Genomic DNA, 72,089 nt, shown 5'->3' with positions numbered 1-72,089 from the left:
TCCGCTAGTGTCTTTGGTCCCTGAGATGGCCACATCGGTCTGATCTCCGCCCATGGTGAGCAGTTTGGTCGTCGTTTTACGGAGGAGTAGGGTGTTTGGAGGACGTGAGAGCTGTTTGAATCAGAAGTGATTCACGTCGGGTTCACCAATTGTGTGGCTCGTGATCCTCGATCTTCTCCTCCATTGGTGGCTTGATGGTTGAGTCTTCTCCTAGCCTACACAGTAAGCGCACGACTAAAGACCAGGCCGGGGGTTGTCCCGGCAAGGCCCTCCGGCGAGAGAATAAGTAATGTGCAGAGAGAAAGGGAGCAGACTAGGGTTTGTGGTTAGTAATTGCATATATGAGTACGTACCCGTCGACAGGCGTTCTCCCTCAGTATTTATAGAGTCCCCTTGGCTTGCTCTCCAAGTACAGGCACATGCCTTGCGTGGGCCAGGCGACATCATATGTGACATCACCGAATAGATCTGGTAACCGCTTCTGGGAGTGAGCTGGCATTCCCATGTGCGCTCATGTTTATCTTCTTGTTATAACCGTTTCTACACACTGGACGTCGCACATTCAGCAGCTAATCGCTGTCAGCAGCAACTAAATTCCGCGGGTGGCCGAACACAAACGTTGGCCGACCCTGGCACGCACCCGACGGAAAAAGATACGTTGCTCGGTAACCGATGAGGCATGCGGCTGAACACAAACTTGCCTTCTGCCGAGCCTATGCCAATGTGGAATGATGATGAATCATAGGGACTGGAGCTGTGCTCGAAGCTGTGCTCGAACTCATGCTCGGCATTCATTGAACTCGGCCCATAGCGAAACTCTATGTTCGGTCTGCTACATACGTGATACTAACTTTGGCATCGGAGGGCCTTTGCCACGAGAGGCAAAGGTGCGCTCACCCCTTGTCTATTTTGCAGATTAGGGTTCCGACGACGAATTAGGGTTCCGGTGAAAAGGTCCGAGAAAGCCGTTGTAGTCCAGTTGATCCGAAGCATCAATTGTTTTCATCCCCCTACAATTGGCGCCGTCTGTGGGAAACGAACCAGCTTTTTTGAAAAGTAAGTACGATGGAAGAAGATCCAGCTACTCCATTTAGTCCAAAGGACCAGTTGGGTGGGGGAAGAGATAAATCCCCACCAGGCGCTCCGAGAAAGCCCACTGGTAGACATGACAGAGGTAGCTCCAAAGAAAAAAGAGACAAAACTGCTACCGGCTCCACGAGAAGGAGTAGGTCTCATCGAAGAGAAGAGTCAGTTACCCGTTCAAAAAGTATACACGATGATAACGATGTCCTTGATAAGAAGAGAAGGGAAATCGAGGAGTATGCTCGTTTAATTAAAAAATGAGAGTATGAGATACAGGAGTTGCAGCGGGTACGAGAGCACCTAGAAGATTCTGGACTCTCTCGTAGGCATTCCCAAAGGGATGGACGGACCCTGGTAGTCCATAAGCAGACCCATTCACGAAGGAGAAAGAGCAGAAGTCCTTTCATAGGGCGTTATGAGGCTTCTCCACGAAAAAGGGGAAGAAGAAGTAAAAGCCGAACACCCGAGAGAAAGGCTTCTTCACGAAAAGGGAGGAGCAGAGAAAGAAGTTCCACCCCCGAAGAGGAGGGAACAAGGAAACATCATCGAGACAGGTACAAGAGACCTGATGCTGATTGGGCCAAAGCCACGGCTCACAAGTCCAAGGAGTTCGAGGATGGGACAGTGACTGCACGAGAAGCAGCACGCAAGGCATTAAGTAATATTGCGGCCTCCCCATTTACAAAGAGGCTATAAGAGGCAAGGTTGCCGAGCAGAGTAAAGCATGGTGCGTTCGTACTTTACGAGACAAATACGGATCCCGTGGCTCACATTCAGCATTATCAACAGGCTATGTTTATGCATGAAGGGGATGATTCCATCTTGTGCAAGATGTTTCCCTCTAGTCTTGGCAAGATGGCTTTATCCTGGTTTCATAAACTGGCCCCACGATCCATACGAGGATGGAGGCAGTTGGCCGAGGAATTCACTGCTCGGTTCTTGACAAGCAGAAAAGCCCCAAAGACCTTTGAGAGTCTTTCCACCATGAAGCAGGAGGAGAACGAGCAGATCAGGGATTATGCAAAGAAGTACTGGGAGACTTTCAACAAGATTGAAAGTTGCAGTGAGGAGTACGCAATTGCTACCTTTAAGACTGGTTTACCTGTTCGGGGAGAGTTGCGTCGTTCATTGAATAAACATCCGGTAGCCACACTGGCTAAATTGATGGAACGAATAGAGCAACATGCCAGAATGGAGGATGACATACTCCGTGAGGATGGCAGGACGGTTGCCGAACAGCCGAAAGCATCTGCCAAAAAAGTGGATAAGCCAGAGCCCAAGACTTATAGAGAGAGAAGGGAGTATGGGCAAGCTAAGAAAGAGCCGTACAAGGATAAGCAAGTTCCTGACCCCAAATCTTTCTTTTCTATCACTACGGTTTGGAAGGAACCAATTTATAGGATTCTTTATCGAATAAAGAATCAGCCATATCTTAAATGGCCCCCTAGTCTAGGCGGAGACAAGGATGCAAAACGTGCTACGAATCAGCACTGCAGTTACCACAAAGATTGGGGCAACATGACCGAGGATTGTGAGATGTACAAGAGGCACCTTGATGATTTGGTCTCTCGAGGCTATCTCAAAGAATTTATCCAGGAGGATCCTAAGGAGAAAGGGAAGGCTATGGAGCTGGGTTACGAGCAAAACCCTAAAGGAATAATCCATATGATACATGGGTTGGCCACACCTTACACGAGAAATGAGGTAAGGCTGTTACAAAGGCAAGTCAAGCACGATCAGCACGTGATGCGATTGGGAAACAAGAGAGGACGAGAGACTGATATATGTAATGAGAGCTTGGCATTCAGTGATGATGACCTAGGAGAGGTCCAAATACCCCACAACGATGCATTGGTCGTTACCCTACGAGTTGGGGAATATGACATTGAGAGGATCCTTGTGGACTCAGGAAGTTGTACAGAGGTGTTGTACTACGATGCGTTCAAGAAGCTGGGGTTGGCCCAAACAGATTTAGAGCAATCTATAACACCCCTGATCGGCTTCGGTGCAGGAGCAGTCTGGCCCCTTGGAAAGGTAACACTACCTGTTCGAGCTGGGTCAGTGGTGTTGAGGATAGATTTCTTAGTAGTCGATGTTCCCTCTTCCTATAACGCGATTATAGGAAGGACATGGTTGCACAAGATGAGGGCAGTTTCCTCGACTTATCACCAGATAGTAAAATTCCCAGGATCGAATGGGGTTGAAGTGCTCAGAGGCAATCAGAAAGTTGCTCAACAATGTTTGATCTCTATTATTAAAAGAGCCCCAAAGGTCCACCACGTTCATACCTTAGAAGTACCAGATCAACCAACTATCGAGGATGTTGGAAGGAGTCCGGCTAAAAAGGTGGTTGAAGGCTTGGAGAAAATCCAGATCAACGAGACTGATCCGGAAAGATATTTTTTAATTGGGGAATCATTACCAGTAGAGGAAAAGGCTGAATTAATAAAATTTCTGAAGGAATATGTTGATATATTTGCATGGATACCAGAGGAAATGCCCGGAGTGGATGCAGATGTGATCTGTCATCATTTAAACATTGTTCCTCAACATAAGCCGATCATTCAGAAAAAGAGGAGGGCAGCTGTGCAGCATGTAGATGCAGTAATAGAAGAGGTCGATCGTTTACTGGAGGCTAAAGCGATACGCGAGGTCTACTACCCAGAATGGTTATCCAACACCGTTGTGGTGAAGAAAAAGAATGGGAAGTGGCGTGTCTGCGTAGACTTCACAGACCTAAACAAAGCGTGCCCAAAGGATAGTTTTCCTCTTCCAAGAATTGACCAGTTGGTAGATGCAACCGCTGGTTATGAGCGAATGAGTTTTCTTGATGCATATCGAGGGTATCATCAAATTGCTATGTTCGGCCCTGATCAAGAGAAGACTTCGTTTATTACACCACGAGGGTTGTACTGCTATAGTGTTATGCCGTTTGGGCTAAAAAATGCTGGGGCAACATACCAAAGACTTGCAACCATCATGTTCAAGAAATTGCTTGGAAAGACTATGGAAGTTTACATAGATGATATGGTGGTAAAGAGTCAAGATAAAGGGGGGCATATAGCTGATTTAAAAAAAGCTTTCGAAATATCGAGGAAGTACAAACTGAAACTCAACGCCTTGAAATGTGCGTTTGGAGTTGGTTCAGGAAAGTTCCTGGGCCATTTGGTAACCGTGAGAGGGATAGAGGCAAATCCCGATCAGATTGCTGCCCTACAGAGGCTGCAAAGTCCCAAAACCACAAAAGAAGTCCAGAGACTGACTGGAATGGCAGCAGCACTTAACAGATTCATCAGCAGGTCAAGTGATAAGTGCAGACCCTTTTTTCAATTGCTGAAAAAGAGGGAGGGATTTGAATGGGGAGCAGAGTGTGAACAAGCCTTCCAGAACCTGAAGAAGTATCTGGCCGAGCCCCCACTTTTGTCAACACTGCAACAAGGTGAGTCTTTAATTCTGTATTTAGCTGTTTCCGAGCATGCAGTAAGTGCAGTTCTGTTGAGGGACTTAGGGATGGAACAAATCCCTATTTATTATGTTAGCAAGACATTGCTAGATGCGGAAACGAGATATCTGCCTTTAGAAAAGCTTGTCCTGGCACTTAGGACAGCCACGAGGAAGCTGCCACATTACTTCCAAAGCCATAAGGTTGTGATTTACACTGAGTTTTCATTTAAATCACTGCTACAAAAAGCAGACTTCTTGGGAAGGATCTCGACGTGGTCCGTGGAGTTAAGTCAATACGATCTCGATTATCAGCCACGCACAGCAATCAAAGGCCAAGTGTTGGCTTATTTTGTGGCGGAGTTTTCTCCCACGGTGGCTCCCCAACCTCCTACGAGAAAGGAGCAGGCAACAGAGACATCGTCCATAAAGAATCGACCCCCAGCCGAACAGGATCCCTTGGAATGGAAACTGTATGTTGACGAATCAGCATGTAACACAGGGTCAGGGATTGGGATTGTGCTTTTTCCCCCTGATGGAGTGATGTTAGAGCTATCTGTTCGGCTAGGCTTTAGTGCGTCAAATAATGTGGCAGAGTATGAGGCACTTTTAGCTGGATTGAGGAATGCAAAAACCCTAAAAGCAAGACGGGTAAGGGTGTATTGTGATTCACAGCTTCTGGTGAACCAGCTGTCCGGCGAGTATGAAACTCGAAATGAAAAGATGGTGGCCTACGTGCAGGCAGCCAAAGATCTGCTTGATACCTTCGAGAGGGTGTATATTGAACAGATAAGCTCTGGACAGAATGCTCATGCAGATTCATTAGCTTGGTTGCCTGCAGCTGTCCCAACTGAGTTCAAAAGGAAGGTGGCAGTAGAATATCTTAGTGAGCCGAGCATTGGAAGAAGTGAGGACTTGGTCTTGGACGTGAACCAAGGCCCAAGTTGGATGGACCCAATCATGGAGTTCTTACGAGATGAGATACTCCCTCCTGATAAAAAGGAGGCTCATAAGATTAGGGTCAAATCTGCTAGGTTTTGGCTGTCCCCAGAGGGTAAGTTATACAGAAAATCTTTCACATGCCTGTATTTGCTATGCGTGCATCCTGAGATGGTGCAGAAATTTCTTCATGAAATCCACGAGGGAACATGTGGGAGCCATGCTGGCGGCAGATCCATTGCCCACCGAGCAATTACCCAAGGCTACTGGTGGCCACACATGCAGGAAGATGCAAAGGTGTATGTGAAGATTTGTGAGAAGTGTCAAAAATTCTCACCAATGATTCGAACACCCGCCGAAGATCTGGTGCCTTTGACAAGTCCCTGGCCGTTTGCTCAATGGGGGATGGACATCGTGGGTCCACTACACAAAGCAATTGGGAATCGAAAATTCCTGCTTGTGGCAACTGACTATTTTACTAAGTGGATTGAGGCAGAACCACTGGCCAAAATCACTGAACCCATGATAGAAAGGTTCGTGTGGAAGAGCATTATCACTCGCTTTGGGGTCCCTTACTCGTTGATTACAGACAATGGATCACAATTTCAGAAGAAATTCAAGGCTTTTTGTGCCCAGTATGGAATACAAAATTATTATTCCACCCCAGCCTACCCTCAGAGTAATGGGCAAGCGGAGGCGTCTAATAAAACTATCCTTGACGGGATCAAGAAACGGCTGGACAAAGCTAAAGGGAAGTGGCCTGACGAGTTACCATTGGTTTTATGGGCACACCGAACAACGCCTAGGAGGTCTACGGGAGAGACCCCCTATTCATTAGCTTATGGAACAGAGGCTGTCATACCTTTAGAAGTCGGTTTGCCGACCAACAGGACCGTTTTGGTTGAAAGTGGAGGCAATGACAGGGCCCTTGAAACGACTTGATCTTGCCGAGGAGAGGAGAGAAAGGGCATTGGTCCATTTGGCTTCCTACCAGGAGCAGCTAATAAAGAGCTATAACAAGCATGTTCACCCTCGAGAGTTTGGTGTTGGGGACCTCGTACTACGAAAAGTGCTCGGCAACACCAAGGTGGCCAATGAAGGCAAGTTAGGGGCTAATTGGGAAGGCTCTTATCGAGTAACCGAGATTGTAGGTATAAGGGCCTACAAATTGGCAGATTTGGATGGGCATCCACTTCCGAGGCCTTGGAATGTCCATAATCTACGAAAATTCTTTGTTTAAAGAATCATTTAAGTTCTGTTTTAGATTTGCACTACGTACTTGTGTGGGAATTACAAATATAATTCCTTTGTTCTAGTTACAAGGGGTACGAATAACGCCCTCTTGAGTTTTGCAGATTATGAATAAAGTCCCTTTTAAGTGTAACTGTTGTGTTCTTGGTATTTGTTTGAAAAATACGAACTACGTGATTAGTTTCCCTCATTCGTATTGGGGAGCAAGGTATACATTTAAGTACGTGACACTTAAACGTTATCAAACACAAGTAGTGTTGAGTACCTGAAACTTAAAGCCGTTGTATGTCTATTCTTAAGTACGTGAAACTTAAGAAAGAAAGTTGTATGTCTATTCTTAAGTACGTGAAACTTAAGAAAGAAAGTTGTATGTCTGTTCTTAAGTACGTGAAACTTAAGAAAGAAAGTTGTATGTCTATTCTTAAGTACGTGAAACTTAAGAAATACTGTATGAACACTGTATGATTTATTTATAAACAGTTTGTTGCAACTATTTTTTAAGTACGAAACACTTAGAATTTGTTTAAGTATGTGACACTTAAACATGTCTTGTTTTGTTTAAGTACGTGAAACTTAAACATGTCTTGTTTTGTTTAAGTATGTGACGCTTAAACATGTCTTGTTTTGTTTAAGTATGTGAAACTTAAACATGTCTTGTTTTGTTTAAGTATGTGAAACTTAAACATGTCTTGTTTTGTTTAAGTACGTGAAACTTAAACTTGTCTTGTTTTGTTTAAGTATGTGACACTTAAACATGTCTTGTTTTAAGTACGTGAAACTTAAACATTTAAAAAGAGTGAAAACACTTGTATATCTAAAATATTAAGTACGTGAAACTTACAACAGTTGAGTACAAGAAACTTAGAAACATTCAAGTATGAGAACCTTGGAACGTTTTTAAGTACGTGAAACTTAAATTCAGAATAGGAAATCATGTGTGAAGGATTTGCTAAAGTACGAAATACTTATGCAAACAAATGATGATCAACAGTACGAAATACTTAGACTAAATTGCATCCGAATAGATGCAGCAAACAGGGAAGCCGAGCAAATAGTAGAGTTATGCCATAAGAGGCCGAATACCTATGTTACCAAGTGAAGAAAGTACTAGTGCCACGCAGGGCCAAAACTTACGGTCACACAGGACCAGTCAAACTATTTATGCCAAATACTAAATTCTAAACCTCAGGAGCGGTTTCATTCGGAATCTCTACGTGAACGTCATCAGCAGTGGCAACACTGCCAGTTGGATTCTCTTCGAGGTTGATAGGTTCATCAACTGAATCACGAATAGGAGATTGGACTGGTTGGGATCCAGATGGAATATCTTCTTCTGTACCAGCGAAATCTTCAATTTGCTGCTCAACGTCATCTTCCAAAGGCACCTCAAGCTCTTGGGGAGCTGCAGCCTGGCTGCTCGGCAATTCATTCTCAATCCAGAGAGGGGAGTCATCTGCAACGCCAACTTTCGTTAAACAAGTCTCCCAGCAAGCAGCCCAGATCTGGTCTTGAATCGCTGGCATCTGTTCGACATAGCTAGCAGTTGCAGCATCAAACCCTTTCTGGTAGCCTTCCTCATGAGCAGATGCTTTTGTTTTCTCAAACTCTACCAAAGCCTGATGAAGGTTGTCTTCGGCAGTCCCAAGTTTGTCTTTAGCCTCTTGAAAGTCAGCCTTGGCTTTGTCTCTCTCCCTCTCTAGTCTGGTTATAGTGCGGAGCAACCTGGTGTTGTTGTTTAACAGTGAGACCCGTTCAGTGTCAGCATCTTGGAACTTCTGCCCCAACGTAATCATCTTTTGAATAAACTGCAAGGAAATCAACAAAGTGATATTGAGAGAAAACGAAAGGAACATGAAGTATTCATATTAGTGATAAGAACATTATACCTTGATCCCACTGACGAGACCAGTGGAGACAAGCCGGTCAGGTGTGGCTTCATTCTCTTTTTGCATGTCAACGGGGAGAAGAAGTCCTTGGGCGAGTGCAAGTGCTGTGTCTAAAGAGCTGGCACTATCGCCAATGTGGATTGGCCGATCACCCCTAATGAGCTGGGGGGCCCAGTTTTGTGGAAGCACTTGAGTGCTTGGAGAAAGGGGTTGTTGAAGTGAGGCTGCGGCTTGGGCAAAAGCATCCCCAACTTCTTCACTCCTAGGACGTTCGTCCCGGTGAGCATCGACGGCCTCGAGGGAACTGTCTCGTTCCCGAGGAGAGAAAGATGATCGGATTGATCCCCCCTAGTACGACGAGATCGGGGGGGGGGGGGGGGGGGGGGGGGCGGGGCCATCAGTTGAGGCTGCCCTTTGGGCACCACCACGTCCCCTAGTGGAGACAGTGAGAAGGGTACTGAGATTAAGGGGTTAACGAGTCATAGTACTTGGTTCTAGAGGAGATTGAGTATAGCCAGAAGAAGAGGATTGGCTGGTATCGCGATTAGAAACAAACTGTTCGGGCAGTTGCTCAGAAACAGTTCCACGCGTAGATCTTCTGAGTCTCAAGCGTGGTAGTGGAATGCCTTCTGAAATGGGGACTTCACCGAGCTGCCCGGCTACCGTCACTCCAGCGTTAGCTCTTTGACTTCTTGGCTGGGGAGCAGTTGAAGTAGAGGCGGCACTGGTGCTGGAGTGGGCAAGCCTCCTGTCAATAACACCTCTGTACGACGGGTCGTATCCCAGCAATATGTCGGCGTCACGACCTCGACCTGCTGTTCGGGTACCAGGTTCACCTTTATACTTCAAAAGCTTGTTGATGTCCTCTGATCGGACGTAACTAGGCTCCTGTCTAGGACGCTTGTTTGCGTTTTCAGCTGCAAGATAAACATCAAAACAAACCAAATTGAGAAAACTTATTCCAAGAGCTACGTGGAGACAACAAGAGAAATTGCAAAGATCAAAAAATCAGGAGCATACGTGGGTATCCCCATATATGGGGGTAGTGGAGGCCCACCACTTGACCATCCTCTCCTAGTGGCTCAAAGGCTTCAGTGACGTATAGGAAATCAATCTCATGATCCCGAGCAGATTCTGGCAGGTTTAGCACGAGACGCTTTTCTGCCCTTCTTACTTTGAAATAGTAGATATTGTATTCAGGGTTTAGTACAATGCTGTACCACCACTGAATATCCCAAATTCCTAACTGAGCCCTAGAATCCTATTCAAAGCAACTACTCCCATTATCAGCCTAAACACATTTGTTGATACTTGCATCGGGGTAAGACGGTACCAGTTTAGGATCTGGCGGAGTAGTGGGTGAAGGGGAAATCGAACCCCGCCCTCAACGATAGCTACAATTGGGATACACATTCTATCCCATGAGCCACCATCCCTATCTGCTCCTAGAGGGGCGAGTTCGGGTCCTACGTTTTCAGGAATGCCATATTCTGTTCTAAATGCCGCCATGGCAGCAGGGGTGTCGCAAAGCTTCCTAAATTTACTAGGTTTTGGATCATGTTCATCCGCCATGGGTATACTCGAAGGAAAAGTAAAACTGGAAATGGGTGCGACTGAAACCCTAGAAACGACCCACAAATCTGAGAATGAAATCTCAGATGGAAACCTAAGCAGAAGAAATGGGTTAAGAACAAGGATCTTACAAGAATACTGTGATGATTCCCTCGAATGCAATCGAATTTGCAGACGGTGGCGATGGCGGAAGGCTTAGAGAGAGAAGGACTGAAAGTTCAAGTTTTGGGTAAAAACCCAAACGGCGCCCTTTCAGGGGTTTAAGAGCAAGAGACAGAAATGAAACGTCTCCTCTTACACCGTTACAGGTTAAAGTAAACGGAAAGCAAAAACCGTTCTGACGCCGTTTCATAGAACGTCAGTTCGAAATTAATGATAGGCATACGAAACGTGCCACATGGAGTCATTTACCCCGAGATGGTATAATGACAGAGGCGCCAAAAAGGCATCAATGAAATATTGAAATTATGACTGCATGGGATCAGAAGAGTCTGGTCTAAATAAAATTCTGTTTCTAAGGTTCATATATTGCCTCCGAACAGTGGTAAATAGATGAAGCTGGGGAGCAATTGTAGGGAGGTATTCCCGAGCACAAACATTTAGGTGCCGAACACGTGATATTCGGGAGCACGTGTTAAGTACGACAAGACTTACTGCCGGGCAGTTTGGTGAACAGCAATATGGACCAATGATATGGGAAGTCATTGATCCATGCAGTCTGTTCGGCAAATTAAGGGCCAATGATATGAGAAGTCATGGCTATAAACTGACTGTTCGGCAGTTAGAGACATTCCGATTACATTGGACCAAGTTACATATGAAGTAGCTGGTCCAAAGAGACTATTCGGTTATGATACAGCCGAACAGATGAAGTAAGAACCAAGCACGTCATACAAGGGATGATGGATTGAAAGCAATGCAATTAATATCCGAACAAATGGTACGTGGGACCATAGTTTGATTTAGACAGGACAGTCATCGTGATAAACAATGTTCGGCAATATGGACCAATGACATGAGAAGTCAATGGTCCAGGAAGGTTGTACGAGCTTAAGGACCAGTTACAAGTGAAGTAATTGGTCCAGACAGTCTGTTCGGCGATGAGAAAGCCGAACAGGGAAAGAAATCCAATCAGACGTTGGAGTAAAAAGAACACTCTGGAAGGATCCAGAAACAGTGGTATTCCGTTAAGGGATGAGATCCCAAAGAATATAGGATCTGAGAAAGATACCCAACGAGTATGGGATGTTCAGCTCATTATGGAAAAGAATCCAAAGAGGACTCTTTTCTAATAAACTGATAGAGGAAACGAGAATCCTTGATGTACTGGGTTTCCTATACGAGTTAGGAACCCTATGGAAACAGGGATGCTTGGGCAACAAGCATACGAAAATCTATAAATAAGAGGTAAACCTATAGGTAAAAGGTACGCAATACTTGGCATTCTTATTGCTTTCCTACTGAGAATTAGGATTTAACTGCTAGTACGTGATACTAACTTTGGCATCGGAGGGCCTTTGCCACGAGAGGCAAAGGTGCGCTCACCCCTTGTCTATTTTGCAGATTAGGGTTCCGACGGCAAATTAGGGTTCCGGTGAAGAGGTCCGAGAAAGCCGTTGCAGTCCAGTTGATCCGAAGCATCAATTGTTTTCATCCCCCTACAAGTAGTATGTATTGATTGATTTGGTAACTTGGATGCAAGACTTCCATTATCCCCGCTAGCCTTGCAGTAATTTTGTAAGGTTGGGTACTTCTATATCAACTTTAAAAGTCCTCTCGTCTCTAATTTATCATTGCTTATACTTCTTTAATTTGATTTTATGCATAGTTAATGTAAATGAAACTACCAAAAATTTATGCACAATAGACTAAATTGTTTGGAGTTCAGATGCAACGTCCCGAATTTTGGGTACGTTAAATAAACAATTTTATTGAAAACTTTAAAGTAGAGTCTGACTCATTATTACATCACAACTTCCATAAGAGTACTTTCATTACATAAGGGAGGGAAACTAGGGTTCCTGTCTACAGCTCCGCCTACTCCTCCATCTTAGCCATCACATCGGCTTCGAAAGCCTCTAAGGTGTAGAGTTCATCTGCTCATCTACAAAATCTGACACATTATACCGGCGTCGCCCCTAATATAATATGTCTGGGTTACAACAGTAACACCATGAGCTACAAAGGCTCAGCAGAATAATCTCACACCCGCAATCCCATAATATTACAAACAATAGGTCATAGAAATAATATGCCACCCAAGAATTTCAAATAGCACATGCATATTCAATAAAACACTTAATAATGACACATCCACATTCTCTATTCAACTGGCATTAGTGTCCGTGAAATCAGTGTTTCTCCTATGCAACTTATTCGTAGACCGTGCCTCATTTTCCTTTTACCAAATCAACATTTCCCAGACACTTTTTGAACATGCCATGTTACCAATGAGGCTACCACGTCCGGCTCCATTGGCATGCACACAATGGGCTACCACGTTCGGCCACATTGCAGTTTCATAAATCCATACACACAATGGGCTACCACGTCCGACCACATTGCGGTTTTCTTGGCTACTCTCTGCGGATAATCAAGTCATACCTCTAATGAGACTACCAAGTTCGGTCTCATTGGCAACACACACCACACAATGAGCTACCACGTCTAGCCACATTGCGGTTTCAAAACATTATCCACACCCTAGGTATTATGTTTCTACTTTTGATTTCTGTGTCTCGTTTACATGCATAAACTCCACTGCAGCACTTTTCACGTAAGTACACATAAATTATTCATTGTAAACTTGAAACTAAACTAGCAAGATCATTCAACTCTATATTATTTATTATGCTCATATTATCCCTAAGTTCACGCAATCATGCTCAAACATTTAGCACACAACTTAAAGCATACAACATTGGAGAAAATTGTATATACTAAATAATATATATAATGCACATTTTATTTTGGTCTAAAAATTATCAAGACCAAGTTTATTGAATTTGAAAATACAATATATAATACAAAAGTCTGTCAATTTTGAATTATTTTTGTCTTAAGTGAATTTATTTAAGATTTTGATACTTTTTTTATTTCTTTATTTCTTTCTCAATTCAATTATCCAGAAAAAATTAACTTAAAACTAATAAATGCAAAAAAATTTGAATAAACTAAAAAAATAATCCAGCCAAATTATTGAACCAAAACACCTCTTACTAAAACTTATATATATTTCTTCATTGTAGTTTTGTTTTCAAAAGAACGTACCCTCAATTCTTGGTCAAAAAGATTTGATCTTAAATGAAGTTAACTTTTATTTTTTACATGACAATATGGGTCGGAAAATTTCATTACTGCCAAGCATATATTTCATACTTTAGAGTGTTTTCCAGTAGTAAAAAATTTATAAATTTTTATTTGTGGTTGAGAAGTTGTTAGGGAATTGTTCTTTTTCCATATTTGAGAAAAATATTTTTTTCCCTACTCTGTTCTCAATAATTTTTTCTATCTATCTATCTCTACTCATTACATCAAAAATAATTTCCAAAGATGTGAACCAAACAATAAGTTTTTGTATTTTTTTTAGTGGAAACACCCCCTTATACAAAAGTTGTACAAACAAAGAAGGTACTCTATAAAAGTAGTATTCCACTATTCCGTAATACTTTGTGTTCTCTATTTAACTTGAACTTAACTTAAATCTGAAAATTTTCTTTATTTGAATTTTTTTTCACATTTGTTAGTTTTGTGCTAAACTTTTGTGGGTTATTGATTCGTCTCGACGAAATAAATTAAAAAAGTAAAATTTTGGCACTTTTACCCAAATATTTTGAGAAATAACTATTTTTAGTGCAAAAAAATCATTTTTGCACTAAAAATTTGTTATTTTTCAAATTAATCCATAATGTTTTCGGCGATTTTTCGAATTTTGTTTAATAGAACAAATTAAAATCTATCAAACAAAATCTATATTGCTTATAAAAAACATTACGGATTAAAAGATATAGTTAATTTTTTCATATAGCTAAAAATAGTAAAGTGCTAAACTTTATGGGACGGAGGAAGTATATCTGATTAAGAACTATCAAGTAAAATTCATATTGCATATTTTTAAAAATTTGTATTAAAAAAATATAAGAGTTTAAAGAACGACATCAATATCGAAAAAGTCCATACATTTTGGGCAAGAGGGAGTAACATGCATATGCCTTTGAATTGAAAGATTCGTTATGGACAAATACGCATACTACCAATGAAATTTACAGTGAGAAAGAAGAATGGAGTATTTGAGAAGCTCGTGTGTCTGATTTTGATGCATGAGAGAGAGAGAGCAGAGAGGGAGAGTACTGCACAAGTTTGACAGAGAGAGTACTCCACAAGTTTTACACAGCATTCACAACCCCTCTAAAAGGAAGGGGAGAGAGAGAGAGAGAGAGGTGGGTCTTGTTGTGATCACATTTTTGCTTCATTTGGGTATTCTCCTCTCTTCTTTTTTACATGACCTCTCTGAAGTTTCCAGAGGAGAAAACCAGGTGGGCATTTCCATCTCTCTCTCTCTCTCTCTCTCTCTCTCTGTGATTTCATTACTTATTCCACTGAACCATGTAATGCATTCATCAAGTTATTTTCTTGGGGTTTTTTTTTCTTCTTTTGGTAAATTTTTTCTTGGGTTTTTTGGAACCGAGTAGGATTTATTAATAACTAGCTTGGTTTTCTCACTTTTCCTATTCATCATGTTTCAACATCTCACTAATTCCAGCTTCATCTGTGTATCCATGGTGTTTCTCCATCTGGGTATTCTCGAAAAAAACAAACATTAGATGCATCAGGAAGAGGCTAGTTGTCTTTGTATTAATATGCAATTTTATTTTATTTTTAATTTGTGAAGATATCAAGGGGTTTATTTATTTGGGGATTTTGGATTTTACCAGTAATTTGTCTGCATTTATAATTTTTTTCCCCTGACTATCACTTTTGATTTGTCGTTCCTATTTCAATTTAGTGGTTTTGGATCTTGGATTCACCACTATTTGGTGTGAACTGGTCTTCAATCAATGCATCTTTGTTTTTGAGGCCTGAGAAGATTCTCATCTGGGATTGATTTTCTTGTTTAGATTCTTTTTTGGAAAATTCTAAAATCAGCCGACAATAATAATAAGTGTGTGAATGTGTATTAAATGGTGTATAAAATATACAGAAATACGTGTTTTTCTTGTTTTTTAGTGTGTTTATTGTCAGTCCAGTGGGCTGACAATAGCAAGACCGTTCTTTCTTTTGACATCACATTGGGCAACCCTTTCTTTTCTCTTCTGGATTTAGCAAGTGTTTACAAATGATTTGTTTGATGTAGTAGATACTATGATTTCTTCGTCCAACGTAGCTTATGAGTCTGCTTTTCTTGCATATTTCTTGTCTTAAATGTTCATTGATCAATGAATTGGTATATTTTTCTACTTAATATTGAAATTTTTTTTTTGAAACCCTCTCTTTATTTTCTTCCAGGTAATTAGGGCTTTTGGTGTTATAATGCTGAGGAAAAGGAGCAGATCATACCAGAAAGATCAACAAATGGGTCACCCTATATCTGATGTTACTCCTGATTCCTCTTTCCAGTCTGATGTCTTGGGGCAAAAACACAAAACTAATTCTTTTTTCAATATCCCTGGTCTTTTTGTGGGGTTGAGTCCTAAGTCTTCAGAATCTGATTCAGTTAGAAGCCCTACTTCACCATTGGAGTTTAGGATTTTTTCTAATCTAAACAACCCGTTTAGGTCCCCAAAATGTTCCCATGGGGGACATCACAAGAGCTGGGATTGCACTAAAGTAGGGCTGGGCATTATAGATTCTCTTGATGATGATGAGAAATTATCAGGGAAAATTAACAGGTCATCGCGTAGTAAAAGTACTCTTTTTGGACCACAAATGAGGAAACCCAGAATTTTCGTAGCCATTTTGATTCGTTTGAGTCACTCAAGTCACTGCCAAAGAATTATGGAATTTTTCCTCATACCCGCAAGATTAAATCATCCAATCTCCAAAAGAGAAACTCTAATGTTCTGTTTGGTATCGGAGAAAATCCGTTTGAACCCGTTAAAATCCTATCTGTTCACTTGATTCTTCTGGCTCATATATGACCAGTTTAACAAACCCCAGCATCAATCCGAGTTCGATAAATCGAACAAACCCAGTGAGTTTTCCTTCTCAATTGAGTGGAGGGGGCCAGATTTTTGGCTAATCATCACCTCCAAAGCTGAATCCCACCCAAATTTCCAATTCCTCTGCCCAGGATATTTTAGGGTCCCTCTCAGCTAGTGAGATTGAGCTTTCTGAGGATTATACTTGTGTGAAAACATATGGTCCTGAACCCAAAACAACCCATATTTTTTGTGACTGCATTTTAGAATGTCACAACAATAACTCAACCAATCTACCTAAGAATGAAGAACAGAGTCCTCCATTGCCTTTAACAATGCTGGTTACGTCCTCTAAAATCCCTACTGCATATCCCTCCTGTGACTTTTTGAGCTTTTGTTACTCTTGCAAGAAGAAACTAGAGGGGGAAGACATTTACATGTACAGGTTTACCCCCTAACATCTGTAAAATCACTTTCTTTTGCACATTCTGCCGTGTTTGGTTGTTGTTTTCTGATTGCATGACACTTCAGGAAGTTGTTTGTTAATTTTCAAGTTAATTGTTTTGTGGAAAAAATTTTACTTGTGGGAAAATGCTAGGAAGATGTTCCAAAAATACTCTGAGAACAAAATGATAAAGACCTATGTAGCACCGACATGGGCCCGCGACACGACATGGACACGATGCTCCAACACATAAATTATAAAAAATTGGTGGAGACGACCCGATGGGGGACACTTTCAAAAATCTTTTTTATGCTATTATATGTATAAAATATACAAATATTAAGATCTAATTGTGGATATTGGGGATATGGAACACCATGTATACCTTAAATCATAATTTGTCATTAAATCATTCACTAAGGCATTTCAACAAAAGACTTTTCATCACTTAAGTGTCTTTGTAATCAATAGAACATCACCCACAAAAAATAAGACTTCCCTAGGTTTTAATTAGAGTCTATATTTCATTACACCCCTGACTAGTTTTGCAAGTGTCCGAAAGTGTATGTGGCATTTTTTAGAGTGTCCTTGGGGTGTCGAAATGAGAAAAGTTGAGAAAAAATAGGACACTTCAGATTTACGTGCGGACAAGTGTCAGTGTACAACAAGTGTCCGACACCCGTACTTGACCTTCGACGACATGTCAATGCTACATAGATCAAGACATTACATAAAGCTGACTCTGAAAACAACATCCAAACATGGGAGGGTTTCGCGTTTTGAGTTGGGTGTTTCGACATTTTGCAGAGGGGAGAAAGCATTTTGCAGTTGGTGTAGGGGTTCGATTTGGAGGGACCTTGACCTGAGTTAGTTTTCCTCTTCTGTTACTTCGTTCACCCGCCTCTGAACCTGCAACAAGTCACTAGGGCTTGAATAGCCCAGTGACCCTCCGACGATCAAGTTAGATCTCAAAGGTGGATATAGATCTAGGGTTAGGGAAAGATGGCATATCTCTCAAAGATGAGTATCCCTTTGTATTTATAGACCTAGGTTAACTTGGGCTCCAAGCTAGTGCGTGGAGGTCACGCTTAGGTAACCGCCTCGGGTGACGTCATAGATGACGCACCGGATAAGACGGTTACGAAGCACATGGCCAGACCTGGCCCTCATGATCCTTTCCGCCACGCGTCGCTCTTGGTCCCCTCCTGCTATGCAACATTCTTCCAAGAGGCTTTAACGGAATGCACACTTCGGTATTTATTCGAAGAGTGAACAGGAGACTCGATATCAACCGGGTAAACAGAAGGATATACACAGGCCCATGTTAATATGAGGCCTCGGTTAATGGTGGTCCGGTTAGATTACCGAGACCATGACCGAAGCCTCCACAATAGCCCCTCAAGTCCCTGGAGCTTTGCTCCTCTGCTTCAGGGTCTTGATCCCATCGTATGAAATATAAGGCCTTGATCCCTTTTGGAGAATAACCGGAGAGTGAATTTGCTTCGGTAGATTCCGTTCAACCCACGCCAGAGAAGAGCCACGTGTCAGCAGTTGCCGAGGTCTCAAAATAATAAAGCTGTCTCGGCACGTGCCATGTCAGTTGATTGGTACGAAACGTCGCTTCGGTGACACGCGTCATCACGCCTAAGGTCTGAATATCCGGCGCCTGTCCTCGGTGCAGATCCCTCGATTCTGGCTGTCCGATGGCGACACGCGTCGAAGATCTGACGGCTCGGTGCACGACGCTTCGTTTCCCGCGCCTCTCTCCGTCTCTCTTATTATAAATAGGAAAGGCCGAGGGAAGACGGCTACTCGCTCTCTGCTTCTGAAGTCGAACCGCCGCCACTGTCTGTTTCCAACATTCGATCGAGATTTTGAGCGTTTTGGACGCGGATCTCGTCACGAAACTCAGGTATGACGATCTTCAGTCGCTGGTATTCACGTTTTAATAATTTTCTTCAAGTTTTCTTCACTCCAATCCACATTTCTTAAGCGTTGCGACTATTCCGCCGCTCGCCGTCGTTCGTCCCGCGGCGGCGCTGGGCGTTTCCTGCGCTGTTCTTAGTTTTCCCGAGCTCCAGATTCAACCCGAGGCCCACATTCTTCCCGAGGCCAATCTTCAACCCGAGACCATAGAAACGACCACCGGCCTCGGGCACCTTTCTCGGGGAGAGGTGCCTAGAAACTTACCGAGGAGCGATGACCATTTCGCCCCATGCTTGCTAGGTCATGTTGCTTTTCCCTGAGCATATAGCTAACGGGTTTTTGCACGTCTTTTCTTGCTAGGTAGGGGCGAATGGTCATTGAAGTCTCCTCGGACAGTACCAGTAGCTCCCTTTCTGCCGATCTTGAGGAGATTTTTGAGGAGTGTCGTGCCCAGGCCGTTTACCGAATTCCGCTGGACGTCATTGAGCCTTCGGACCCCCTTAGAGCTTCACGCCCAGTTACAGCCTTCGCATCTTGGGAGATGGAAACCCCAAGCACTTCTGGCCGTGGATCGGGCCCATTCGCCGATGCCCCCGAGGAGGTTCAGGGACGAAGGAGGCCGATGAGGCCATGCCCTTACTTGAACAAATACTTTAATGGGACACCGGCTGCCCTCGCCGAGTTCAGAAGGGTTTACAGCATCCCTCCGGACGTGGAGGTCCGGCTGCTTCCTGACAACAACCCGAAGACCCTTCCTCACCGACCGGGGGAATTGATTTTTCCCTTGATGGCAATCACAGAGGGAGGGATTAGATTCCCCCTCCACCAATTTGTCCGACGAGTCCTGCGAACCGTTTCCCTTACCTCCTCCCAGCTCACAGTAAACTCCTACCGGATCATCACAAGCATTATTAAGCTGAGAAGGCAGTTCAATCTGACTTTTGGGGTCGATGAGCTCTTCGGAGTATACCTCCTAGGAGTCAACCGGGAGAGCAACCAATACTACCTCTCTTGCAGGACGGGATACGATACGTTCCTTGTCGATCGTCTCCCCGACTCCGAGGAGTGGGCAAATATTTACCTCTCGGTAACCGGCAACTTCATGTTCGGGCCCGGGGAGAACGCCGATACGACTACCAGGGTGCAATTTGGGAACCGGGCTCCTGGTCGGTAGAATTCATTCTTCGGTAGAAGTTTTGTTTGTTTTCGTTATGCCCTGCGTACTTTGTAGTAATCCCTTGTTTTGATTTTGCCTTGCAGCCGAGGGAATCGTTCAGCAGCTTCAGGAGAAAGCTGACCGAGCCCGAATTACAGCAGCTTTCGCCATCCCGATCTCCAGTCGGTACACTCCGAAGCTACTCGGGTACGTCCCAACCTATACGAGCTTTCTGAAGAAGAAGCCGAGGCAGCAAGGGGTACCGCGGGCAGGCCAAGGACGAGGCCGAGGAGGGAGAGCCGGAAGAGGAGCAGGAAGGGGGGAAAGGGGGGCAGGAGGAGAGGATGAAACCGTGGGCAGCACATCCGCGCCTCGGGGGGTTATACGAGAGGAAATCAATCGAGAGACGCCGGAGAGGACCGGTTTAAGCGCAGAAATGGCAGGCACGGGAACCCGGGAGGTGTTAAACCTTAGGCGCCGAAGGCCTGCTGGCCGGGGCAGGGGGACAGTTCCCAGTACTCCTGGTGCCGGGACTTCAAGGCCGACCCTAGTCTCACCGCAGGAGCCTCCAGAGAAGAGGACTCGGCGGGAGGGGGGAGACGGAGACGGTGGAGGTCAGGAGGCGATCCTGATCGAGGAGGAGCGGGAAGAGGCTGGAGGGGGGACCGAAGGAGGGGAGGAGGGCTCTTAGGTCAACCCGAGGGAACTCCCCTGGGCTCCGGAGTTCTGCCACTTTGCTGGCCGCCCGATCCACCATGCCGACAGTGTCAAAAACCTCAGCGTGGCCTTCGGGATGCTCCAAGGAAGCATTCTTCCTAGGGACGCCCGCGCTGTCACCGGCTTGACCGAGGACATTACGGCCGAGATAGCTCAGGCCCTCTTCAATGTAAGCTAATGGTTTGCGTCCCATTTTCTTCAATCTGAAAGTTTGCACTTTGTTGAATTTCTTGTATTTTTCTGTTTGCAGGCTGGAGCTCGGGCATTGGCCATCAATGACCGATGCAAAAAGCAGGAAGAGAAGACTGATAAGCTTGCCCGGGAGCTGGCTCGGAAAGAGGAAGACCTCAAATTGGCTCGGGAGACTTGCAAGCTCTACCTGGCGGACTTCCGAAGGTGCGACAGGGAGAAAGTGGAGGCAGAGGCCAGAGCCGCCAAGGCCGAGGAGGATGCCAACACAATGCGAGTCACCAGGACCACAGAGGTTGACTTCGCCAGGAAGGGAGGCTACGATGAAGGCTGGGATGCAGCCGGAGTAGAGTACAAAAAGCAGGTTCGGGAGATTGAGGCGGAGCTGCATCAGGACCGTTTCTTGGACGGCCTTCGGTATGGCCATGAAGCCTTGGTGAAGAGGCTCGACCTCCCCGAAGACTCTGATCTCCGAACCCTCCCCAAGGCGCCTCCCGAGGAGCTTGTCCTTCCAGAAGAAGAGGAGGAAGTGGTGGAGCCAGCGTCCGAGGACCAAGGTCCTGGGAACCATGCTAATCCAAATGCCCCAGCGTCCGAGGACCAGCTCGACCACCCAGCTCGCTCTTAGGATAGTGTCTTCTTTTACTTTTGTCTTTGAATTCTGTAACTTTTGACTGGACGGCTCCGAACATTGGGAGTTTGCTGTTCTAGAGTTTGTAAATATTTGATATTGAAGCAGTAACTTTTTGTTCATGGATTGTTGCTGAAACTTTATAATGTTGTCTTCTTGAATGTTAATCTTTGAAATGCTTGTATGATTGGCTTGCTCCATGGGTTAAGATGCCCCTGCTTCGGTGAGACTTGAAAAGTTCGTAGAAACAAGTATAAACCGAAGCATTAACTGAATCGATTTGCCAAGCAAAAAAAGGATGTTTAATCAAGAAAAAGTGATTTGATCCGAAGCCCCTGCTAGTAGGAGGGTCGGTAGGGATCGAATTAGTAGCAATCATTTAATGAATTTTTGACTTGCACGCCCCTGCTTATTAATAGAAATGAGCCTATCGGGCAGACGCGAGATGGTATTACTGCTAGGGACGTAGGCCGGGGTCACGAAGGGGTATGGCTTCTGCCATAGGTTCGTGATGCAGCGAGTCCGAACAGTTGGAAATTTCTGGTGGGTCGGTATAAGGGGCTCGGAGAGAAAGGCCGAGTATCCTTACAGCGAGTGACCAGAACTCCAGACGATCAAAGAGGCCTGGGCGACTTGGTGGGAATTTTGTCCGAGGGTATCACCTATGGGAGAACAACATCCCTGAAGTCGGTATAAAATGGTCCGAGCAAGAACAGACCAAGTATAAGTAATTTAAACAATCAGTGTACGAATAGTGCCAAAGAGACAATTCTCATTAAAACTTGGAGTATTGTCAATACATAAGCAGATTGCCTTAAAAACTTTCTCAAAAGAAAATGCAACGTAATAAAGACCAAACGGGCTTCGGTAACCGAGCATTATCCGTAGAACTTCTTCAAATTGTTTGCATTCCATGACTTAGCAATGGGGGAACCATCCAGCTTCTCCAATTTGTAGTTACCCGATCCGAGGTGCTTTAGAACTCGGTAAGGACCCTCCCAATTGGGCATTAGCTTTCGCTTTTTGGACTTCTCCACCACCTTTTTCCAAACGAGATCGTCAGGCTTGAACGACCTGAGGCGCACGCTTCGGTTGTAACCCTTTGCAACCTCCTATTGGTATGAAGCGAGCTTGATCCTTGCGTTGTCCCGCTCTTCTTCGGCTAAATCGAGGTCCGAAGCAATGGTGGTGTTGTTGACCGACTCATCAAAATTTTCTGTTCTCATTGTTGGGAGTCCGACTTGGAGTGGGATGACCGCCTCCATTCCGAATGCTAAGGAAAAAGGAGTGCGACCAGTGGAGCGCCGGGGAGTAGTACGGTAGCCCCAGAGTACCCTGGGTAGTTCTTCGGCCCATTTTCCCCGTCGTGACTCGAGTCGGCGCTTGAGTCCAGATGAAATTGCCTTGTTTGCAGCCTCGGCCTGTCCGTTGCCCTGGGGGTAAGCCGGAGTGGACGTGTCCCATTTGATACCGTATTCGTCAAGCAGAGCCCGGTACTTCTGCCTTGTAAACTGCCCTCCATTGTCAGTAATTATGGCGAACGGCACACCGAAGCGTGAGATGATGTTGCGCCACACAAAGCGGATGACGTCTGTTTCTTTGATGGTTACCAGGGGCTCGGCCTCGACCCATTTTGAGAAATAATCGGTTGCGGTTAAGAGGAACTTGAATCCACCCGGAGCGACTGGAAGCTAACGATATCCATCCCCCATTGGGAGAAGGGCCAGGGGCTGGTGAGAGGGCTAAGGTCCCGGGCCGGCTGATGGATAATGGGAGCGAACATCTGACACTTCTTACAATGCTTGACGAACTCTTCAGAGTCCTTCTTCATTGTCGGCCACCAATATCCCTAAGTAAGGGTTCGGTGGGCGAGCGACTGTCCACCGGAGTGACAACCGCTGTCGCCGGCATGAAGCTCTTCAATGATGCCCGGAACTTGATGTGGGTGCGCAAACAATAAGTATGGCCCGGTAAATGATCTTCGGTAAAGTTTGCCGTTGGGATTGAGCCAGAAGAGAGCGGCTTTGTTTCGGAGTCGGTGAGCCTCCTTTTTGTCGGTGGGAAGGAAGTCATCCCTCAGGTAAAGGACGATTTCATCCATCCAGCTCGGGCCAAGCTCTATGTTGAGTATTTCCTTTTGTAGATCATCGAGCTCAAAATTGGGCTTGTCAATAGAATTGAAGGAAATGGAGCGGTGTCCGGTACATGAGAATGCCGAAGCGAGCCCTGCAAGGGCGTCGACGTGGGCGTTCTGTTCCCTGGAGATATGCTCGACTCTGATTGCTTTAAAGCGTTGAATGAGCTGGACTGCGGCGCTGAGGTAGGTACGCATGCGATCATCTCGAGCTTCATATTCTTCAGAGAGTTGGTTAACCACCAATTGGGAGTCGCTGTAAATGACGAGCTCTTCGATGCCAATGGCTTCGGCAGTCTTTAGTCCCGAGATCAATGCTTCATATTCGGCCTCGTTGTTGGAGGCTGGGAAGTTGATGGAGAATGAGCTTTCGTGCAAGACATCGGAGGGTGAGAGAAGAACGACGCCTGCACCTGCGCCTCGGCTGTTGAAGGCACCATCGACGTACATTTTCCAAACATCTCCGTGGAAAAGCTGCCATGCTGTGCTAGGGTTGGCCTGGAGTACGGCCTCGGTGCTCGGGGTGGGTGCCGAAGCGGATACGTTGGGAGGTGTAAGCTCGGCGATGAAGTCGGCCAGCACCTGAGCCTTTATTGCTGTCCGAGGTTGAAAGTGTATTTCAAAATTTGCAAGCTCGACGGCCCATTGTGAGATTCGGTTGGAGAGGTCGGCCTTCCGGAGAAGAGATTTGAGGGGGAACTCGGTCAGTACGATGACGCGATGCGACTGGAAGTACGGGGCAAGCTTTCGGGAGGCTGAGATGAGGGCGAGCACGAGCTTCTCCAGGGGGAGGTAACGCGTCTCGGCGGGGGTCATGGTTTTGCTGGAGTAATAGATTGGCTGGTGCTCTCGGCCCTCCTGTCGGACGAGCACCGAGCTCACAGCGTGCGGAGAGGCAGCTAGGTAGAGGAACAAGTCCTCTTGGTTCTGAGGAGTGACGAGGAGTGGAGCCGTGGAAAGATACTCCTTTAGTCGCTGGAGGGCTCGGTCACAGTCTTCTATCCAGTTGAAGCTTCGTCGGCTGCCCTTTAGTAGTGCGAAAAATGGCTGACATTTGTCCGAGGAGCGACTTATAAACCGATTCAGAGCAGCAGCCATACCGGTTAGACGCTGAACATCGCGCTTGTTATGGGGAGCCGAGAGCTGATTGATAGCGCGAATCTGAGAAGGATCGGCCTCAATACCGCGTCAGGAGACGAGGTGGCCAAGAAATTTGCCGGAGCTGACGCCGAAGACGCATTTCTCGGCATTGAGGCAGAGCTTGTGGTTCTTGAGTATCTCAAAGACTTCGGCGAGGTGAGTTAGATGATCACCGGCGCGAAGACTTTTAACCACCATGTCGTCAATGTATGCGAGCATAGTGTCGCCTATTAATCGCTCAAACATCTTGGTTATCATTCGCTGGAAAGTTGCTCCGGCATTTTTTAAACCGAAGGGCATGACAAGGTAACCGAAGATCCCGTGGGGGGTAATGAAGGCGGTGTTCTCGATATCGCCTTCGCTCATGGCGATCTGGTGGTAGCCCCGGTACGCATCCAAGAAGCTGAGTCGCTCATGTCCGAAGGTGGCGTCCACGAGCTGGTCGATACGGGGAAGAGGAAAGAAGTCCTTCGGGCAAGCGTCGTTGAGGTTTGAGTAGTTGACGCAGACACGCCATTTGCCATTCTTCTTCTTGACTACGACGGTGTTAGCCAACCACTTGGGGTACTGGACCTCTCTGATTGCCCCAGCGTTTAGGAGTCGGTTGACTTCTTCAATGACGGCCTCGGAGTGGATAGGAGAGGACCGTCGTGCCTTCTGTACGACCGGTCTTTTGGCTTTGTCGATGTTAAGCTCGTGGCAAATGAAAGAGAGGTCAAGCCCGGGCATCTCGTAGGGGGTCCAGGCGAACACTTCAATATTTCGGTTGAGAAAAGCTACCGTCTCATTCCGATCAGTATCACTAAGTGAGGAACTGACAAGGAAGAAGCGGGAGCCGTCCTCGGTTATTGGGATGGTGGCCACGTCTTCAACGGTTTTGTCATCGGGGGATCTACCGACGTCCTCCAAAACTGGGGCTTCGGTGGCTTCGATGAGATTCACCCGGGAAGTCTGTTTGGTGCTTCGGACGGCGTTGACGTAGCATTGCCTGGCCGCGGTCTGGTCTCCGTACAAGTCTTCCTGGTGCCCGTTAGTGCCAATGAAACGTACCACTTGGTGATAAGTGGAGGCAATCGCTTTAAGCCTATGCAGCCAGGTTCGACCGACAATGGCGTTGTAAGGGCCAGGGACGTCGACCACCACAAAGTCTATTTCAAGCGTTACCGAGCCGGCACGGACAGGAAGAGTGATCATACCGATGGGCCAGACAGGAGCTCCGTTGAAGCCGATAAGGGGAACTTCGGAGGGACGGAGGTCGGTCTCGGGAATCTTCAGATCCTTGAAAAGAGAGTAGTACATGACTTCGGCCGAGCTACCCTGGTCTACGAGGATGCAACGGATGTTGAAATTTCCGATGCGTAGCGTGACCACGAGGGCATCGTTGTGGGGAAGCTGGACGCGGTCGAGATCCTTCTCGGTAAATGTTATTGTCCATTTGGAGCCGTCATCGGTTCTGGGGCGCTTCGGTTCGGGACCGACTAGCATGACCTGCTTGGAGGAGGAGGCTTCATTCAACTCGGCCCGAATGACGCGAGCGGCCTCGGGGTTCAAGGGACCGTGTATGACATGGATTGTCTGTATTTCTTCCTTGGTATTTACTTCGGTCCGCTGTGCCCGAGCCGTCGTCTTCTCGTGATCGATGAAATTGCCGAGGTGGCCACCAGCAACAAGCTGTTCCAAGTAGGCCTTGAAGGGCTTGCATGTTGTGGTGAAGTGACCTTGTTCGCTATGGTAACTGCATCGAACGATGGGATTCTTGATTTTCCCATTTTCGGTTCCGAGCTTTTGATTTGGGAAGGAGAAAAAGGGCTGGTCCTTCACTTGGTCGATGATCCGGTAGATTGGAATGGCGAAGACGGTTTTTTCAGTGTTGAAATCGCTTGGCTTTGGTCCTCTCCTCGGCGACTGCTTGATTGTGTTGAGCTGTTTCTTCGGTGTTGAGACAGGTGCGGGGGCCGGTATGGATACCGAGGTGTTTAATGTCTTTGAACTCGTGGGCTTCCCAATGCCTCTCTCTGCCTTGGATTCGATGAGCTGACACCAACCCTCAATTCGAGTCATAAGGTCCTTCATGGAGTTTGGCTTATGGCGAGCGAGGTCGTCTTAGACTTGCTCGTCTTGGGAGGTGAGACCGAGCTTGAATCCTCGGGCAGAGATGACGCCGTTGCAACCCTCTATTTCATTGAACAACTCCGAATAACGGCCGGCGTACTGCCGAAGCGTTTCGTCGTTCCTCTTTCGGAGGGCTAAGAGGGAGTCGATCTCCTTCTCGTGCTTGTTGCTCGTTACGAACCGGGCCATGAAGGAATCACAGAGGGAATCGAACAAGGAGATTGACCGAGCCGGGAGTTGATTGAACCAGGTGAGGCCCAGGTTGCCGAGGCTTGCAGGAAACACTTTGCACAGGAAGGCGTCGTCCGAGGGTTCATTCCAAAGAAACAAAGACACGACAGTTTTATACTGAACCAGATGAGTGTACGCCTCGGTCTTGCCGTCATATTTGGCAAACTTGGGCTGGGAGAATCCCTTGGGGGGGGGGGGGGGGGGGGGGTAACCGAGTCGATCTCTCTTGTGAAGGGAGAGGTCGTGAGTCGTGCAAGTCGCACATCGTGATGAGGTCGGATCGAACGGTCGGGGCCGTCTGGACGCTCGGTCGCTGTACGCTTCTTGGGGACGAGTTTGTCCAATCGTTCATGCTCCTTTCTCTTTGGGTCAATACTAACCGATTTCCTGGGAAAATGCTCTTGGCGGTGATGTCGGTAGCTATCCCGAGCAGAAGGCTCGAAGCGCTCGGTGACCGGGCTCCTGCTGTGTGCGCCGCCGGGGTGCGAGACAATGGGACTTCTGGCTCGAGGGCCCTTCAGGCGCTCTCGGTATCCTCTAGTTTGGATCTCGACAAGGCCGTCATCTCCCCTGGATGCCCTTGTGAGGCTAGGGGTAGATTCTCGGCCTGTCTTGCCCACGAGGACCGAGTGGGTGGAGGAGGCAGAGACGCTCGCACCACCGAGCCTGTCAAAGGCCGATGGTCTCCTTCGAAGTTGCACAGGGGAACGAGAACGGTCCCTGTGCGATGCGTCTTTTGGGGCTCGAGTGTCCGCCGCCCTTGGTGACTCGAGACGATCCTTGACTGAGGGGCGGGGTCTGTGCTCTAGAAGGTGTCCGGCTTCGTGACTGCGTGGGGGGGTGCGACGGTTTGTCCTTCCGCCGCGGCTCCCGGAGGAATGAGATGGGGAGATGAGGAGGTGCTTGATCTCCGCCAACTCGTCTCGGACGTGTCTGTCGCTGTCCATGAGCGTCGTGAGATCGTCGATTTTTCGCTCGAGGTGGCGGATGTAGGAGTGGAGCTCGGAGGATGGGCCTGCGTCTGGAGCTGACGCTCCGGCGCCAACTCCGATGGATATGTGGGTCTTCCCAAGGGCGGTTGCCCCGCCGGAAGCCGGGCTATGGTCCACAAGGGAACCGAGCCCGTGGGCAGCACCACCGTGATGGGCTTCGTCGATCTCAACCATGTTTGATTCTGGACGTTCAATGGAGCAGAAAGGGGGAGGTGAAAGTCGAAAGGGTGGCTAGGTCCCCAGCAGAGTCGCCAATTGTAGGGGTTCGATTTGGAGGGACCTTGACCTGAGTTAGTTTTCCTCTTCTGTTACTTCGTTCACCCGCCTCTGAACCTGCAACAAGTCACTAGGGCTTGAATAGCCCAGTGACCCTCCGACGATCAAGTTAGATCTCAAAGGTGGATATAGATCTAGGGTTAGGGAAAGATGGCATACCTCTCAAAGATGAGTATCCCTTTGTATTTATAGACCTAGGTTAACTTGGGCTCCAAGCTAGTGCGTGGAGGTCACGCTTAGGTAACCGCCTCGGGTGACGTCATAGATGACGCACCGGATAAGACGGTTACGAAGCACATGGCCAGACCTGGCCCTCATTATCCTTTCCGCCACGCGTCGCTCTTGGTCCCCTCCTGCTATGCAACATTCTTCCAAGAGGCTTTAACGGAATGCACACTTCGGTATTTATCCGAAGAGTGAACAGGAGACTCGATATCAACCGGGTAAACAGAAGGATATACACATGCCCGTGTTAATATGAGGCATCGGTTAATGGTGGTCCGGTTAGATTACCGAGACCATGACCGAAGCCTCCACAGTTGGGATTGCCGTTCGTTAGAGATTTTGATGGAGGAGGTGGATAATGCCCTTAATGCTTCTCTTGATTGCGATGAACTCTCTGAAACCGGCATGTTCATTGATGCATAAAGAAGGTGTTGTGATTGCTTTTCCTCCAGCCACTTAAGGTTGCGGATCCAGCTAGTTTTGCTTTTTTCATAATGCTGACATTATTGTCATATATAATGTTGGACTCCTTGGTATTCAATTGAAGGGGGGAAGTATCTGAACCCCCACAGCTCCTTTTCTTTTTTACATATGTTTTGGCTGGAGTTGATATATAATCTTCGAAACTCAACAAGTTTTGACAGAATATATGATATGTTTTTTGCATACAAGAAAGCATTAGTCCTGTTCAATTTTGGTCTGATGTGTTCTGGAAATGAAAATTTGAGCTGTATTAGATAGAAATCAGAATTTGCTTTACCAGTGACTTTGGTTTAGCAATCACTTCGCTATTTTGAGACATGTTCAACCTTTGAGTTTCTCTCTGTACGGAGTATTGAGATGTGATCTTTGGAAGGATTGACAAAATTGAGAAGTAGTTTGCATGTTTGACGGTCGGTAAGCAACAACTGGCTTCTCTTACTTTGTGAAGTTGATGGTACAAGTTATTGTTCGTTTGCGTCTAATTTTCCTTCCATTGCATCTACCTGAGGTAAATTTCTCAAGATAGCTGTATCTGATATAAGATCCCCCATCCTTGTTACTCGTGGAAGAACTCTCTCATTTTCACCGTCACTTGTGCTTTGGGTCTTCTGTGGTGCGTTTACGGTTTCTGTCTGTTGACAGAGAATCTGAAAACTGAAACTGAAAACATGCTGCCATTGTTCTGTATTCAAACTTTTGTATGCAACCTATAAGCAGCTGTGCTTGTTGTAAGCTAACCTCAAATCTTGGGTTTAAGTCGTTTGAATTTCATGCATGTTTTACGTTTCTACATTTCAGGTTCAAGGTGGTAGTAGAGATTCAACTTTCCCTGGGGTATAAAGGAAGTTGGATCATCGTTGTTGCTACAAACAAGCCTATTCTAGGTTGAGAACCGGTTAGTGTTCACCGTCTGTTTTTTTTTTTTTATCACCGTCTGTTTGATATCCATCCTAGATTATTAATCACTTATCTAACTAGTACTAGTATTTCATGTAGTGTATTCTTTAGTGTCGTATTAAAAACTGGTACTTTCCCCTCCAACGGTGGTACAATGCACTTAAAAACCTATATATATATATATATATATATATATATATATATATATATATATATATACACAGGGCCCTTCAGTTGCGGGCGTTCGCAGCTAAGGAAAATGCGGACTTTGCTCCGCAGCCGTTGGATCTCATCCAACGACTCTGATAAAAGGGGATAACTCGTGGGTAAAATATAGGATTCGGGTCGGGTGAAACTGGTATCGGTTACACCGGCTCCCACACACGCGGATCCTATTGTTCTAGCTTCCAGAGTACGCTTCAGACGGAGAGAGAGAAGAGGGCGATAGAGTAAGACGACGATGGCGACGACGATGAACAGACCGACAAATGGAACACAAAGAAGATGAAATCGAACACGAAGACCACGAAGGCATCTCTCCCTCTCTCTCTCTCTCTCTCTCTCGCGATTTCCCCTCTCGATTTTCGACAAGCAGAAACCATAACTCGAATTTTTTTTCCTCCTGTAATACCAGATACACGAAGCTATCTCTCGATCTTGTGAAGGAGAACACGAAACACTACCAGATTAGGGCTCCATTTCAAGGTATCTTACTCTCTCGATTTGGATCTGGTTTTTCTTATTTTTCAGTAAATGTAACTTGGAAAAAAAAGAAAGAAACAGAGTTCTAAAATGCCCATTTGTTGAGGCTTGTTATCTGGTTTTGAATCTTTTTTTTTCGAGAATGGGTATTTTAGAAGCTCTCTCGGTTTGGATCTTCCCTTCTTTTCTTTTCTTTTTCCAGAAAATGTAACTCGAAAAAAAAAAACTGAGTTCTAAAACACCCATTTTCTTGGACTATTGGAGTTAGGGTTTGTTTGATTTACCAAAAAATGGCACACAAATTAGGGTTGTGATATTGGGTTAGGGTTTGTGTATTATTTTTCCGAGTTATGGTTTTTTACAAGTTAAATTTTCTAAAAATTGAAAGTTCTGTTGTAGAAAATCGGTTCAAGTGAGGGCAAAGAACACAGTAATTTTTTTTTTGGTAAGCAAGAACAGAACACTGTAGTTAACTGCCCAATTCTTGGCATTTGGTTCATGCTGTTGATAAAAGTAATTTTGCTAGAGTGATTGTGGTGGAACGGTAGTCCTTCGAAGGCAAACAATATTCATACTACTGTTATTAACTGCCCAATTGTTGTTTCTGTAGGGAGGTATTCCCGAACAGGTACATCTAGTTGCCGAACACGTGGTGTATAAGAACACGTGAGAAATTGAACTTGACTGATTGCCGGTCAGTGCATTGAACAGCGATAAGGGCCAATGACATGAGAAGTCATGGGTATAAACTGACTGTTCGGAAGATAGAGACATTCCGATTACATTGGACCAAGTTACATGTGAAGTAGCTGGTCCAAGCAAACTGTTCGGTTATGATACAGCCGAACAGGTGAAGTAAGAACCAAGCACGTAATACGAGGGATGACTGGTTGAAAGCAATGCAATTGATATCCGAACAAATGGTACATGGGACCATAGTTTGAATATAGACAGGACAGTCATCGTGCTAGACAATGTTCGGCAATATGGACCAGTGACATGAGAAGTCATTGGTCTAGGAAGGTTGTACGGGCTCTAGGTCCGGTTAACATGAGAAGTCAATAGTCCAAAGTAGCTTGTTCGACAATGAGAAGGTCGAACAGGAGGAGAGCTCCTTAGAATGGCAATGGTCTAAATAATTGATAAAGGACCAGTTACATGTGAAGTGATTGGTCCAGGCAGTCTGTTCGGCGATGAGACAGCCGAACAAAGAAAGAAATCCAATCAGATGTTGGAGTAAAGGGAACACTCTGGAAGGGTCCAGAAACAGTGGTATTCCGTTAAGGGATGAGATCCCAAGAATATAGGATCTGAGAAAGATACCCAACGAGTATGGGATGTGCGGCTCATTATGGAAAAGAATCCAAAAAGGACTCTTTTCCAATAAACTAATAAAGGAAACGAGAATCCTTGATATCCTGGGTTTCCTATACGAGATGGAAATCCTATGGCAACAGAGATGCTTGGGCAACAAGCATACGCAAATCAATAAATATGAGGTAAACCTGGAGGCAAAGGGTATGCAATTTTTTGCATTAATCGATATTTCCTACTGATAATTAGGGTTTCTTTAGTACGTGATACTAACTTTGGCATCGGAGGGCCTTTGCCACGAGAGGCAAAGGTGCACTCACCCCTTGTCTATTTTGCAAATTAGGGTTCCGACGACGAACTAGGGTTCCGGTGGAAAGGCATGAATAAGCCGTTGCAATCCAATGTGATCCAAAGCATCAATTGTTTTCATCCCCCTACAATTGGCGCCGTCTGTGGGAAACGAACCATTTTTCAGAAACATAATCATGATGGAAGAAGATCCTGTTACTCCGTTTAGTCCAAAGGACCAGTTGGGTGGGGGAAGAGATAAATCCCCACCAGGCGCTTTGAGAAAGCCCACTGGTAGACATGACAGAGATAACTCCAAAAAAAAAGAGGCAAAACTTCTACTGGCTCCACGAGAAGGAGTAAGTCTCATCGAAGAGAAGAGTCAGTCACCCATTCAAGAAGTATACACAATGATAACGATGTCCTCGATAAAAAGAGAAGGGAAATCGAGGAGTATGCTTGTTTAATAAGAAGACGAGAGTACGAAATACAGGAATTACAGCGGGTACGAGAGCACCCAGAAGATTCTGGACTTTCTCGAAGAAATTCCCAGAAGGACGGACGGACTCTGGTAGTCCATAAGCAGACTCATTCACGAAGGAGAATGAGCAGGAGTCCTAACAAAGGGCGATACGAAGCTTCTCCACGAAAAGGAGAAGCAGAAGTAAAAGCCGAACACCGGAGATAAGGGCTTCTTCACGAAAAAGAAGGAGCAGAGATCGAAGTTCCACCCCAGAGGAGGAGGAGACAAGGAAACATCATCGAGATAGGTACGAAAGACCAGATGCTGATTGGGCCAAAGCTACGGCTCACAAATCTAAAGAGCTCGAGGATGGGACGGTGACTGCACGAGAAGCAGCACGCAGGGCCCTAAGTAATATTGCAGCCTCCCCCTTTGCAAAGAGGCTACAAGAGGCTAGGTTGCCGAGCAGAGTGAAGCACGGTACATTCATACTTTACGAGACAAATACGGATCCCGTGGCTCACATACAGCATTATCAACAGGCTATGTTTATGCACGAGGGGGATGATGCCATCTTATGCAAGATGTTCCCCTCCAGTCTTGGCAAAGTGACTTTGGCTTGGTTTCATAAACTGGCCCCACGATCCATACGAGGATGGAGGCAGTTGGCTGAGGAATTCACTGCTCGGTTCTTGACAAGAAGAAAAGCCCCAAAGACGTTTGAGAGTCTTTCCACCATGAAACAGGAGGAGAACGAGCAGATCAGGGATTATGCAAAGAAGTACTGGGAAACTTTCAACGAGATTGAAAGCTGCAGTGAGGAGTATGCAATTGTCACCTTCAAAACTGGTTTGCCTGTTCGGGGAGAGCTGCGACGTTCACTGAATAAACATCCAGTAGCCACGTTGGCTAAACTGATGGAACGGATAGAGCAACATGCCAGAATGGAAGATGACATACTCCATGAGGATGGCAGGATTGTTGCCGAGCAGCCGAAGGCACCTGTCAAAAAGGTGGATAAGCCAGAGCCCAAAACTTATAGAGAGAGAAGGGAATATGGGCAGGCTAAGAAAGAGCCATACAAGGATAAGCAAGTTCCTGACCCCAAATCTTTCTTTTCTATCACTACGGTTTGGAAGGAACCAATTTATAGGATTTTTTATCAAATAAAGAATCAGCCATATTTTAAATGGCTCCCAAGTCTAGGTGGAGACAAGGATGCGAAACATGCTACGAATCAGCACTACAGTTACCATAAAGATTGGGGCCATATGACTGAGGATTGCGAGATGTACAAGAGACACCTCGATGATTTGGTCTCTCGAGGCTATCTCAAGGAATTTATTCAGGAGGATCCAAAGGAGAAAGGGAAAGCTATGGAATTGGGTTACGAGCAAAACCCTAAAGGAGTAATCCGTATGATACATGGGTTGGTCACACCATATACGAGAAATGAGGTCAGGCTGTTACAAAGACAATTCAAGCACGATCAGCATGTGATGCGACTGGGAAACAAGAAAAGGCAAGAGAATGATGAGTGCGATGAACGCATAACATTCACAGATGATGACTTGGGAGAAGTCCAAATACCTCACAACAATGCTTTGGTCATAACCCTACGAGTTGGGGAATATGACATTGAGAGGATTTTAGTGGACTCTGGAAGTTGTACAGAGGTGATGTACTACGATGCGTTCAAGAAGCTGGGGCTGACCAAAACAGACTTAGAGCAATCTACAACACCTCTGATTGGGTTCGGAGCAGGAGCAGTCTGGCCTCTTGGAAAGGTAACACTACCTGTTCGGGCTGGATCAGTGGTATTGAGGACAGATTTTTTGGTTGTCGATGTTCCTTCTTCTGATAACGCGATTATAGGAAGGACATGGTTGCACAAGATGAGAGCAGTCTCCTCGACTTATCACCAGATGGTGAAATTCCCAGGATCGAATGGGGTTGAGGTACTTAGAGGCAATCAGAAAGTGGCCCAACAATGTTTGATTTCCATTATTAAAAGAGCCCCAAAGGCCCACCACATTCATACGTTAGAAGTACCAGATCAACCAACTATCGAGGATGTTGGAAGAAGTCCGGCAGAAAAAGTGGTTGAAGGCTTGGAGAAGATTCAGATCAACGAGACTGATCCTGAACGATATTTTTTAATCGGAGAATCTTTACCAGCAGACGAAAAGGCTGAATCGATAAGATTTCTGAAGGAATATGTTGATGTATTTGCATGGGTACCAGAGGAAATGCCCGGAGTGGATGCAGGTGTGATCTGTCACCATTTAAATGTTGATCCTCAGCATAAGCCAATCATTCAGAAAAAGCAGAGGGCAGCCGTGCAGCATGTGGATGCAGTAATCGAAGAGGTCGATCGTTTGCTGGAGGCCAAAGCAATACGTGAAGTCTACTACCCAGAGTGGTTATCCAACACCGTTGTGGTGAAGAAAAAGAATGGAAAGTGGCGAGTCTGCGTGGACTTCACAGACTTGAACAAAGCATGTCCAAAGGATAGCTTTCCTCTTCCGAGGATTGACCAGTTGGTTGACGCAACCGCTAGTTACGAGTGAATGAGTTTTCTTGATGCATATCGAGGATATCATCAGATTGCTATGTTTGGACCTGATCAAGAGAAGACCTCATTTATCACACCACGAGGGTTGTACTGCTATAGTGTTATGCCGTTTGGGCTAAAGAATGCTGGGGCAACTTACCAAAGGTTTGCAACCATCATGTTCAAGAAGCTCCTTGGAAAGACTATGGATGTTTACATAGACGATATGGTGGTGAAAAGCCAAGATAAACGGGGGCATATAGCAGATTTAAAAGAAGTTTTTGAAATCCTGAGGAAATACAAACTGAAACTCAACGCCTCGAAATGTGCGTTTGGAGTTGGTTCAGGAAAGTTCCTGGGCCATTTGGTAACCATGAGAGGGATTGAGGCTAACCCCGATCAAATTGCTGCCCCACAAAGGCTTCAGAGTCCAAAAAACACTAAGGAAGTCCAAAGGTTGACTGGAATGGCTGCAGCACTTAATAGATTTATCAGCAGATCAAGTGACAAGTGCAGACCCTTCTTTCAGTTATTGAAAAAGAGGGAGGGATTCGAATGGGGAGCAGAGTGTGAACAAGCCTTCCAAGACCTAAAGAAGTATCTGGCCGAGCCCCCACTTTTGTCAACCCCACAGCCAGGTGAGTCTTTAATTTTGTACTTAGCTGTTTCCGAGCATGCAGTAAGTACAGTCCTGTTGAGGGATTTGGGGATCGAACAAATCCCTATTTATTATGTTAGCAAGACGCTACTGGATGCAGAGACGAGATATCTGCCCTTAGAAAAACTTGTCTTGGCACTTAGAACAGCCACAAGGAAACTACCACACTACTTCCAAAGCCACAAGGTCGTGGTTTATACTGAGTTTCCATTGAAATCACTGCTATGAAAAGCAGACTTCTCGGGAAGAATCTCGACGTGGTAACAGGGCCACCAGCACAGAAGAACCAGGTCCCAGCCGAATAGGATCCCTTGGAATGGAAGCTGTTTGTTGATGGATCAACATGTAACACAGGGTCAGGGATTGGGATTGTGCTTTTTCCCCCTGATGGAGTGATGTTGGAGCTATCTGTTCGGCTAGGGTTTAGTGCGTTAAACAATGTGGCGGAGTACGAGGCACTCTTAGCTGGCTTGAGGAGTGCAAAGACCCTAAAAGCAGAACGGGTTAGGGTGTATTGTGATTCACAGCTTGTGGTTAATCAGCTGTCCGGCGAATATGAAACCCGAAGTGAAAAGTTGGTAGCATACGTACAGGCAACCAAAGACCTGCTTGATACCTTCGAAAGGGTATACATTGAACAGATAAGTTCTGGACAGAATGCTCATGCAGATTCGTTAGCTTGGTTGGCTGCAGCTGTACCAACCGAATTCAAAAGGAAGGTGACAGTTGAATATCTGAGTGAGCCAAGCATTGGGAAAAGTGTGGACTTGATCTTGGACGTGAACCAAGGACCAAGTTGGATGGACCCAATCATGGAGTTCTTACGAGACGAGATACTCCCTTCTGATAAAAATGAGGCTCATAAGATTAGGGTCAAATCTGCTAGGTTTTGGCTGTCCCCAGAGGGTAAGTTATATAGAAAATCCTTTACAGGCCCGTATTTGCTATGCGTACATCCTGAGATGGTGCAGAAGTTTCTTCATGAAATCCACGAGGGAACATGTGGGAGCCATGCTGGAGGCAGATCCATTGCCCACCGAGCAATTACCCAAGGCTACTGGTGGCCACACATGCAGGAAGATGCAAAGGTGTATGTGAAGATTTGTGAGAAGTGTCAAAAATTCTCACCAATGATTCGAACACCCGCCGAGGATCTGGTGCCTTTGACAAGTCCCTGGCCGTTCGCTCAATGGGGGATGGACATCGTGGGTCCGCTACACAAAGCAACTGGGAATCGAAAATTCCTCTTAGTTGCAACAGACTATTTCACTAAGTGGATTGAGGCAGAACCACTGGCCAAAATCACTGAACCCATGATAAAAAGGTTCGCGTGGAAGAGCATTATCACTCGCTTTTGGGTCCCTTACTCATTGATCACAGACAATGGATCCCAATTTCAGAAGAAATTCAAGGCTTTTTGTGCCCAGTATGGAATACGAAATTATTATTCAACCCCAGCCTACCCTCAGAGTAATGGGCAGGCAGAGGCGTCTAATAAAACTATCCTTGATGGGATCAAGAAAAGGCTGGACAAAGCTAAAGGGAAGTGGCCTGATGAGTTACCGTTAGTTTTGTGGGCTCACCGAACAACACCTAGGAGGTCTACGGGAGAGACCCCCTATTCATTAGCATAGGGAACAGAGGCTGTCATACCTTTGGAAGTAGGTCTGCTGACCAACAGGACCGTTTTGGTTGAAAATGGAGGTAATGACAGGGCCCTTGAAATCGAGCTTGATCTCGCCGAGGAGAGGAGAGAAAGGGCCTTGGTCCATCTGGCTTCCTACCAGGAGCAGCTAATGAAGAGCTATAATAAGCATGTTCATCCTCGAGAATTTGGTATTGGGGACCTCATACTACGAAAAGTGCTCGGCAACACCAAGGTGGCCAATGAAGGCAAGTTGGGGGCCAACTGGGAAGGCCCGTATCGGGTAACCGAGATTGTTGGCACAGGGGCCTATAAATTGGCAGATTTGGATGGAAATTCAATTCCGAGGCCTTGGAATGTCCATAATCTACGAAAATTCTTTGTTTAGAAGCATTGAGCTACATACTTGTGTGGGAATTACGAATATAATTCCCTTATTCTAGTTTTGTTATTCTAGTTGCAAAGGGTACGAATAACGCCCTCTTGAGTTTTACAGATTATGAATAAAGTCACTTTTTTCAGTATAAATGTTATGTTCTTGGTATTTGTTTTAAAAATACGAACTACGAGATTAGTTTCCCTTATTCGTATTGGGGAGCAGGAGACAGGCACTTGTACACTTAAAACGCAAGTATGAGAACACTTGTATGCCTTGTTTAAAGTACGTGAAACTTAAACGCAAGTATGAAACACTTGTATGATTTTCTAAGTACGTGAAACTTCACGAATACAAGTATGAAAACACTTGTATGGAATTTAAAGTACGAGACACTTGTAAGTTTATATAAAACAATTGGCTTGGCTTAAAACATAACGAGTATATGTTAGCCACAACTATTCAAGTACGAGAAACTTAAAATAGTTGAGTACTTAGCGAGTACAAGTATGAATCACTTGTATGGTTTGCAATTCAAGTACGAGACACTTAGAAACATTCAAGTACGAAATACTTATTGTTTGCATCCAAACACATGCAAACAAACAAGAAGGCGCTGAGCAAATTATAAAGTTATGCCACAAAGGGCTGAATACTTGTATCAAACAAAAGTATTGAAAGTACTAGTGCCACGCAGGGCCAATGCTTAAGGTCACGCAGGACCAGTCAAAACTTTTGTATACTAAATACTTACCTGTTGGTCTAGATTCTGAACCTCAGGAGCAGTTTCATCTGGGATTTCCGCATGAACTTCAGCAGTACCAACACTGCCAGTTGGATTCTCTTCAAGGTTGATAGGTTCGTTAACTGACTCACGAACAGGAGATTGGACGGGTTGAGATCCAGATGGAATATCTTCTTTTGTACCAGCAAAATCTTCAATTTGCTGCTCAACATCATCTTCCAGGGGCACCTCATGCTCTTGGGAAGCTGCAGCCCGGCTGCTCGGCAATTCATTCTCAATCCAGAGAGAAAAGTCATCTGCAACGCCAACTTTTGTTAAACATGTCTCCCAGCAAGCAGCCCAGATCTGGTCTTGTATAGCCAGCATCTGTTCCACGTAACTGGCAGTGGCAGCATCAAACCCTTTCTAATAGCCGTCCTCGTGAGCAGTTGTTTTGGTTTTCTCTATTTCTACCAAAGCCTGGTGAAGGTTGTCTTCGGCAGTCCCAAGTTTGTCTTTAGCCTCTTGAAAGTCGGCCTTGGCTTTGTCTCTCTCCCTCTCTAATCTGGTTATGGTGCGGAGCAACCTGGTGTTGTTGTTCAAAAGCGTGATCCGTTCGGTGTCAGCATCCTGGAATTTCTGGCCTAGCGTAATCATTTTTTGAATAAACTGCAAGGAAATCAACAAAATGATACTGTGAGAAAACAAAAAGAACATGAAGTATGTTTAAAAGTGACGAGAACACTATACCTTGATCCCGCTAACGAGACCAGCAGAGACAAGCCGATCAGGTGCGGCTTCGTTTTCTTTCTGCATATCAACAGGAAGAAGCAGACCTTGAGCAAGTGCAAGTGCTGTTTCTGAGGAACTAGCGCTATCTCCAACGTGGACAGGCCGATCACCCCTAATGAGTTGTGGGGTCCAGCTCTGGGGAAGCATCTGAGTGCTCGGTGAAGGTGGTTGTTGGAGTGAGGCTGCGGCTTGGGCAGAGGCGTCTCCAACTTCATCACTCCTAAGACGTTTGTCCCGATGAGCATCAATTGCCTCAAGGGAACTATCGTGTTCCCGAGGAGAAGAAGATGATAGTGTTGATCCCCCCCCTAGTGCGACGAGATCATGGGGGGGGGGGGGGGGGGGGGGCCGCCAGTTGAAGCCGCCCTACGGTTAGCACCTCGTCCCCGAGTAGAGACGGTGAGAAGGGTGCTGAGGTTTAGAGGTTCACGAGTCATAGTATCAAAGTTCGGAGGAGATGGAGTATAACCTAATGAAGACGATTGGCTAGTAATACGACCAGAGGAAGGACGTTCGGGCTGTTGTTGAAGGGCAGTTTGACTTTGAGAGGATCTACGGAGTCTCAAGCGTGGTAGTGGGACTCCATCTGAAATAGGAATTTCGCCAAGCTGTCCGGCAAGAGTAACACCAGCTTGCAGTCTTGAATTGCGTGGTTGGGGAGTAGTTGAGGAAGAAGCAACACTGGTGCTGGGATGGGCAAGTCTTCTATAACGCCTCTGTAAGAGGGGTTGTATTCCAGAAGTACATCAGCGTTCCGGCCCCGACCTGCTGTTCGGGTACCAGGCTCGCCTGTATACTTTAAGATCTTGTTGATGTCCTCTGTTCGGACGTTGCTTGGTACACGTCTAGTACGCCTGTTAGCGTTTTCAGCTGCAAGATCAAAATTGAAAAACCAAAATTAGATACATAGAAAAGCTATGAGAAAGCAGTAAACGAAAAATTGCAAAGATCAAAAAATGAGGAGCATACGTGGGTATCCCTATATGTGGGGGCAGTGGAGGCCCACCACCTGATCATCCTCTCCTAGTGGCTCAAAGGCTCCAGTAACGTAAAGGAAATCAATCTCATGATCCCGAGCAGAATCTGGCAGGTTTAGCACGAGACGCTTTTCTGCCCTTCTAACTTTGAAATAGTAGGTATTGTATTCAGGGTTTAGTACAATGCTGTACCACCACTGAATATCCCAAATTCCTAGCTGGGTCCCCAGAATCCTATTCAAAGCAACTACTCCCATTATCAGCCTAAAAACATTTGTTGATACTTGCATAGGGGTGAGACGATACCAGTTTAGGATCTGACGAAGTAGTGGATGAAGGGGAAATCGGACTCCACCTTCGACAATGGCCACAATAGGGATACACATTCTATCCAATGAGCCATTATCCCTATCTGCTCCTAGAGGGGCGAGTTCGAGTCCTACGTTATCAGGAATGCCATATTCTGTTCTGAATGCCGCCATGGCAGCAGGGGTGTCGCAGAGCTTCCTAAATTTACTGGGTTTTGGATCATGTTCATCCGCCATGAGTATACTCGAAGGAAAAGTAAAACTGACAATGGGTGCGACTAAAACCCTAGAAATGACCCAAAATCTGAGAACGAGATCTCAGATGGAAACAAATGGAATATGAGAGAAATCTTATTGGGAAACCTAAGCAGAAGAAATAGAGATCTTACGAGTTTAAATGAAAAGATTCCTGTGACACGAGCGAGTTGCAGGCAGCGGCTATGGCGGAAGAAAGGGAGTTTTTTGCCTGGAGAAGACAAGACAATGCTCTGAGTTTTTCAATAAAAACTCCAAAGAAAACCCCTTTTTAGGGATTTAAGTGAAAGAAACGGAGATGAAGCGTCTCGTTTCACGCCGTTACAAATTAAAGTAACGGAAAACAAATACTGTTCTGACGCCGTTTCATAGAACATCAGTTCGAAATTAATGATAGGCATACGAAACTTGCCACGCGGAGTTTATACCTCGAAATGGTATAATGACAAAGGCGCCAAAGAGCATCAATACGTATTAAAAACTATGACTGCTTGGTATCAGAGGAAGTTCAAGTCTAAACCTTTGTCTCTAAGAGCTTCACCCATTACCCCCGAACAGTGGAAAATAGGTAAAGCTAGGGAGCAGTTGTAGGGAGGTATTCCCGAACAGGTACATCTAGTTGCCGAACACGTGGTGTATAAGAACACGTGAGAAATTGAACATGACTGATCGTCAGTCAGTGCATTGAACAGCGATAAGGGCCAATGACATGAGAAGTCATGGGTATAAACTGACTGTTCGGAAGATAGAGACATTCCGATTACATTGGACCAAGTTACATGTGAAGTAGCTGGTCCAAGCAGACTGTTCGGTTATGATACAGCCGAACAAGTGAAGTAAGAACCAAGCACGTAATACGAGGGATGACGGGTTGAAAGCAATGCAATTGATATCCGAACAAATGGTACATGGGACCATAGTTTGAATATAGACAGGACAGTCATCGTGCTAGACAATGTTCGGCAATATGGACCAGTGACATGAGAAGTCATTGGTCGAGGAAAGTTGTACGGGCTCTAGGTCCGGTTAACATGAGAAGTCAATAGTCCAAAGTAGCTTGTTCGACAATGAAAAGGTCGAACAGGAGGAGAGCTCCTTAGAATCGCAATGGTCCAAATAATTGATAAAGGACCAGTTACATGTGAAGTGATTGGTCCAGGCAGTCTGTTCGGCGATGAGACAGCCAAACAAAGAAAGAAATCCAATCAGATGTTGGAGTAAAGGGAACACTCTGGAAGGGTCCAGCAACAGTGGTATTCAGTTAAGGGATGAGATCCCAAGAATATAGGATCTGAGAAAGATACCCAACGAGTATGGGATGTGCGGCTCATTATGGAAAATAATCCAAAGAGGACTCTTTTCCAATAAACTGATAAAGGAAACGAGAATCCTTGATATCCTGGGTTTCCTATACGAGATGGAAATCCTATGGCAACAGAGATGCTTGGGCAACAAGCATACGCAAATCTATAAATATGAGGTAAACCTAGAGGCAAAGGGTATGCAATTTTTTGCATTAATCGATATTTCCTACTGATAATTAGGGTTTCTTTAGTACGTGATACTAACTTTGGCATCGGAGGGCCTTTGCCACGAGAGGCAGAGGTGCACTCACCCATTGTCTATTTTGTAGATTAGGGTTCCGACGACGAACTAGGGTTCCGGTGGAAAGGCACGAATAAGCCGTTGCAATCCAAGGTGATCCGAAGCATCAATTGTTTTCATCCCCTACAGTTTCCTACCTTTTCGAAAAGTTGGTTTTTGATATGAAACAGTAGATGAGTAAATTGATATTCTGTCACCCCTTTGGTAGTTCATTTTTCCACTTTTGATTGTTTATAGTCTTCAATTATGTGATTTCCCCCTCATTTTATAATGCAGTGTTCAGAAAATTTGAAAGAAATGGACGTAGTCTCACCATTACCATCTGAAATGTGTCAATCATCTGCCAATTCTTCCCAAAAATGTTACATTCCTCAAGTTAAGAATGACGTGATACCAAAAATTAATCAAGAGTTTGTCAATTTAGACGCCGTTCATAAGTTTTACAACAATTATGGTAAAGAATCAGGATTTAATACGCGAGAACATTCTAGTAGGAAGAATGGGGATAAAGAAGTCATTAGAAAAGAGTATGTGTGCTGTAAACAAGGTTACTCGGTGCCCAAAAAACCTGTACAAATTAATGGATCCTCCAAACGGCGTCGGGGGATAATTAGAGAGGGTTGTGGTGCGAAATTGGCAGTTGTGAGATCAAAGTCCGGTGACAAGTATGTTGTCTCCCAATTTGTTGAGGCACATAACCACCCTCTTACGTCTCCAAGGAGGACGCATTTGTTGCGATCTCATCGCAAAGTGACAGCTGCCAAAAGAGCTTTGGCAGAACAACTATCACAAGCAAATGTGCCAACTTCCCAACAAATGAGTATTTTCGAGGTGCAATCCGGAGGTTTGGAAAATGTTGGGTTCGGACTGCAAGATCTTTATAACACTCAAAGGGATATAAGAACTGCGTTACTAGGGCAGGACGCCGATATGTTGTATGAGTATTTCCAAATTCAACAACAAAAAAACTCAGGGTTTATGTTTACAATGGAGAAAGACGATGAAATGAGGTTGACTCATTGTTTTTGGGCAGATGCCACGGCTAGGAAGTCATATCAATATTTTGGGGACGTTGTGATTTTTGATACAACATACAACACAAATCGATACCGTATGATATTTGCACCTATACTAGGGGTTAATCACCACAGGCAGACTATGCTATTTGGGTGTGTGCTTTTAAGTGATGAATCGAGTGAATCGTTTGAATGGCTATTCAAGAATGGTTGAAAGCAATGCCAGGAGGCCTGCCCAAAATGATCATAACTGATCAGGATCCGGCGATGACAAAGGCATTTGCTAATGTTCTTCCAACTACACACCATAGATATTGCATTTGGCATATTGTGAGTAAATTTTCTGAAAAGATAAGTGCATTATCTTATAAAGATCATTATGACGAGTTCAAACAATGCATATGGAATTCTGATAGCCCTGAAGAGTTTGAGGCTAGATGGGCAGATGTTGTACACAAATCCAATTTATCCTCCAATGAATGGTTGAAAGCCATGTACGAAATCCGTGAGAGATGGATTCCGGCATATATGAAACACGTGTTCCGCCCACATGACTAGTAGTCAAAGGGCTGAGATTTCACATTCCTTTTTCAAGAAGTGTGTTTCTTTAAATAATTCATTGTACGATTTTGTCACGCAGTTTGCTAGGGGGCTTGCTCACATACGGCATAATGAATTGGATTTGGATCATAAAGATCTCAATAAGAAGCCGCAACTGATAACATCGTTTCCCATAGAGTCCACAATGAGTGAGTTGTATACATTGGCCATATTTCACAAGTTTCAAGATGAACTCTTCCAAAGTGGGGCGTACATGGTTAAGATGACACATGAGGATGAACACTATCGTTTCTACACTGTTGAGAGGGCAAAGGTGAGTGGTTCGAGGGTTCGTAATCTTTTGGTAAATAAGTCATCAGAACATGTAAGTTATAGTTGTAAGATGTTCGAATTTGACGGAATTCCATGTCGGCATTTATTGGCTTACTTCCATAGAATGCAGATTCTTGATCTTCCTGATGAGTTAATTTTGGTGAGGTGGACGAAATCGGCAAAAATTAAAACAGTTGTAAATGATTTGGGTGGGTCTGTCCAAGAAATATGTGGCATTTCTGTGTTGGAAAGGCTAAATAAGCTCTTCAAACTTGCTTATAGTGTAATTGATGACGCCGTATTAACTGAATACGGAAGTGAGCTTTTGGAAGAAGCTTTGTGTTCGGTTCAAAATAAGGTACGTGCCATGTCTCTTGGAAGTGAAGGTGGGAAATTGGGTGCTAGTGTTAGCCAAGTGTCTATTCCTCGTGAACATATTTTTAAAGAACCGCTGCAAGTTAGGGCAAAGGGTTGTGGTAAATGATTAAAGGGAGGAAAAGAAAAGGCAGTCAAGAAGAGTAGGCGTTGCAATGGTTGTGGGTTAACGGGACAGTCACATGACAAAAGTAATTGTCCAAAACTTCACAACATGTACGTGTATTTGTTTATTAATTCTACATTGTCCAATATTTGATTGTTTGGCTGTTAAAATGTTAATAGTCGTATTTGTTTCCTAGTTCTCCGCAAGATGTTAGGATGAGTGACGACGAGGACGAGGACGAGGACGATGAGGACGAGGACGATGACGACTTTGACGATGAGTGTAAGTGTTTGTGGTACATCTAAGTTTATTTCAATGGTTGTTCTTGCCAATTTTTTCTTCTACTGATATTGTTACTTATTCGGGTTGCAGGATAGATTGGTACTTGCACATGGATTGATGCTTCAAAATGTAGATGAATTTGGAAGTTTTTGGATAGTGATCTGTTTTGCTGTGTGGCTGCTTAGTAGTCTGACTATCTAGTAGACTTCTGCTGCTCCTATTGTCTCTTGGCACATCTGCTGCTGCTGTCCTATTGTGTCCTGTTGAATGTTATCTGCTTCTTTGTATTCTGTTCGGATTAGTGCTTGTTTGGAACTATTTTCTTCATTTATTGGAACTGTTTTAATTCTAGAGCTATGTGTTTTCTTATGTATGGGATGTGCAAGAGCCACCAGTTTGCAGCGGACACCAACATGGAGGAGAAGGGTTATTTGCTACAGAGAAAATATTTTCATTAATGAATTTTGGGGTTTGATTTCCTTGTTAGTAATGTTGTTATGTGAAAACTGATCTAACAAGCTTCTATGAAACAGTGACTAAAATGGAAATTATGGTAAAAAGTGTTCAATAAATTTACGTCAACGACTGTGGTTTACATTTTCTTGGTAATACTAGCACTAGTAAATTTTAGTCTTCTTTGGGTGTCGTTATGTGAAAAATTGTGCAATTAGAATCTTAGAAGCTCCCCTAGGAAATTCTCACTAGTTGTTGTATTTTATAATCCCCAATACCAGGATTGCAAGTAAACACACTTGTTTGTGCGCACTTAAAAAATATGCTTGTTGGTTCAGCAATCGAGTCGAGCCGAATTTGAACAGAAATTTTGGGTTGTTCGATAAACGAATTTAGCTCGCGCTAGCAGTAGCTAAGCTCACTTGACTTACTCAAACTCGTTTTTTGTGTGCACTCACATTCATCATTTGATTTCCTTGAAATTTCGGCGGTACTCTAGTTTTCGTCGTAATCCTTTTCCATGTATTCCTCCTCTGGTACCTTACCCTTACTATTGCCCACAATCTCTCCCTATCCCTATCCTCTCGAGCACTGCTGAAATTTCAAGCTGGAGAATCTAGGTTAGAAGTAAATATTCCGTCGAAAACTTACGACCGCTTACCAAATAAAGGCAAGTCAAATATCCCATCAAAAACTTACGGCTGCTTGCCAAACAAAGGCGTATCAAATGTCTCACCGGCAACTCATCACGATAGCTTGACAAAAAAAGGAGTATTAATCTCTCACCGGAGACTCACGGCAGCTTGGGTAGGCATTCGACAAATTAACCATCCAAATTGTGAAAAAAAGATGATACAGGAAGCTGATAGATCAAGAACCTGCCTATGAATCTCATTCTTCACCACAAAGGACAACCAAATAAAAGAAGAGAAGGAGCAGCCAAAGAATAATTCATGTTTGAGCACAAATTCAAGCAACAACTATTCAAACTGTTAATCAAGGTCTTGTTGTGCATCCAAAAAGATCAATTCTTAACATAATGTACATAACATACAACAAAGATCCAATCCAACAAGCTTAAGACTTCATTATAGCTGTCATGGCCATTACAAGAGCTATTCCATAAAATATCAAGCTTACAACAGTTATGAAGTTTGTGTTTGTTGCCTTCCTTTTGAAATCTTGCACCGGTGGTACCAACTCCACCGTAGATATTGCATCCACACTGTCATTGGGTGCATATGTAGATGTTGGAACTTGTATTTGGTTATGCATATTGATGGGGTTGTACCAATCCCAAGCATGGCAGCCACCTTGATTAATCTCAAGTTCACAACGATAATATAGCCTTCCTGGATTTTTTTTGGATTCTGAAATTTTCACTGTAGCCTTTTTCCCACAGTGGCATGTCCTGTTCTTATACTTGATATACTTTTGATTTTTAGAACTTCCCGTTGTGCTTGAAGACATTTTGGCTTAAAATGTCTCCCTAATATTGCAAAAAATGGTTCCACATTAGTAAACATACTCCTATTTGCATAAAATACATGATTATATGGGTTAAAAAAAGTGCAGCAAAAAGTTCATAATGGATTGATACAGTCTATTTTTCAAGTGTGGTGCTCTGATAGACACAATCCATAATGGTATGTAATGGGGGCAAAGCCACCTCCACTATCTCCAACTTTATTATTATTAACACAATTCCAACAATTCAAACAAATAGTACAAGATACCAACGACTGCTCTGTTTGTGTGTGCTACTACTGCCTAACAAACAACAAACACTACTCCTGAACCCCCACCACCTATTGTGGATGTTGTTTGTTGGATTTTTTGTGAAAGCTATTCTCTACAAATGACCACAATCGAAAAGTGAGTGACCCAAATGTTTTGTAAGACTTTTTCATATATAAGTAAGCAACTCTTCTTATGAATATATATTCTAATGAAACTAACATTAGCCAAGAGAACGGTACCCCACCTTGATGTACACATTAGAAAAAATACTTCAATAGAGGATGGTTGCGCCGCACAAACATCGTTTTGGGAAACCATTGATTTTGAATCAGCAAATATAGCCTTCAAATTTGGCCAAAAAATGCCAACTCAACCTTATTCAACGTTGGTATAGTGAATACTCTAATCCCATTTTAACTAGAAGGGGCATATTATATGCAACAATACATGGTGTCACTTGCTTTATTAAAATTCCTTCGCACTTACCATGACAGAGATAGACCAATCCACATAAATCAGCTAGAGTTCCTAAAATATACCCATTTTCTTCCACAAAATCAGAAAAGTTAAAAAAAATTCCCCAAATTTAAAATTCCACTAACAAAAAAAAAAAAACAGATTCAAACCCAGGGAGAGGACAAGAAGACCTTCGGAGTTAGGGTATCTTACTCTCTCATTTTTTTAGGATTCAAGAAAATGGGCGTTTTAGAACTCTGTTTTTTTTTTTTCGAGTTACATTTTCTGAAGAAAAAAAAAAAGGGCAAGATCCAAACCGAGAGAGCTTCTAAAATACCCATTCTCGAAAAAAAAAAGATTCAAAACCAGATAACAAGCCTCAACAATTGGGCATTTTAGAACTCTGTTTCTTTCTTTTTTTTCCGAGTTACATTTTCTGAAAAATAAAAAAAAACCAGATCCAAACCGAGAGAGTAAGATACCTTGAAATGGAGCCCTAATCTGGTAGTGTTTCGTGTTCTCCTTCACAAGATCGAGAGATAGCTTCGTGTATTTGGTATTACAGGAGGAAAAAAAATTCGAGTTATGGTTTCTGCTTGTCGAAAATCGAGAGGGGAAATCGAGAGAGAGAGAGAGAGAGAGAGAGAGAGAGAGAGAGAGAGAGAGAGAGAGGGAGAGTTGCCTTCGTGATCTTCATGTTCCATTTGTCAGTCTATTCATCGTCGTCGCCATCGTCGTCTCACTCAATCGCCCTCTTCTCTCTCTCCGTCTGAAGCGTACTCTGGAAGCTGGAACAAAAGGATCCGCGTGTGTGGGAGCCGGTGTAACCGAGACCAGTTTCACCCGACCCGAACCCTATATTTTACCCGCGAGTTATCCCCTTTTATCAAAGCCGTTGGATGAGATCCAACGGCTGCAGAGCAAAGTCCGCATTTTCCTTAGCTGCGGACGCCCGCAACCGAAGGGCCTTGTATATATATATATATAAAGAATAAACTTTTTAAGCATAAACTTAATAAAAATACCCACAATCTAATATAAAAGATTATGCGTTCAAAAAAATATGACGAGAATAAAAAATGAACGGCGGTTCTGGAGACACCTAAAAAAACATCTAAGAAAATCTTCCAAATCTCAATTTCATAGTTCCTAATCAAATTTTGATAATCCAAGCCGCTCAATGTGTTCAGAGCTTGATTTTAAGGGTACCTGCTAAAAATCGTCCAAAAAAAATGACAAGAAAGGGCTTGATTTGAGCAATTTTTTATTGAACCGTTCAATAAAAAATTGTTTGGATGAAGGCTTTTCCGGTCATTTTTTTTGGCTAATTTCTTGGCACGGGTATCCTTAAAATCACATTCTGATTACATTAAACAGCTCGAATTATCAAAATTCGATCAAGAACTTTGAGGTGTTTTTTTAGATGTGCCCGGAACCGCCCAGAAAAACTAATGTACTAGTGTTTTCACATTTTTAGTAGATCATTAATTAAATATTTATTTGAGAATTTACAAAAATTGTATGGTTTGGCTTTGTGATAATTCAACTTCTTAAGACTAATGCACTTGGTTCGAGGCTCGGATCATCAAAATTCAATCAGAAACTTTGAGGTATTTTTTTAGATGTACCCGGAACCGCCCCAAAAAACGAATGTACTAGTGTTTTTACATTTTCAGTAGATCGTTTATTAAATATTTATTTGAGAATTTAGCAAAATTGTATGGTTTGGCTTTGTGATAATTCAACTTCTTAAGACTAATGCACTTGGTTCGAGGCTCGGATCATCAAAATTCAATCAGAAACTTTGAGGTGTTTTTTTAGATGTACCCAGAACCGCCCCAAAAAATGAATGTACTAGTGTTTTTACATTTTCAGTAGATCGTTTATTAAATATTTATTTGAGAATTTAGCAAAATTGTATGGTTTGGCTTTGTGATAATTCAACTTCTTAAGACTAATGGACTTGGTTCAACTCCTATGGATGTAAGTTTTGAAGAAAAGGAAAAACCGAACGGCAGTACCGTGCCTCAAAAACGCGACCACTCATATGGGAAATACAATACCTTACCACTTGATCTAGCCACCCATTATACTTTATTATGGATAGTTTATAATATATAATACTTCTTGTTTTGATTCACACAAAAAAAATTCCGATAATTTCAAGTGGATCATGTGACTCGCATGTGCCTACATTGGATCCGCCCCTGCTTCCATGGGGCTTTGGAATCTGACTTGAGTTAGCTTCAGGTCTGCACTGCATTTGGGTCTACCATGCATCTTGATCCATGGCCTCTCTCTCTCTCTCTCTACCATGCATCTTGATCCATGGCCCCTCTCTCTCTCTCTCTCTCTCTCTCTCTCTCTCTCTCTCTCTCTCTCTTTTCTTTTTTGTCTTCCTTGTGGATGATCTATATTATAAAACAGAGCAATTTTTATGTACACATACAAATAAGAGTACCTTTCCGGCCGTCAAATCAAATTTTCAATAGGTTATAGCCATTCAATCAACTTCTTTAATAAATTTATCCTCTCCCTCCCTCCCTCCCTCTTTCCTTACTTCTTTGGCAATGTTGTCATTTCTATGGACAAACATTTTTTTTTCTTTATTTAACAATGAGCCTTTTATTATCAAAACATTTTCTTTTCCCCATCGTCAATCTTTAACTCTATTATTGGGATGTTGTGCATTGTCCACTCATCTGTTAGAAAACTCTATTTAATTTCTTTCTTCCATCAATTGAGGTAACAATAGAAAAATATTATAAAAACTTTACTCATACAAAAGAATAAACTTAAATTTTTTGTTTTTTGGTAACAAGGTGTTTCACCTATTTCTTGGACGCATGATTGAAAGTAGTAGTGCTTAATAATTTGTCTCAATTATAGGCCTGTAGCATTCCTTTGATTTGAAGGGGAAAAAAACTCAAGTTGTGGCATTCCGTTGCAAGAATTATTTTCAATGTAAAAAAAAAACAGCATTCATTAACTTACGGGAAGTGGAGTTTTAAAACTATTCTTTTTTTTTTTTGATTAGTTGTTGGTTGAACTATATTAGATACGGGTGTGATATAAGTATTGGTTGATCGTGATAGCTGTTAACAAATGATTGTGCATAAGTTAATTACAAATTTCATTTGGGTATGTGCTCCTACTTTTTCAACGAGTGTGGTATTATTTGTTGTGAAACTATTCTTAGAAGAAAGTGAAACTATTCTTAGAAGAAATTAGTTCAATTTATACCATTTGTCTATTTGAAGAGAATTTTAAAAAATAAATTATAAAATTTTTCATTTGGGTTTTTTAAGATTACTAGAAGGGAAGGATAATTTTTTTTAAGTTGTAATAAAAAAGTGTTGTGTAGTGTCTTTTTTTTTTATCGGCGTATTGTGTCGTGCCTTTAGGCACGGGTAATCACTAGTAGATAGATAACCTGAGTGCGTGCGTAAAAAGTGTGTATAGAAATTCTCTCTCTCTCTCTCTCTCTCTCTCTCTCTCTCTCTCTCTTTCTCTCTCTCTCTATTAACGTGTGTGAGAGAGAGTACATGAAAAAGGTTCTCACTCCATTGAACTTTTGTCTATTTTGTCGATTATTGGCGTAAACCAATTGAAAACTAGGAGAGACTTTAGGGTTTCGTTGTGCATGAAAATCTATTCCAAAAGAAAAAAGAAACATACTCCTATATGAAAAAGGCTTCACATCCCTGTAATTAATAAGTCGCAAAACAGAATCCATCACCTTTTTTTCTTTTTTCCCGCCCTCACAGATTATGATTTGGTCTAAGTTTAGAAAATAAAATGGAATTGGTTTGATATGTAAATTTTGTTGAAAAAATGTAATTTTAACCAAAGAAAATTTGGTGGGACCCACACCACGCAAGGTGGGCCCAAGTGGGTTTTAGATACTCCTTGCTAAGAAGTTTAAACCGGTGAAAAAATGAACAAATTCCATTGAGAGATGAATGAGAAATTGTCTCTCAAAGTGGGTTTTGGACCAACAGCAGTGAACAGTTGGATTGTCAAAACTGGATTGATTAACCTGAGTTATTACCCATGATTGCGTATTCAATTTCAAAAATAATAACTGTATCAGTTTTATTTCAGAATTGAATTGCATAATCAATTTCCCTATTGATTGAAAGGCTCCTCTATCATTGCAGCATTCATGGTAGAGGCTCCTCCTTCAGCTATAAAAGGAGACATCTTCCTTTGGTTTCAACAAAAAAAAAAACCACACCGAAAATCCAGAGCTCTTCAGCTTCTGCAATATCGTTCTTCCTTTGAGAGAGAGAGAGTACAAACACAAGTTGGTTTGACGGGCAGTCTACGGTGGTGCTCCGGCGGCTGAGTGGTAATCGAGTAAACCTTGGGAGACGAACACCAACACAACCTCCAGCACCGCCACCGGTGAGGCGGCGAATTTGTCTTAAGGGCACCGTTGAACAAAACGGGTCTTGGTTTGAAATTGCTAATTCTCTTCAATAGTTTATGTCTACATTTCATATTCTGTAATCTTGCGATTCATGTTCATATTGTAATTTCCAAAAATTAGTAAAATCGTTTATTATTTTTCCGCACTATTTTCCTACAAGTAATTGTGGTTCTAAACTGATTCAAACTTGCTCCCACTTACATACATACAATAATAATTAGGGGTAATTACCAAACAGTGGTAAGAGGGGCAAATAATGCCCAACTCATGGACTACTTTTTTCCACATTCATCTAGACATGAAAAGGAGAAAAGAAATTGTCAATACATGGAAAGGGCCACCTAAAATGACTATTATGCCCTCAAGTTTTTGTGAAATTGCACATAAATGAAACGGAGAAAACCAAATTCCCAATACATGAGAAAAAGAAATTCCCCATACATAGAGTCAATTTGTAATTGAATCTGAGTTTGGACCCAAGTTGTCCCTTCTATAGACCTAAGTTGCACCTTATATAAATTTAAGTTGTCCCATCTATGAACTTAAGTTGCCCCTTGTATAAGATTATGAGTTGATATGTAGTTGAATCTAGGTTTGGACCTAAGTTGCCCCTTCTATGAATTTAAGTTGCCCCTTCTATGGATCTAAATTGAATCTGGGTTTGGACCTAAATTGCCTCTTCTATAAACCTAAGTTGCCCTTTCTATGAACCTAAGTTACCCTTTGTATGAAATTATGAGTCGATATGTAGTTGAATCTGGGTTTTGACCTAAATTGCCCCTTCTATGAATCTAAGTTGCCCCTTCTATAAATCTAAGTTGCTCCTTCCATGAACTTAAGTTGCCCCTTGTATGAGATCATGAGTTGATATGTAGTTGAATCTAGGTTTGGACCTAAGTTGTCCCTTCTATGAATCTAAGTTGCCCCTTCTATGGACCTAAGTTGAATATGGGTTTAGACCTAAGGTGCCCCTTCTATAGACCTAAGTTGAATATGAGTTTAGATCTAAGTTGCCCCTTCTATGGACCTAAGTTGCCCCTTGTATGAGATCATGAGTTGATATGTAGTTGAATCTGGGATTGGATTTAAATTGCCCCTTCTATGAATCTAAGTTGCCCTTTCTATGTATCTAAGTTGAATTTGGGTTTGTTTTTTTTTTTTTTTGTTAAAACATTTAGTTTTATCCTTCTCTTAGAGTTCTTCAACGAGAGTCTTAGAATTAAAAATTAATTATGATCCTTTTTGATAAAATGATCAAAAAAATAAGATCTTTGTACTGGTTCAAACGGATTAAAAATTGGAACACTTAATTTTTTCATTTGGTTTGTGGTTCTCTTAGGGCTTTTCAACGAGAGCCCTAGAGCTAAAAATTAATTATGATCATTTAAGAAAAAAGCTGGTTTTGTCACGTCCTCGGTCTTCAATATAAATATAGAGGGTTTTCATAAATAAAACCTCACAATTATCCTTACGATACCCCAAAAAGGATTTAACAAGTCCATTTCCATAAATTACACTTAAAAGTTCAAATATTTACAAAAAGTACATCATTGGCTCAATGGCTCCGAAACCAACAAAAGTATCAAATGGAGTTACAAATACATCTTCCAGAAAGTGATTTACAAATATGGCTAAGTAACTTCTTCAATGTTAGATTCCAAAAGAGTGTCCACGCTCAAGCACTCCAAGCATGCAACTACTGCCCAAGGTTAGTACCTGAAATATAATGTAAGGTTTGAGCAACACTAGCCCAGTAGAAAGTTCTAATCTAACAATGTATGCAGATGAAATGCAGGAACGGTCATAGGATGAGCAATGGTTACAATATCCAATGGGAGAACAACAATAACAATTCAACATCAACCTTTCGTTTCCAAAACCAACCTTGTGTCTTACAAAACAAACTTTGAAAACACCATATGTCAAATACGTCTCGTACACGTGTCATGAGCCAAAACTCTTATTGGGCCAATTAAAGGACCCCAATGTCCTCTGCCAGGCTCGTTACCCATTCGGGATGTCCTGAAGTATCAATTACGAGCGTATAGCTCATACCGGGCCAATTAAAGGACCCCGATGTCCTCTGCCAGGCTCTTTAGCCATTCGGGATGTCCTGAATGTTCTCGTCGTGTCCGTAAGTTTCAAAATCCTTTTATCAACACGTTCGTATCTTTCAAATCCAACTTTGATTTATAAAACGACTTTCGTGAAATCAAGTTCAAATGAGCATTAAGGTCATAGATACGTTCAACGAAGTCATTAGGTACGAGTAATCAAGTTAATGGATCATTCGGGGAGTATTAGAATGGGTTGGAAGTGATTGAAAACCAAAACGGTGAAGTACAAATCAAAACAGCAAAAGCTAGAGATAAGCAACATGTATCGATACCAAGGGAAATGGTATCGATACCATTTTGTCCAGATTCATTCTAGACGCAAGGGTATCGATTACAAGGGCTAAAGGTATCGATAACAATAGATTTTCTGGGTTTTGGAGTTCAAAGGTATCGATACCTATGCAAATGGTATCGATAACAACGGATTTTCTGGGCTTGGTAACGTAAAAGTATCGATAACGATTACAAAAAGTATCGATAACATAGCTGTTCGAGCAGATTTTCTGCAGATTTCAATGGGTTTCTCAACAACAACCACAACAATATCAACAACGATTAAAGGCAAGAATCAAGCTACAAGAAACAAGTCATAAGCATATATCGAAAGTTAGAACTCCCTACCTCAAGATTGAAGAACGAATTCAAAGAGTGTATCCAAACCCTAGCTCCAAACTTTGAAAATGGAAGGATTACGCCTCCACCGAGCTCAAACCGACGATATACGGACTGAAATACGCGTATGGGTGAAGGATTTGAGGTTGTTTTGTGCGGGTTTTGGGTGATTTGGGTGGAGTTTGAGTGGGAGTGAGTGAAAGAGATGAGAGCCGAGAGAGGGAGGAGTCGGGAGAGTGAGAGAGTGGAGAATGGGAAAGTTATTCCCTACACCCTCACAATATACACACTACACACACATCACACTTTCACCCCTCCATTGCAACACCTAATCACATTAGCCCCAATTCTCGATATTTCAAATCAATTTCCTCCTTTTATTCCTTATGAAACATTTAAATCAATTTTATAAATTTACGGGTTTTTACAGGTTTTATTTTTCTAATCATTTTATCTTAAAGGATCATAATTTAATTTTAACTCTAGGGCTCTAGTTGAAGAGCCCTAAGAGAACCATAAAACCAAATGAAAAAAATTAAGTGTTTCAATTTTTCAATCATTTTAAACCGGTACAAAGATTTTATTTTTCTTATCATTTTATCTTAAATGATCATAAATAATTTTTAACTGTAAGGCTCTCGTTGAAAAGCCCTAAGAGAACCATAAAACCAAATGAAAAAAATTAAGTGTTCCAATTTTTCAATCATTTTGAACCGATGCAAAGATTTTATTTTTCTTATCATTTTATCTTAAAGGATCATAATTAATTTTTAACTATAGGGCTCTCGTTGAAAAGCTCTAAGAGAACCATAAAACCAAATAAAAAAATTAAGTGTTCCGATTTTCAATCCAATTGAATCGGTGCAAAGATCTTATTTTTCTGATCATTTTATCCTAAAAATCATAATTAATTTTTAGCTCTAGGGCTCTCGTTGAAGAATCCTAAGAGAAGAATAAAACCAAATGTTTCAACACCAAAAAAAAAAAATCCAAAACGGCATCATTATAAGGTATCGGTGGAAGTTCATCGACTTGGGAATCGTTAGACGTAGCTTCACTGCTATTTTAATCACATAATATTGCACTCTCAATCATATAATACTGCTCCCTGAATATGTGTACATTGCTCTTTGAGTGTGTATTCATTACTCCATGAGTGTGTGTTACAATAAAAAGGGGTATTTTTGTCTTCAATACCATGTATTGGGAATTATTCTTTTCCTTTCCATGGCTAGACAATTCGGAAAAAGTGTCCCATGAATTGGGCATAAATTGCCCCCAACTCCCATTGAACAGCAATTCCCCCTAATAATTATATACAAAGAACAGCCTTGCCATAAATGACGTTAATCGAATTTATTTACTTTTCGTGATTTTGATAGAATCTTATTCAAATACGCTTGGTTTAAATTTTTATTATTACAAGTTTTCCTTGCTCCAAATGCTTCGGAAATATATGACAGATCAACTTCACCTATACAGCGCATGGTTCAAAACCAGCACCAAATCATGGTTTAATTAATGGTGTGGATTTGCCAAGTTCTACGAGTTTTACAGATTTATTTAAGAATCTAAAAATTTCCAACTCTTACCGATGGTACTATTAAATCAAACCAATTCTGTCTCTGCCAAAAGCGAACTACTACGAGGTACTGTATCTTCACTCTAATTTAGTGCATTTGTCATTTTAAGTTTCAAATATGTGGTTCTTCACTTTACATGCAAGAAGATGCATACATTTCCACTACTTGTGAATAACCAGAGGAACATTTGACAAGAACTCAGGGATTCCGCTTTCTAACTTCTCTAAGAGAACCAAATACGAAAAAAAAATTTGTCATTCCAACCTTTGGCAGAAAGAGCCTTACTCTACACATCCACTTCTCAAATAAGCAAAAATGCAAACTCAAAAAATCAGAATCGCAGCCAATGTACTAGTACTTCGATTCCCCACAAGCAAGCTTTCCAAGGAACTCAAAATGGAATGTTATCCACTAAAATTGGTAGGATAATGACGACAAGCAAAACAATGAAGAGACGAGAGAAAAATGGCAATCGATGATGCAACAAACATGTCAAAAGTTCCCGACAGCACAAGGTGAAAGTGCACGGCAATACTCTCCATTCCTTCTTGATGAAGGGTTAACCCCGAAGGTTGGATGCGACCCCATCATCAATTATACATTTCCACTTGGTGGAATTAGCTTGAAATAGACAAAATGATAACCGAATATGTAGCTTACAAGGGGCATATCCACGAGGAAATGAAAAGAAAAATAAAACAACGAAACGAAAACAAGAAACTTGGGCCAAACGGCTACTACAATGGGAAACGAACTACCCTCTGAAGTCTGAACTACTCTGAAAAGGAATTTAACAACCTAATCTAATATTGATTCCCATCCATCTAACAGAGGGAGAGAAATCATCAAAATTGGATTAGCAACAGCTCTAGTAACATCCTCAAAAACGTAACTGAGACCGCTAGGGTGAAGCAACCGTATTTCGAAGAGAAGACAATCCACTCACAGTTTTTGGCCCTGACTTTTGATTGATGTAAGCACTTTGACAGTGGTCCATCCGCATCAAATTGCTCCATAGCTTGTAGATCTAACAACCTCAAGGAAAAACATGGAGCGATATCTCTCTATGCTGATCCCAATTCATATTCATTCATCTTGTGTGGCGCGTGTTGTAAGACTTGCAGTTGGGGCATTTTTGAGCCACGATGTGTGTGTGTGTGTGTGAGAGAGAGAGAGAGAGAGAGAGAGAGAGAGAGAGAGAGAGAGAGAGAGATAAAACTGACCTCCTTGTTTTGGTGGAGTTCTAGCATGAGTGTAGCAGCTATTTCCATGTCAAATTTCTCCCATACTTTGGACATATCACAAACAGACTTCGAGCAGAGAGGGCATGCATTTAAAGAAAGTAAATTGGATTCTGTGGATACTCACTGGAAATGCTCTTGCATCTCCTTTAAGCAGTTCTTGTGAATGGTATGTATACAAGCATGACAATTACATCGTGTCTCGACTCAAACAGGTCCTCTGTTTGTAGATATGCACCAAACACATTGTTTGGCAATATTTTTCATTTTCCATTTTCTGTTCCAATTTCTTGAAAACATAATGAACTTGGCAAACCGTTCCCAAAAAATATTTTTGGAAAACGACCCGCTTTCCAGAAAACACCATAATGATGTTTTCACAAAAAAAATGGAAACACATGCGTGTTTTTGAACTTCAATTTTTATTATCAAAGAAAGAAAGAAAACACGAAGTGAAAAACAAAAGGGAAGCAACATACAAACAGAAGATAATCACATAGGAGGAAGAGTCAAAAAACCTAGTTACTGCCATATATCATATACCTCGAAGCAAACAAGACAGTCATGGTGCATTGCTCCTTCCTTCCACACAAGAGTGGCTATTCTTTAAAAGCACCGAGTAGCAAGCAAAAATAATAAGAAAGTAATTTCTCAGCAGTGGCAGAAAAATCGAAAGGCAATCATTACTCATGACATTTACTGCAATGGAAGAAGTTGTCCCGCCCGCCTGTCAATCCTGCAATGAAGGCTTATGTGCGTCAAAAGGTAAGGAAAATAGCCAAACTCTGCGATATAGCCTATGAAGCACTGATACTTCTAAAACCCCGGCATACTCATACTCCTAACATATCGGGTATTGATACTCTGCATGGTAATTGTAAATCCGTGCTGGGTACACGAGACATGTACCGAAACTACTCTCTTTTGACTCTTGCCGTACCCTTGAAGTACCCCACTACATTTCAAGCCGCACCCAACACAAAATGAAACTAAATTGATAAGGCTTCTTCTTTTTCTATGTTTAGCAATTAGCATGATTGTAAGATAACGATTTTGGTCTATAGGTTTTCTAGTAATTTGGACTTTAAGTTTGGCGTTAAATCCAATTAAAAAAGTTTTCGCGTTAAACTATTATTGATGTTGGATACCTAATTGGCCCTAGTCCTTAGCTATTTCCTTTATTTAAAGTGTGATTATATTATGTATACATTTCGCAGGGAGTTACACTAAAAGAACAATAAAATGGAAAAGAATTAAAAGTCTGCCGGTTCATTTGTTCATTCCAGAATGTACAGAACAATCTCTTTGCTAGTTAGGCAGTAACAGTCTCGCATAAATAGCAAATCGACTGCTGACAATGATCACTTGCATACCAACCAATAGTTCAGTTCCTTCTAGAATTAATAGTACAACAATTCAAAGAACACGAAAAACAGGTGCCTTGACACCATAAATATACCTTCAAGTTCATGTAACATCATGACTAAGGAATTAATCTCCCTACAAGATACATATATGGGCCTTACGCTAATCGAGATGCTTAATAAGTACGTTACACAGGAAAGTGGAATAACATACCTGCATATACCACAGCCATCACAATGATACTGTCTCTTTAATATCTGAAAAATGACTTCCACTACAAAAAGGAGAGGAAACATCGAGTGCTTCAACAGTGAAGCTCTCAATGCAAAAGTACATCAAAACATGTGTACTCTAATTTTTCTGGGAGTTTGCGACTCCAAATGGCATTTCAGTTGGCGTTTTTCTCTCTTCCATACTATGAAGACAGATCAATCATAAATTCCCAATTGTTTGTATTCTCTATCTCACATTCACAAATTTTTGTCTCACATAATGAATAGATTGATATTCGTAATTGAAGAACTATTAACTCACATCATCGTCCCACAGCTTGCAAGTCTCATAGAAGTCTTCCCATGCACATGCCACAATTGAAACAAATCTGCCGAACCTGGTTATAACAGGAGCCACCATGAAACAGACAGGATTAGAGACTTGTACTCGACTTAAATTTTCAAAGGCAACTAAGAGACTAAAATTATGACCACTCAAGTTAGCCACTTCGAGAATCTTTTCAATCTTTTAAATCTCTGTAATACCAAGGTGTTATCTATTTTAGGTAAGTCCAAGAGAAACAGCAATGTATCCAATATGGACCACATTAACCTAAGAGGTCCAGCTGATTTTCCTTGTTTTAGAAGTCAGGTTCCAGTTTTTTACTTGTAAGGAGAAGAAATTGCAACATCAACCATATCACAGCTCGCCTCTTGTTCAGTGCCACAAAGCAAACAAATGGCCTAAAAAGAAAAAGAAAAAAAAACAAGGTCTGTAGTTAGATGGAGGAAAAACTGCAAAAGAACTACATGGAACCAGCACCTGAGGAGAGGCCATTATTGAAAAGAGCTTGGGGGACTGTGGGATGGTCTACCTGTTGCACTTGATGGTGAGGAATACATGTCTATGCTTTTCATCAACATTGAGATTGTTCTGTAAAACAATGTACAAATAAGTATAAAGAAACTAAAATACTCTCCAAGGACCAATGCCAAAGCCAGGGCCGGCCCTAGGCTCACCAGGCGACTGCCTAGGGCCTCTCATTTTGGGCCCAATAATTGGGCCCCCAAATACCGGAATGTATTAAATATTATACATGCGACCCCCAAATACCGAGATGTATATAGTATACATGCGATTGAATTTTCATGTACATTAACTGTATCAAGCGATAAGTGAAGCGTGTAATGAGCGCGGGCTTGCTAGTTCAACTCTCAGCCAGCTCATTTGTAACACCTTAACAGTTTTGGAACTCATCCAAAAATGGTTATAAATGGATGCAACTGAGAATCGAACATGTGACACCTTAACAGTTTTGGAACTCATCCAAAAATGGTTATAAATGGATGCTACTGAGAATCGAACATGTGACCAAAGGTGTTAAAGAGAGAGTTCAAACACTAGCCACTAAACCTCAAGCTTGCCTTGTTTTCTCTAGCGAAAAAATAATTAATATAGAAAAACAAGATGCCCCATTTTCAAATACCGCCTAGGGCGGCGAAAATGTCAGGGTCGGGCCTGGTGATGCGCCCATTCGGTAGTCGTTGAAATTTACCAAACGGCCGTCAAATTCAATTATTTATTAACCTGACTACAACTAAAGATTTGCATAGTATAGCGAGAAAGTCCGAGTCGATCCACAGGGAGCTCGAATATAGCTTGTTCGGATTGTAGATGTAAAGGTTTGTGGCATTAAGGCGGCCAACTTTTAATTTTCCTTTGAAAGGTGGAGAAACACTCTTATAGAAAAGACTAGAAATGAGTTTTAACTAAGAATTAAAGGCGGTAAGGCAATGGAGTTACTAACGCCCGTAACTTAAGCCATCTAACAATTCTCAACGAAAACACGGTTGAAACGCACGGTATAGGCTATCAACCGGAAGATTTAGCTATGAAAATAGTTAGACTTGATATAAAGTTTGAATAACAAACTAAACACAAGCGTGACATTGCTCTCGGAACCATGATCACCGGAGATTAACAACGTCAAGACTTGCATTCAAACTAAATATCAAGGTCAAGAACTAGAAGCATGGTTTGGAAAGCGAGCAAGTTCTTTGGTTCTTTTGGCAAACACGAGTCGAGACATAGCTCACGGAACCATATGAGCGAGCATATGATCACCGGAGATTAACATCGACAAATTTTGTTACATAAAAGGCGAACCACTCACATTTCCAAACCAAACCTCAAGTCTTAAGTTAAGAAAGGCAAGATTAACCAAAGTCACAAGGGGTTATTCACCCATGGCCAAGCCTTATTGACTACTCATACATAGCTAAAAGACTAGATATGGTAAGAAAATAGAGCAAAAGATTTAACCGAAGAAAACGAAAATAAACTTGATTTATGCAAAGATCCAAAGCATAGCTACAACATTAATAAACGAGAAATTAACATAAGATAAATACTTACTTGAATTCTAAGGAAATTACAAAAGGAAAAGCATGAATAACAATGGAGGTCTCTCCTAGAGAGAGAACTAAAGCTAGAACATAAAGTCAATTTTTTAACTAAAGTGAGAGAGAAGGGTATTTATACAACTCAACTTCTCTCCCAACAAATATCCTATAAACATACCAAAAGTAGCAACTATTTCATAAATGAAAAATCCAAAAAGCAGTAAATATCTGGCCAAAGGCTCGTGGTATCGATACGGATTAAGCAAAGTATCGATACCACGCTGCTAAGTTGAAAAGGGCATTTCCCCGTAGTGATCCCGTATCGATACGGGTTAAGGCCGTATCGATACAACAAAACCTGCCTTCCCACGAAGCTAATGCATATCGATACAGAATAAGGCTGTATCGATACGGGGAGGTTATCTCCAGTCTTCAAGCCAGCCTTCAAAACTTGGCACCCGACGGCTCCCAGCAGCTTCCACAGCTTCACAGCACCTTATTTTCATTCTCTAAACTTAAGTAAAGACAACATTTTAAACCTTTCTTTTACCTTTTCTTTACTTTAATTTATTTAATGAAAATAAGAAAGTACCCCCCATTTGAAAACAATGACATTACCAGAATTTCAAAATTTCAATTAAATCAAAATGTCAACCCCCCACTTTTAGTGTAAAATGGAAAACTGCATATTTTTCTTAAGAAAAAATAGATCAAAACATGACCTTGCTCTTCAAATAAAACCTTGTAACTTTGTAGTTACTCTTAGAAAAATTCAAGGATCAATTACTGCCATTTTTAATCTCGAAAATCGATACTTTTCCAGAAAGTCATTTTTTCATACTTAGACAGATTTTAAGGGGCCGACAGGGTCTTCGAATACTTGGAAGCACTTGGGCCATCCATGGCGTTGAAATGCGCCTTATTTGCACGTTTTACCTAAAAACACACCTTACGTGCAGTATCAAATAAAAACTAGATAAATGCAAGTTAAAACAATATAAAATGAGACTAGTCGCACCAAATATCTACAATATTAGGTGCTCATCACCTGGCCAATGCAACACCAAGACAGCAACTAGGCAAATATAGAACCACAACATGGGGCTCTAATGCGGCATCTTCGTCAGTAATGGGGACACCTGTCAAAGGAAGCCCACATAATGTTACAGAAGAAATTTCATGTAACATGTGTTAAAGAGAAACGAAACCAAATACGAGAACCATACCCATACTGCATGTATCCCTTGTTCATTAATTCTAAGCTGGTATTAATTATTGGTTCTTCAGCTCGCACACACTCTCCACAAAAATTCTAAAAGTATACGTTAGTTGCCTCCATGTAGTGATTCTCACTTGTCATAGACCTGTAAGACTCCATGTAACAACTAAATGCAACCACTAAGGAAGTTCAAAGTCTTCAGCGTGCATAGTTTTGCATGATTGATTCTTCAAGAAGTACAAATCCATCTAAATTGGATGCCGGAAACTATGATAAAAGCAATGGATCACCAGGTCAAATGTGTTCTAAAAGTGATAGTAATAAATATAAGGCAAAGAGTCCAAGAGATTTCTGAGGTGAGTTAAGATGGTTGTCCATCAAGGACAAGCCTACCTCCATTTGCGATTCTGCACCGTGTCTTCTCCAAAAATTCAACGAAACACCATGGCATCTTCAGGAAGTAAAACTTAAACGAAAATAGCTTTTATTATCATCAAGAATCCAGGGACTTCACTTCTATCACAAGAATAGCTCGACTCTGTAATCATCTCTTGTAATCCAACCGCTAGGGTTGTGTGGTCATAACTTCAGACTGGGCTTGGTAGAAAGAGCTGACATCCGAGAAAATCAAGATCTCCTCAATTTTAGAAGATGAGATCATTGCTGATACGGAAGTTGTTCTGCTTATAAAGGAAGATATCAACCACTGTTCAACCCAATTACTACTTGAAAGGTGTTTGGGAAACGAAGGAGAAAAAAATAAAAATCCAAAGGAGGTTCACGGGCAAGGGTAAAGATGTCCGAGTAACGGTTATTTTGGAATGTAGCAGTTGGGTTCTGAGAACGTTTCCCTGACCATGTGAATTCTACGTACCCCTAGCTTTTATAGAGTCTAACTAACAGACATCTATTACACTGCGAAACAAGGTTCTAAAAGACTGGTAGCCCGTGCATGGTCCTAATTTTGACAACTCTATGTCCATCTTCTGCATAACTAGCAGCTGGTTGATGGATTCCCTAATACCAGAACTGGAAAAAGTAAAAACAGGTGCTAGCTAGAAGAGAAATTATGGTCTTGGGCTGGCTCCTTATGCCAGTGAGGTGCCTCGAATATCAGTCTACAGAACAAACTTCAAGAAACATGCATCTTAAAAGGTGCCTGAATGGCAAGTTGGCCATTAAAGGAGAGGAAGAGCATGACCATAAAAGAATATTAATTAAACAACAACAAAACCACCTAATGGTTTTAGTACCAACTGACCTACTTATCCCTAGCCACGTGATTTAAAAGTTATAACTCCAATTAATATAGTAGTTGATGGATATTACCCTATATATATCCTACTTATAATTCCCATATCTAGTCAATGTGGGATTCTTAGGAGGGATTTCGCAATAAATCTATATGTACTTCACCTTCAAAGACTCCATGCACTTCACATATTACTTATATGATATCAAGTTTAACTTAGTTAATTGTTTCCATGCACACTTCGCATATTACTTTGAGGATATCAAGTAATTAACTCACTGCAAAAACTACGTATATAAACAGCTCCAACTTAAGCTATTTCAATTAATGAGCACTAGTCTTGGCACCAACAAAGTCTCATAAATTAAGAGCAAAAATATGTGGTTCATACAAGATCAATAAATATCTAATTTGAAGAATCTCAAAGTACAATAAGAATGTCAAATACCTTCCATCGACAATATCCCTTACATTTTGATATCAATTTGGTTATGATGTCGCGGTTAACACACACACAAAAAAAACACAAAAAGAAAATCGTGAAGGAATGACTCGGCCCCAATGGAAGAGTGATATGATGTATCAAAGCGTATACGTGTCGCTTGAAACACTAGCGGATCCAGTGAAGGACCACAGGGGGCACATGACCCCCCTCCACCCCCCCCCCCCCCCCCCCCCCGGGTTTTCCTCTCCTATGGTTGTACACCTATGTTAGAACAATATACAATTACAGTGTACACCTTAAGTTTCAACCATAAATTCTTTAAGATTTCCTCCTACTATTCTCAATTATTCAAACAGCCCCAAAACCTTAAATTCCCTCTTGTCTATGATTCTCTCTCTTCCTCAGGGCCGGCCCTGGCCTAAACCCGAGGTGTGATCGCTTTAGGCCCAAAAAATTCAAGAAAAAACTAGCCCTCATTTTCCATAGAAGACATATATGTTATATGTATACTGTTTCGTAATTTAGAACAACGTGGTAACTTGTCTTAGTGATGCATGCATGGTTAATAGTCTTAGTCGTTCTAGGTTCAACACCCAAGGGTGTTATTTTGGCCAATTAATTGTTTGCCTTTTTTCCCCTAGTGTTGATAAAATAAAAGTCTTGCATGACTTGTATCAAAAATTTGTTAGCTTAATTTAGTGGTAATAGATGTTACTAAAGTTCAAGGTTTAAGGTTTTTTTCACACCATAAAAGTTTGGATAAGTGTTTTTTTTTTTTCATTATTTGTAATCATACTTTTAATATCAACTTCACAAGTAAATCAATTTTAACATAAATAATTAAAAATAATTTATTTTCACACAACAAACAATGATGATAAAAGGTTAAGAATTAAAATAATTTTTATTGCTACAAATAATATTTTTACAAGAGTAAAGTTAATTACATGATTAATTAGAGAAATGCATAGTGTGAGCAATACTTCATTATGATTTTATATTAGTGAAACTATGAAACTAAAAATACCATATTTAATCTTTTTATAGCCCACTATATTGAATTATATTTTTTACAATATACTAAGGCCCCAATTTTTATTTTACTCTAGGCCTCCAAAATATCAAGGCCGGCCCTGCTCTCCTTCCAATAGATTAGTTCCAATTGTAGATTAGTTTCATTTGTAGAGGATAAATGAAAGAATAAGGCATTAGTTAATGGTCTATTATAGTTAATGCAAAATTTTGGTACTTTGTCACAAATATTAGTGTAGTATTAATAGATCGATCATGCTTGAATTTCCTTTGCACCAAAAACAAAAAAAACAAAAACAGATTATGCTTGAAAAATTATGTTCAAAACTATGATGAGTTGGTGCATCCCCTACGTCGAATTCCTGGATCAGCCATTGGCTTGAAAGAAACATAAAAAAAAGTTCAAGCAAATGAATTAGAATTGGGTTGGTTAATGATCTGGAAATAAATCACATATTTAGAGGATTTCTTTGTTATTTTGTTTAAAAGTCCTCAAATGAGACATTTATTGATCTACGTATATATGAACGACATATGTGTTCTTAATGATGAGACTTGTACCGGTGTAGTGTAGCCAAAATCGCACTGCCATATCCTGGCGCCTGTCATCGGACGTGTCAACTGCGCAGCTCTCGTTGTAATTGATTTATGGGGAAAAAGTTTATAATCCAAGTGTGTAATATCTTTTATGTTTTAAATACTTCTTTTACTTCTCTATCATGTTACTAGACAATGGAATATCTACATCTATATAATAAGGAATAACAGTTTTCAATTCTATATAATAAGGGAGATCAGTTTTCAATTCTTATGTCCTACATAAATTCAAGGGGTCTTATCTTTTCAAACTAATCTAATCTAACGGTGTGTAATGACCTAGAGAGACAGGACATTTTACATGAAACTAAGCGACCTCTCAATGTTACATAAACAGGTTGATATTTTGATTTCGGATACAGTGTTGATTTGCATATGGTAATTGTTTGATGTGTGCCTTCGGGCATAGGCATGCACTAAAATAACTCTGTTTGAACTTAATTTAAGAAAAAATCTTTCCATATAAATCAACTTCTTTGGCGGGGATGATCAATAGTTTCATAATTCATTTTAGTTTGTGTTCAAAATGCGTTATGCCATGCCTTCAGGCAAACCCTAGTGAGTAAATATTCTACCCCCACTAACAAAAAACACTAAAAATTTAACGCATTTTACCATCTCGTTTTCCACTAACAAAAACATTTCAGTATTTTATCATCTTATTTCTACTAACACAAAGTTGTCAACAAAAACAGTTTTTGCATGCTACAGTAAATCTACTCACAAACCCATCAACAACTTGTACCGGAGTTGGTGCCTCCCCTGCGTCGAATTCCAGGATCCGCCACTGGCTTGAAAGAAACATAAAAAAAGTTCAAGCAAATGAATTACTAGAATTGGGTTGGTTAATGATCTGGATATAAATCACATATTTAGAGGATTTTTTTGTTATTTTGTATAAAAGTCCTCAAATGAGACATTTATTGATCTACGTATATATGAACGACATATGTGTTCTTAATGATGAGACTTGTACCGGTGTAGTGTAGCCAAAATCGCACTGTTGCATCCTGGCGTCTGTCACCGGATGTGTCAATTGCGCAGCTCTAATTGTAATTGATTAACGGGGGGAAAAATTTATAATCCCAGTGTGTAATATCTTTTACGTTTTAAATACTTATTTTACTTATCTGTCATGTTACCAGACAACGGAATATCTATATCTATATAATAAGGAATATCAGTTTTCAAATCTATATAATAAGGTAGATCAGTTTTCAATTCTTATGTCATACATAAATTCAAGGGCTCTTATCTTTCCAAACCAATCTAATCTAACGGCGTCTAATGAGCTAGAGAGACGGGACATTTTATTATCTCTCTCTCTCTCTCTCTCTCTCTCTCTCTCTCTCTCTCTCTCTCTATTGTGTTTCCTATTTTCTCTCTTCTCTCCTCTGTTTGTTTAAGTGCTCTTAAAATGTTTTTGATAGTTGGTAATTTTTCCTTATTTGTATTTCTCGCCTCTATTTTGGTAACGAAAAAACTGGTTGTGGTAACATAAACACGCTCATACTGTTTTAATACGATTAGGGGTCTTGCAAAGTGTCCTGAATTGTCTGACATTGATACGACGATCCCTAGAAGTGTTGGTGTTACATGAAACTAAGCGACCCCTCAGTGTTACATAAACAGGTTGATGTTTTGTTTCTGAATACAGTGTTGATTTGCATATGCTAATTGTTTGATCTGTGCCTTCGGGTACAGGCATGCACTAGAACAACTCTGTTTGAACTAAATTTAAGAAAAAATCTTCCCGTATAAATCAACTTCGTTGGCGGGGATGATCGATTGTTTCGTAATTTGTTTTAGTTTGTGTTCAAAATGTGTTACGTCGTGTCTTCAGGCAAACCCTAGTGAATAAATATTATACCCCCACTAACAAAAAAATTAAAAATTTAACACATTTTACCATCTCATTTTCACTAACAAAAAAGTTTCAGCATTTTACTATCTCATTTCTACTAACACAAAGTTGTCAACAAAAACTGTTTTCGCATGCTACAGTAAATCTACTCACAAACCCATCAACAACTTATTCACTATCGAAAATACCTAACAACTTCTCAACCACAAATAAGTTGTTGAGAAATGTCAAGTACTTCTCAACCACAAATAAGTTGTTAAGAAATGTCAAGTTGTTTCCGGTAGTGAATAAGTTGTTGATGGATTTGTGAGTAGAGTTATTGTTAGGTGTTTTCGGTAGTGAATAAGTTGTTGAGAAATGTCAAATTATTTCCAGTAATGAATAAGTTGTTGATGAGTTTGTGAGTAGAGTTACTGTTGTAAAAATAATTTTTGTTGACAATTTTTTTGTTAGTGAAAACGAGATAGTAAAATGCTGAAACTTTTTTGTTAGTGAAAACGAGATAGTAAAATGCGTTAATTTTTTAATTTTTTTTAGTGGAAACACCCTTAGCATCTTTCTTTTTTTGTAAAAGAAAACAGTTATCTGACTTGTGAATAAAAAGCGGCAACAGTTCCCAGAAGACACTCTCATTGGTCAATGGTGATCCAACGGTATCTGAGAAATATTAGCATCATTCCCGCCAATTTCGAAGAGGAGTGGACCCATATATTTCTTTCTTTCTTTTTTTCTATTTAAATTTTCTACACATAACAAATCACAATTAAATTCCGAAAATAAATGAATAAGAACTCTTAGATTGCGTGCTTGCAAGAGCAAATGTACGAAAATTGCCAAATAAATGTGTAAAAATTTCTACGTACTACATGCAACTAGAAAAGTCAGTTTACAGAAAATGGAGATGCAAGTTAAAAACAAGTGTGGTTTAAACCTAAATCACATATTCCTGCTGTTTTTTTATTTAGAAAATAAGGTAACGAATTGCCTTCGCCCCAACGCTTCAATATTTGAACTAGGTACGTACTCTTAGTTTTACCCATCCTTCTATATATCCAAAGAATTAATTAATTTAATTTCTAAGTTGTTAGTGAGACCCGATCGGCTAGCTCCCGCTCTCATTAATATCCGGTTAATTTCGTGAGTTTTAGTATTTGGAGACGGTTTTGACGTGGGGAACTAAAGTTTAAACAATAACCTCGATCCCTATATATATGTCAAATATAATTAATTCCCCAAAATTCACGTACATTAATAATCCAAGACAACTAGTAATTAGTAAAAGGGAAACATATATATGGTAAAAAGAAGAAAGAATTTCTCAACAATACTTCCCTAAATGAATGCCTTAGTATCAGAGGAGAAGCAGAAAAAACTCATCACAGTTGACAGAATCACCACCAGATAAACATGCAAGAAATCAGAACTAGCCGATGGATCGATCGACTGAAGACAACAAGTACAAAACCCTAGCTTATTATTCCTGGGCAGTTTTCTGTGATTAATTTGTTTCTTAATTCTCTCTTCGATCAGTCTCCTTCATTATCTCCTAACCTAGTCCATTATATTTTGAAACCCAATTTTCCCTTTTAATTTGCCAATCGATCACATATCTCGATCACTCTGATCCCAAAATCTCCATCTATTCTTATTACTACTACTTGACAATTAGTACTAAGAAAAATAATAATATATAGCATTAGCAACGTACCAAATGTTCAGTACGTAGTAGTAGTAGTAGTAGTAGTAGTAGTGTAAGATGAAGAAAAACATCCAGCATTCTAATAACCAGCTGCCATACTTCTTCAACTTCTATACACTCTACACCATCTTTACCATATTCATCAATGCCTCTACCACCCAACAGATCTCCACATCCAGCACCACCCAAGTCACCAAAGTTGAAGTCAAGCCGGCCATTCGGCATCGACGACAACTCTTGTCCTTCAATGGAGCCGTCGACACTCTCACCATCGACCCATCTCTTGTTTTTGAAAACTCTCGACTGAATAATGCTTACATCGCATTACAAGCTTGGAAACAAGCCATGATCTCAGATCCCAAAAATATTACTGCTAACTGGATTGGATCAGACGTGTGCAGCTACACTGGAGTATTCTGTTCCGATGCGCTCGACTGTCCATCACAACGTACGGTCGCTGGCATCGATATCAACCACGCTAACATTGCCGGGTCCCTCCCAAATGAGTTAGGACTGCTGTACGATATTGCATTGTTGCATATCAATTCAAACCGGTTTTGTGGGATCCTACCTCGGAGTTTCTTGAACTTGAAGTTACTGTTTGAGCTGGATGTAAGCAACAATCGCTTTGCTGGAAAGTTTCCATGCATTGTCCTACGCCTGCCAAGTATCAAATATCTCGACATTAGATACAATGAATTTGAAGGTAAGCTTCCAAATCAACTCTTTGAGAAAGATCTCGACGCCTTATTCATCAATAACAATAGGTTTTCTTCCGATTTGCCGGAAAATATTGGAAACTCACCGGTATCGGTCATGGTTCTGGCAAACAATATGTTTCAGGGGTGTCTTCCAGCGAGTTTTGGAAATATGTCAGGAACATTGAATGAGATAGTCCTAAAAAACAACGAGTTTCATTCGTGTTTGCCAAAGCAGATTGGGATGTTGAAGAATTTAACTGTGTTTGACGTGAGCTTCAATCGCATAATGGGGTCGTTTCCAGAGAGTATTGAGGAAATGGTGAGCTTGGAGCATTTTGATGTGTCCCATAACATGTTGTCTGGAGAGGTCACAGAAAGGGTGTGCAGGCTTCCGGAATTGGTGCAGTTTTCATATGGTTACAATTTCTTTACAAATGTGTCTTCTCAGTGTTTGAATTTGCTTGGTTTTGATGATCGAAGGAATTGTTTGCGAGGGAGGCCAACACAGAGGTCTATGTTGCAGTGTAAGATGTTCTTGTCTCGGAAGGTTAATTGTAGTAGTACTTCTTTCAAATGTGCCTCACTTGTTCCTTCTCCTCCACCACCGCTCACTTTCACAACACCGCCAGTCTCTTCACCACCACCACCACCACCATCGCCACTACTGCTCCCATTGTCTCCACCTCCACTTCCACCGATATCTCCCCCGCCACGATCTTCACCACTTCCACCTCCAGATAACTGCATTAAGAATCCACCACCACCCAATTCGCCAACTCCTTACAAGAAGTCACCACCCAGTACTACTCCAACTCCAAGCTGGTCACCACCAGTACGCCCCAACCCCTCTCCACCTCCCCCACCCACTTATTCTCCACCTCCATATCTATCACCACCGCCACCATTAACCTTATGTGAAGAACCCCCACCCCCACCACCGTGTGAGCAACCTTAATTAGCCACCCCCAACTCCATACCCCATTCCCACCTTCACTACGTTCCATCACCACCACTTCCCCTGTCCTCTTCGAAAGAAAAGACAATGCATGCATTTCATTCAGTAGTTGCCACGTCAATTCATCTCCCTAATTTCAAGAAAAAAATGTGCTGAAGAAAGTTTAGAGAGGAAGAAGATCACTTTTGAGGTTAACTTTTTTTTAGCAAATGCAAAGCAATGGCTTGACAACGATGGATTCAAGTGTTGGCCAACATGCAAGAGATAGAAAAGACGTGGAAATTTGGTTGTGGAGAAAGAGTCCTCATATTTTTTTTCTTTGTGAACTTTTTTTATTCTTTGTGAACGAACTGCTACGGATGATTTTGGTAGTTAATAAAATGGAAGGCATAGAGAAGAAGGTTGCAGTAATTGTAGGCTATGTAAGTACCAAAATGAGAATATTTCCAGAAAACAAATGATAATAAAGGCCTTTGTTACTTGTGTTGGTAGTAATAGAAAAATATTAATTTGCTCCCATCGATCCGATCGATAA

General features: G+C 42.0%; 3 protein-coding genes, 1 long non-coding RNA gene and 1 pseudogene across 4 annotated transcripts; 4 read left to right on the top strand and 1 right to left on the bottom strand.

Annotated features, from left to right (window-relative positions):
• The first annotated feature begins 14,546 nt into the window (after window positions 1-14,546).
• Window positions 14,547-17,586, top strand: LOC131334128 (uncharacterized). Its single transcript, XR_009202054.1, has 3 exons — window positions 14,547-14,707; window positions 15,678-16,754; window positions 17,562-17,586. It is a non-coding gene; the product is annotated as an uncharacterized LOC131334128 (long non-coding RNA).
• A 12,909-nt stretch (window positions 17,587-30,495) lies between these two features.
• On the top strand, window positions 30,496-43,754 carry LOC131332793 (protein FAR1-RELATED SEQUENCE 5-like). The gene is made up of 2 exons (XM_058367093.1): window positions 30,496-30,568; window positions 42,801-43,754. Exon 2 carries the CDS (start codon window positions 42,822-42,824, stop codon window positions 43,752-43,754), a length of 933 nt encoding a protein of 310 aa, XP_058223076.1. The 5' UTR covers window positions 30,496-30,568; window positions 42,801-42,821.
• A 6-nt stretch (window positions 43,755-43,760) lies between these two features.
• Window positions 43,761-45,526, top strand: LOC131334127 (protein FAR1-RELATED SEQUENCE 7-like). The gene is made up of 3 exons (XM_058369007.1): window positions 43,761-45,004; window positions 45,091-45,176; window positions 45,267-45,526. The coding sequence occupies exon 1, from the start codon at window positions 44,091-44,093 to the stop codon at window positions 44,895-44,897; it is 807 nt and encodes a 268-aa protein (XP_058224990.1). The 5' UTR covers window positions 43,761-44,090; the 3' UTR covers window positions 44,898-45,004; window positions 45,091-45,176; window positions 45,267-45,526.
• Window positions 45,527-58,638: 13,112 nt separating this feature from the next.
• On the bottom strand, window positions 58,639-60,432 carry LOC131332792 (uncharacterized RING finger protein C2F3.16-like; annotated as a pseudogene).
• Window positions 60,433-69,792: 9,360 nt separating this feature from the next.
• LOC131333152 (leucine-rich repeat extensin-like protein 3) lies at window positions 69,793-71,592 on the top strand. The gene has a single exon (XM_058367514.1). The coding sequence runs from the start codon at window positions 69,956-69,958 to the stop codon at window positions 71,552-71,554; it is 1,599 nt and encodes a 532-aa protein (XP_058223497.1). The 5' UTR covers window positions 69,793-69,955; the 3' UTR covers window positions 71,555-71,592.
• Window positions 71,593-72,089: the final 497 nt, after the last annotated feature.

The sequence above is a fragment of the Rhododendron vialii genome, chromosome 7a, assembly GCF_030253575.1.
Source record: "Rhododendron vialii isolate Sample 1 chromosome 7a, ASM3025357v1".
NCBI classification, from domain to species: Eukaryota; Viridiplantae; Streptophyta; class Magnoliopsida; order Ericales; family Ericaceae; genus Rhododendron; species Rhododendron vialii.
This window is presented reverse-complemented; position numbering and strand designations above follow the sequence as displayed.

Bases quoted from the DNA above. Each gene is read 5' to 3' on its own strand.
- LOC131332793 (XM_058367093.1), top strand. From the start codon at position 42,822: ATGGACGTAGTCTCACCATTACCATCTGAAATGTGTCAATCATCTGCC.
- LOC131334127 (XM_058369007.1), top strand. From the start codon at position 44,091: ATGACTAGTAGTCAAAGGGCTGAGATTTCACATTCCTTTTTCAAGAAG.
- LOC131333152 (XM_058367514.1), top strand. From the start codon at position 69,956: ATGAAGAAAAACATCCAGCATTCTAATAACCAGCTGCCATACTTCTTC.